The sequence below is a fragment of the Papilio machaon genome, chromosome 20 (assembly GCF_912999745.1).
Source record: "Papilio machaon chromosome 20, ilPapMach1.1, whole genome shotgun sequence".
Classification (NCBI taxonomy): Eukaryota; Metazoa; Arthropoda; class Insecta; order Lepidoptera; family Papilionidae; genus Papilio; species Papilio machaon.
This window is the reverse complement of record NC_060005.1, coordinates 923,129-995,217: the sequence shown is the minus strand read 5'-3', so window position 1 is coordinate 995,217 and position 72,089 is coordinate 923,129. Positions and strand designations below refer to the sequence as shown.

Here is a 72,089-nt window from a genome sequence, read left to right as displayed (position 1 = left end):
AGCTTTTGAGGAATGTATACTGTTTATTTTGTTTAGTATTCTATTATTTAATTAATGTGTGGAGTGAAAACTTTATAACTCTTTGTAACGAACAGATGAACATGAAAGACAGAAATAAATATAATCTGGGGAATGAGAACAAAGAGTTTTTTTTAATCCAAATTAATAATAAAAAACCCTTTGATTATGAATCACGGTCGAATTTCGTAAAATGGACGACTAGTATATCTGAATCTTTCAATAATCTAAACCTTAGAGGACAGGAGATTCCGCGCTTTGCTTGATAAGTGTGGTGCCGGAAGCCTAATTTTAATCCTCTTTCCCTTCCCATCTTTTGCTTTTAAGGAAAGGATGGGAAGGAGAAGTGGACTTGACGGAGGAGGGAAAATATTTTCCCTCTTTGTGTCCCCTCCGCTTTCGATTAGAGGTAACCAAACCTTCTGAAGTTACGGATGTCTATGGGCAGCGGTTGGTTCGCTATTTCGAATTCAGGTAACCGCTCGATCGTTTATCACCTTATGATATAAAAAAATCTCCATAACAGCTGAACGGATCTTGCTGAAATTTGGAATAGATGTAGAACATAGTCTGGAAGAACACGTAGGCTACTTATTAAGTTTTGTTTTTTAATTCCATGCGGACTGATTCGCGGGCGACAGTTAGGTATGAAATAAAAATTACTACAGTTAAAAAGCATCATGCTCATCTATAATTTCAATAATCTATATATATAAAAGAAAGTCGTGTTAGTTACACTATTTAAAACTCAAGAACGGCTGAATCGATTTGACTGAAAATTGGTGGGCAGGTAGGTAGCTTAGAACCAGGAAAAGGACATAGGATAATTTTTACCCCGTTTTCTATTTTTCATTCCGCGCGGACGGAGCCGCGGGTAAAAGCTAGTAGTGAATATATAAAAAAAATAACTTTCACAAACAGGAAAAAGTTGCCAGCAATATTATTAAACTTTATTATAAGATGCACAAAAGCGAGATACTAAAATTTATATTGGCGCGATGTTCTTGAAACTGTGAGCGTAGCATCTGTTCAGAACTTCAAGTTTAAAGTTAACTGTAAAGATAGATAGGAAATACTTTATAAAATACAGTACAGTTAGAATTTTAATCTGCACTTCTTGGCGTTGCAAAAAAAATGGCACATCTAAATAAGTTGTTATTATAGAACGGACATTCGGTACCAAGTCGTGACTATGGGTTGATCCGCGTTGACCCTCTATTAAAACTTCGTTGAATGTATTTTTTGCCCTCTAGTCGACGTAATCTTACTAATATTATAAATGCGAATGTTTGGATGGATGGGTGGATTTTTGTTTGAAGATATCTCCAGAACGGTTCACCGGATCTCGATGAAATGTGGCATATTTGTAGATCATAGTCTAGAAGAACACATAGGCTACTTATAATATTTTTTTTTAATTCCACGCGGACGTGTGCGATTGCTTTTTTTATCAATAAAGCAGAAACACGTTTGTTCATTGTGATATCTTAGCGCAGTGATTGGGCATAAAATGTTATATAGTCAGTCGGCCTTTTTTATTTTTTTTTAACTAACTTTTATAACTTCTTGTGCCAGAAATGTAAGTCGCGTACTACGAGTCAGATTTAAATAAATTTTAATAGTGAATATAAACGGTTAAGGTGGTTGTTTTCATTTTACATTTTAATTCAAGAAAGTTTCTTTGATAAGAATAACTTCAAAGCAGAAAAGTTCAAGAAGCTCACTATAGCATTAAGCGCAATGAGGGTGAGCATATGTTTGCTAGCAAAAGGAGAAATACGTTCCATCGGAGCAAAGGAAGGCTAACTAGAAGACGGTTGACAAAGCTGCTGCGCTTGTACTTCAGGTCCGCCTTTGATCAACGCTCCAGCAACCGCACAAGATATAGGCCAAAAAATATACTCAATTCGTCATCTATCCGGCACTACCCCACCACGCGGTGTTCACTCGCTGTCGTCTCGACGTTGTTGACTGAGTTTGAGAAGGACATAAAATCACGACACGTCATTGTCTTATAATACGGGTTGAAGGCGCGCGGTTAGCGAAGCGTCCACTCATCATCAACTGTTTGGATTAAATATATTACTTATATTTCAGAAAAATTATATGTTAAATTTCGAGTTCTTCTTTTAACAATCTTACGATTGTTAATTACAAAGCAATCGTTTGCTTTTGTAAGATTTGTATTAAATTAGCATCATCAAGGTAACATCACGACTCTTTGGTACTTAGAGAACGAACGAAAAGCCTAACTAACAATGAAAGTACTGCCCGAGGCAATTGTAAATCACTTTCAAAGCCAGTAATTTAATTATTTAAATTACGAAGTCTTTTGTAAAACATCTATTAATATATAATATATTTAGCAACCGGACATCTGTATTTGACAAAATAGAGAAGTGACCGCAATTCGATAACATCCGCGATTGCAGATGCGTGCCGGAGGAAGTTTCGCATAAAAAGAGAATATTTACCCTTCCCTCCCTTTCTTTGTAATAACCGGATGGGAAGGAAAAGAGTACCAATACTAGGCCTCCGACACGCACACTCATCAGACGGAACCATCGCATTTCACAAGCCTGCGCATAATAATGTTTCAATAACCGTGATTTGTCAAAAATCCTCGCCGCGCCGTGCGCAAGAGTCACTTTAGAAAAGGGCTCACGTATGTTTAAGCTAAGATGTATTTGTAGGTGTCTAAGTTTTTTTATGGTAGGGCCCATAGACATAAACATACTCGTTAATAATGTCCTTTAAACGGGAAAAAAGGCTTTGATACATTGATATAATCGGTCGTCCTTCAAACAATGACTAACAGAAACGAATTTATCGAATGCAATTAAAATAGTGGCCGACACATATTTTACTTTTAAATCTCATCAGTTTTCGCTTAAACGTCGCACTTCAAATGGACGTAAAATATTTTAACATTTATTTTGAATTGCATTTATATTGGAGTTTTATTTGTAATAAATTCGAATATGCGAAGTTAAACTTACATGAAATAAAATTAACAAATATGGGTTCAGTTCATTGTTTGATTTATTAAGGTTGGGTTTAACGCAAGTGAATTTTGGAGTCGGTTTCGGCCTAAGTAGGGAAACGTAACTAATTATGTCTAAGACATCTCACATATATAATGTCACTTATTTACTTCGCCCGATAACGACTGCGAAATAACAATAATTATACAATATAGACATGTTACAAGAAAGAAGAGAACTTTCTTACTTTAGAGGGTTTTCATGAAATTATTTTGTTACTTTTTAGTGCATTTTATATTATATATAGACAGACAATAAAAATGTTTACGCTTTGAATATATTGTCCGTATTTATTACACATGGAGCGATAAAGTGTATCCAATCAATGAAAAAAAATATTGAAAGAAACTATTAAAGAATGATAATATAATCATCTAATATCAGTTTTTAATAAATGAACTATTATTATTATTATTATATATCGGATATAATCAGATATGTTTAATTTATCGGGTTGCTTTATTCAAATAAACCAAGAATAAACCAATATTTTCTAGATCCAGAAAGTTCTGGTTTTAGTAATCTTGTACGTTTTGTTACTAGACATTTCTGAGAATTTCAGAGATTCTCAGGTCGCTTCATCCTTCTTATTAAAACATGCCAATATTATTAGAACCTAAGTCTATATAACGCAATCAAGAATTCGTACAAAGCTTCACTCATCAACGTAAACATAAGGACAAACAGAATGTGTTTGTGGATAAAGATTTGACAAACGCTCGAAGATCTCTTAAATCGCCCTCAAGAAATACAATGTAGTTTGACTGTCACCAGAAGATTGTATCTTTTTTTGCACCTGCATTATCTTTACCTTAAAAATATAATTTCTTTTATTTATTTTACCAAATAATCTGCATAATCGGTGAAATTCGAGTTAATAATGTTGATAAATATCGATATAAAATAGCTTTGTTATGCTTATTAGCAGATTTTAAATATTACACAATATTTAACAACACTAATTGTTGCGCCATAAATTCAATTTCAATCATGTCGTAATTTCTCTATACTTATCCTGCTCACATAGGGTCAGAGCACCAGTTTATCCTCAAGATCGTTCTATCATACGTCATGTCAGACATCACTACCTTTCTAATCGTGTCAACCTTTATACAATCCAGCTGTTTTTACCAATACCAGCCCTTAAAGGTGTACTCCTCCACATTCATACTTAAAATTCAAATTCAATATTGTCAAAATACGAGTAAAAAAAGCCAGAAGTTGCTTTGAAAAATTAAAATATACAGTACTACAAACTTGAGATACTAAAATATATTTTATTAGGAGGCCTAATTTTTTAAATTTCCTCTTTCTAAATTAATTTAAATTTTCTAAATTAAAGGCAACGCCTCTGCATTAGCGGATGTCTATGGGCGGCAGTCGCTATGACATATATGTATATACCAATTACCAACAACATCACTATGTATTATGTATTAACAGTATTTTCTTGGAGGGGATAATAAAAGGGAACTGAACGTGAGTTTTACGACATTCTTTTAACTTAATTATGAGACGGGTTAACGCTTGAAATTTCTCAACACAAACGGAGCAAGCTCCCAGCTATAACAATTTAAGACAAGTTGCACGTTTGACGCTTGTCTTTATGCCTCTATGATTAAAAACGGTAAATTAAATCTCTGGGAGCAAGCACGATACGCTACAATGTTATGACGTGTATCACAGAGTAGAAAAGTCAGATGTCTCAACGTGGGTTTCTAAGACCAAAATCCCCTTTCAAAAAATATTGTTATATCCGTTTTGTCAAACATTATAAGAGGGATAACGACTTGGTTTTTATAGAGCTACTAGCTGTCGCCCGCGACTCCGTCGCGCGCATTTAATAAGCTTATATGACACGTTCGTAGATTTACCATAGCAGCGCCATCTATTGATTACTTACTCAACCCAGTCGAAAGGTATCGACATCTGTTAGAATCATTTGGAGTTAACAGATAATTGTGACTGTCAAATAATAACAGACAAATAATTAGCAATAAATTAAAATTGCGACTATAATTTGAGATTTAAACTATCCTATCTCTCAAGTTGGATCGAACTGCACATGGTGTGCGAATTTTATTATAATCGGTTAAGTGGTTTAGGAGTCCATTGTGGACAAACATTGTGACACGAGATTTATATATATTAGGATTGGTCTCAGAAACCAACAGTCAATAAGGAAATCGACGTAATTTAAATTATCACAGAGTTTATAGCGATCTTCTCTCTATCTAAAATAATATTTTTGCATGAAAACTAACTAAACTAATTCAAATGACAAACAAGTTGGCACTTAACTTAAGTACAGCACGTAACTTTTAGGAGTTAACACTTCGTGGAAGGAAGTTCGTTCACTTTACAACTAAAACTTGTGTAACTAGCACGGCTTGTTTACTAATCAGGGAGCAAGCACATGCACATGCACTATACACGTCTGTCTTAACTTACAATTAGGTTCTTTACTTCTGGAAAACTTTGAGTAAAGTTATGAAAAACAAGTCGCTGAATCTTGAATATATAAAGTTATGATTATTTTAAGGAAAAATTTTTAACCAGTTTCATCAACTTGCCCCCCCTTTATTTGTGATTAAAAATTGAATTTTTGTAAAGTTTTCTATCTTTGCAATGAATTAATTGAGTAACACATCAAACAAAAACATAGTCGGGTAAAGTTTCTAGTGATATTCGTAGACGTATACGTAGAGTTCAAATACGTTCATACACACGTATGAACGTATTTGAACCTGCATTAGAAAAGATACTGTTGGCACGTATTTCCTTGTGAGTACCACTCAAAATAAAATTGCTGTAAATAATGTATCTAAGAGGCTGAACCTCGCTGTTGACGAGTTTGTAAAAACAATCTTGTAAGAAGAAGATCTGTAGTTACTTACTACGTGACAGACTTCATAATTTCTTTGTTATATTTCCAAAAATACGTATGTATATTTTTACATTCTAGATTTTACTTTAATAATAAAGTGATACGTCGTAATAATAATTAAGCCATATATTCCATCTATATAGATAAAAATTAATGTAATTTGTCCTTTAAGATATAATCAATCGGATTGTGTTAAAACTTTGGTAGGTTTTAAAGACGCCAGATGTATTATTATCTGTACTGAAAAAGTCTTTGAAATGTAAAATTTCAAAGACTTTTTCGCTTCGTTCTTTATCATAATTTAGACATTTCAGAAGCCTAATAAGTACCCTTTCCCATCTCTCTTTTTCTTATAAAAAAAAAGAATGGAAAGGGGAAGTGGATTTGACGGGGGAGGCATAGGATGAGGAAATGTCCTCTTTTTGTGCGTCCCATCCTCCGGTGATTAAAGGTAGGCAACGCATCTGCAATTGCAGATGTTTTTGTTTTTCGCTATTTCAGCGAATCCCAATCATTGCTTACACGTTTGCCATCTTATAGTATAATCTATATATATAAAAGAAAGTCGTGTTAGTTACACTATTTATAACTCAAGATCGGTCGAACTGATTTAGCTGAAAATTGATGGGGAGGTAGCTTAGAACCAGGAAACGGACATAGGATAATTTTTACCCCGTTTTGCTATTTTTTATTCCGCGCGGACTTAGATCGGGTAAAAGCTAGTCTTATATCTTATATATATATAAAAAAAAAATTATGTTAGTTACACTATTTATAACTCAAGAACGGCTGAATCGATTTGACTGAAAATTGGTGGGCTGAGCTTAGAACCAGGAAACGGACATAGGAACTTTTTTATCTTGTGTACATTTTTTTTATTCCGCGCGGACGGAGTCGCGGGTGATAGCTAAACCGCATTAAAAACTAACTTAGTTAACTGTATTTGTAGTAAGCGTATTATTCAATAATCGAATTATTGGTCACTTGCCAAAGATTTTTGTATCCTTGTGGGAGTTAATATAGTATCTTTTGGAACATCAAATATAATGTATACTATATTGTTGTATATTTTTGATAGTTCCGCAATGCGACAGACAAAAAATATTTATGTCACAAACTTAAGTCTGGAAATAAAACGACAAATTGTCACAGACATATGACGAAAGTTTGCCAAGAAAGATTTTTCTTCTGTCCGAATTAACGATATCTTTAGATTTAAAAAAAAAATTAAGATTAAAAAAAAATGAAATACAAAAACAATTATGAAATAAAATATAAAAGATATTAATACATAAAATACATTAGTAATACATTTTCTAATAAATATATCATCAGTGTTGTTTCACTTAATTTATATGTGACCTTGTTTAAGTTATAGGCTAACAGTGGCTGTGACTTAAGCAATAAGTTAGCAACAGGCCGATTCACTTCGGAGGCTAAAGTCCAATCAGGCTGCACTTCCCTAACTCGAATTAATTCCAAGCAACGTCTTTCAAAAGGAACTTCCTCAATAGAATACTTAGTTCGGAACTAAAATAATTGCGGTAAAAAGTTTATCACCGAATATGTTCTAAGATCTCTATAAACATCTATATATATAAAAGAAAGTCATGTTAGTTATGTACACTATTTATAACTCAAGATCGGTAGAACTGATTTAGTTGAAAATTGATGGGGAGGTAGCTTAGAACTAGGAGACGGACATAGGAACTTTTTTATCTTGTGTGCATTTTTTTATTCCACGCGGACGAAGTCGCGGGTAAAAGCTAGTATTCGATAATAGTTAGTGAATGACTGAGTGAATGTATCATAAAATTGATGAAATCCGATTTTAATGATGCTTGGTATGTTTGTAAGTTTATCCATAATTCCTTTATTGTTCAAAAATCTCAACTTGTTTTCATAAAATAAGAGGGAAAATGAGTAGTGAGAACACCAAGGTGATCATCGAAGTTCATAGACATCAGCAATACCAGAGGAAACAATACGATTTAATTGAATTAACAATATATATATATATATATATATATATATATATATATATATATATATATATATATATATATAGTTAGAAGTAGATTTTATAAGTCTCTACAAAAATATCTACAAAAATATGCTCATGACATGTCAGATTTTAATGAGAAACCATGCACAAAGCCAGCGAAACTTATTAAAGTCGAGATCTTTGAAAATTCTCACAAGAACAAATTAAAATCTTAAACAGGCGTTCTGTTATCGACAAGAATATTAATAAAGAGCTAACCCGACCTTATAATATTTAAAACTCTTTTAATATAACATTAAGATAACATTTTTTTAATATTTTAATACTATAATATGTGAATACTACAAAAGACACGCGCCTTTGTAGTTGTGAGAAAATAAAATTCTGAACTATAAATATAACTTCAAATACACATAATAGGTTTTCAAACGATTTATTAACATTGATTTTAATATCATTAAACAATACGTGAAACGAAAAATAGACAAAGTTACATTTAATGGCGAGAAAAATATACATTGATATATATATATAAAAGAAAGTCGTGTTAGTTACACTATTTATAACTCAAGATCGGCTGAATCGATTTGACTGAAAATTGGTGGGCAGGTAGCTTAGAACCAGGAAACGGATATAGGATATTTTTTTCCCCGTTTTCTATTTTTTATTCCGCGCGGACGGAGTCGCGGGTAAAAGCTAGTTTTTAATAATTTTTTTTTTGTGTGTCAATGTTCCACTAGTTTTGTTAGACAAGCATTAGTTTATTTGTTGTAAAAATAAATCAAAGGAGACCAAACTAGTATGTTTTTAACTTATTTAGTACGTCTTTTTCAAATAAATTGAATTACAGCACTAGGCTCTGTAAAGTAGGTAGAGAAAGTTCAATAGCAGATAGATTGGCAATAATTTGTCTATACACAAGTGAATACCCGACGCGTCTTGGAAATAAATTCGTTTATCGAGACTAGACACCCGATGTCTTCTTATACTTGGTCAATTTTGTTAGAAAACCATTGAATTTTAGATTTAAAAAACTCTTTAACTCTAGTCAGTCAATAATTCAATCAACAGATGGCGCTAAAAAAACAGACGCAATAGTTATAAAATATTTTATATTAATTAGTTTATTAATTTAAGAATAGAGTTCATTTAAAACAATATAATGTATGAAAAGATTAAATTATGTTAATATTTAATGTAATAACTGGCCACCGAGAACACCTTTACCTAATCAAGTAAAAAAGATAATTAAAAAAACAACGACAGATTTAGGCGCGAAGTTGAGTGCAAGATGTGATACGAAAGGAATAACAACGAAATTTATTGTGCTCATGAAATTTTTTTTACCAACGAAATAAAGAAGAATGCAAACTTGCAAACTTTGAATTTCAACTGTGACGTGACACCTGAATAACTATATTTACACATATTTTTGTCTCTGTTTCTAAAAAGAGAATATAAGGTATGGCATTTTGTGTCAGAACAAGTACAACTACAGTCAAAACTAGGGTTGCCATGTCGCCAAAGCCGGAGACAAGCCAGTTTGGCCGGACATTTGGGTAGAAAGGTCGGACACCCTATATTATTTAGAATTTTGTCTCAGTATTAATAGGTTTACTCTCGTTTTGGATATGTAAAAAGCCTAACAAAAGCCGGACAACTCGGACACCGTTTATTTTGGCCGGACACGCAATCAAAAAGCCTTCCTATGTCCGGCTTTATCCGGACGCCTGGCAACGCTAGTCGAAACGCACAATTAGAATGGTAATATTGTGATAAAAAATTTGAATACAGGCTGAAGTAAAAGCCATGAGTTGGTGCACACACAGTTGGTTTTCTTATTAAAAAAAAAATTACTCGAGTCTACGTTATCCGATCAATTCAAAGACTGCGGTTAGGACTATTTTTTCAATTTATTTACGATCATTTTTTAAAGTCGATCTTGTTTGTATTTAGGTAATCATAAGTTGATGTACAAATCTTTCGGCAATGTAAATTCACGGTTAGACAAAAATTATTTAGTAAAATATATAAAGGTACGTGTACATTAGAGTGATAAATTCACTGGGTCTTTTTGAAAGGCCTATGATGTGTGCGGTCTTTGAAATACGTGACATGAAAAATAGATCGATTTATATATTGAAAGGGATATATTGTACTGTTTGGATATCTTCGTGAAATACAGCTTAGAGGCTTTATGTAAAAGAGTGTTGATAAAACTTACTTACTTTTTAATACTAAAAAGAGATTTATGTTGATCTTACGTCTGGATCAAAAGAAATTGTTTACTTGGCATTAAATAAACACATAATACTTGAAGTTATGTTTAAAGACGACTCTCCAATATTCTCGTAAACACACGTTAATACACGTTTTAATAGTGGTAGACGCCAGCAAACAGTGGAAGACGCCAGCAACATCAACATCCGTTGCACGAATTGTCCGGCTCGCCCGGTGAAATACCACGACCACACAGAAGACAGGCGTGAAGTGGTAGTAATTCCGCGTTTCGTCTGATGAATGTGGGGCCGGAGGCCTAATTGTAGTCCTCTTTCCCTTCCCACCCTTTACTTATAAGGAAAGGACGGGAAGGGGAGGTGGACTTGATGGAGGAGGAGACGCATATGAAGGTTAAATATTCTCTTTTTGTGCGTCTCCTCCTTCGTCGATTGGGTAGGCAACGCATCTGCTATTGCGAATGTCTATGGGCAGCGGTCGCTTCCCCATTTCGGCAAATTCATGTGGCCGTTTGCTCGTTTGCCACCTTGTAATATAAAAAAATATATTTAGCAAATACTTCAGTTCCTAGTTGTATTATGAATTGGTTTGTAATTTTACCTTTTTTACAAATATAATGAGGAAATAAAGGTATATAGCGCTAGGTCTTTAGGCATGTGTCCAAGATTAAAAAGATGTGACGGCGGTCATTTGTCCACAGCGACAATTTCGGTGGAATATTTTCGCTACGTACGACGCAACGTACATTTACGATGTGACGTGTATTGTATTGCCGGCACATCGGGCCGTCATAATCTCGGCGACGTTGAACCGGTAGCACCGATCTAAACAAAAAATCGTCGGCCGGCATGACGGCGCTCGGAGACGGGTGTACGGTGATCAAGCCGCTGTAGTAAATGTATTGTCTCTAAATCGGCGCCGTCATCTCGTTCTCGTTGACATGACAGTGACGATGTTGGTGGACAAACGACTATAATCTGATTTTTTCAAATGTTTCAAACACGGCTTTCTTAAATGATATTTATCAAACAACTTTGGAACCGTAGCCACATGTACATTTATTTTTGTTAATATTAACGTTATATTTAATATTAAGTTTTATCTAAGTTATAAGCTTTATATAAAGTTATGAAGGAGCTCTATCGGCACTGTATACTTGTACGGCGGAAGAACGATGAAACCAATTAAAAGTTTGGCGTAGTTTTTCCTGTTATGAACTACAAGTTGCTAACAAAGTGAGGAAAGTACATTTCAAATATATAATTATATAATATATAATTCTTCTTACAATGGTATCCAAAAAGCGGTAAAAGAAAACGAGGAAGACAACTCATAAGATGGGAAGACGAGATAAGATCAGTGGCAGGACCGACCTGATCTAGGAAGGCGAAAGGAAGAGAAGAATTTGGAAAAGGCCTTTTTCCACATGGGATAAACAGATACAAACATAAATAATTTAAATTTTAAATTAACGTAATGTTATGTACTGTACAGTATCTGAATAAAGGCTTATTATTATAACTATTAATATTATTATATAATTCTTCTTACACTGTTGTGAAGCTCCACTATCCCCGGATGCTATAGGCTATATATTTTTTTAATTTCAATAAGTACTTTTTATAATTCCTCGCGGACGAAGTCGCGGGCAACTGCTCGCTATTAATAAATTCAAATTTACTTAAGTACAAAAAAAAATTAAATAAATCGAATGTACATGAAACGTAATGAATAAATCTAACTAGCTTTTACCCGCAACTCCGTCCGCGCGGAGTAAAAAATAGAAAACGGGGTAAAAATTATCCTATGTCCGTTTCCTGGTTCTAAGCTACCTGCCCACCAATTTTCAGTCAAATCGATTCAGCCGTTCTTGAGTAAATGCTAATGATAATAATGCGAATGCTGTAACTAACACGACTTTCTTTTATATATATAGATTACATTTTTAAAACTAAATAAATTAAGTTTTTAGGCAATGGATAAATTATTCACACAGACTTCATTTAAACGTAGCGTAAATAATTGTCAGCACTAAGGCCACAATTTGTCAATTTATTCGGATCGAGGCCCTCCGAACCCCTCAGGCCTCTGCCGAGCTCCGCAGGGCCCCGGGCGAACAGTGTTGTTCAAATTACAGTACAATCAACCCCACTCCACATCCACCCGAAGCTAAACTTTACACATTAATCTAAAACTTAATAGATTCAACACTAAATTGTACTGTATACTACTATATTATACACTTTTTATATAATACATTTATACTATGTCGCTCATTAGTCGTAGTTCAACCATAATTCATTATTTTTTTTATTCTTCAACATTAACTTTGACTGTGTTAAACTACCAAAATGAAGTTTATACAAACACAAAATTCCACAATTAAGTATGTATGAAACGGATACCTACTTGGAAAACATACTATAGAAAGCGAGCCTATATTTTTCTCAAAGGTCGGCAACCTCATGTTCCTCTGTGTTTCGACATGCATGGGATGTCCACGTACGTCGAGTTCTCCTAGGTGTTCCCGACGCTTGTTTGACCCCTACTCTTATAAACAAAAAAAAGGAAAGGCCTAGACAGCCGCAAAAAATTAAATAGAAAATATTACCTTACTAGCCGGTATTTTAAAAAAATAAACAAGATGAATAAGTGAATTATATAAGACTATATGCTTTTGAAACTATATTCTATACTAGCTTTTACCCGCGACTCCGTCCGCGCGGAATAAAATAAAAAAATAGAAAACGAGGTAAAAATTATCCTATGTCCGTTTCCTGGTTCTAAGCTACCTGCCCACCAATTTTCAGTCAAATCGATTCAGCCGTTCTTGAGTTATAAATGGTGTAACTAACACGACTTTCTTTTATATATATAGATAGATAGATCTATACCAAATTTCGAGAATTACGAAATCTTATTGAATAAATATGTAAATTAAAAACATCCCACGGGAACTGTTTACATTTCCGGGATCATAGAAAGCCTATTTTTTTCTTCCAGACTGTTCTACATATATACCAAAATACATCGACATCCGTTTCGCCGTTCTGGAGATACCTAGTGGCAAATATCATTTAAAATATAGAAACATTGTAGTCAATAACCGTTGGTTTCTGAGACCAAGATATCAATTTAATATGGTCCTCCATGTTATTATCAAAATTTTGAAATTTTGATAAACATGTTTTTATCGGGGATTATCGTCTCAGAAATCCACGATAAGTGATAAAAATTGAATCTCATTTCTAAGTAAGTATCTATAACGGTTTAATGGCCAAACGTCTTTGTTGAAAATGCTTGATATTATCGAGTTTAATGCTCAATGGTACACTTTACAAATTTGGCATAAAAAAACTTTTGTCATGTTGCCGTACTAATGGACTCCGGAAACATTATAATAGCCTTTTAAGTGCTTTTCTTATGAGTTTTTATGGGTTTAAGGTTATTAACTTACTAATATTATAAATGCGAATGTTTAGATGGATAGATGGATATTTGTTTGAAGGTATAATTAGGCTCAGATATAGAACATAGTCTGAAAGAACAATTTGGCTACTTATTACGTTTTTTTAATTCCGCGCAGACGAAGTTTCGGGCGACAGCTAGTTTTAAATAACTTTCTCATCATTGTGAATATTAAATGGATGGACATCTCTGGTACACACTGGCCAGAACTGGTATCTCCAAAACGGCTTAACGCATCTGAACGTTTGGCACAGAGGTAACTTTCTTTAATAGCGTATATGTATACTACGTTTTTTTTTTTAATTCCATGTGGTCAGTCGCTAAAATTCAAGGCTATATATAAATTTAATATGTGTAGATAGGTCTAGAGTGAAAGGACCTGTGTAATCAAATAAAAAGCTAAAAGTTTTTAAGACAAGATTGTGAGGAAGTTTAGAACTATTCGGTTAAAGTTATCGATAAGTTTAAGCACCCAATACTAACTTTATAAATTGATTCGAGATAAAACTTTGTCGAGTGATCAAACAAAAACGAAAATCAGCGTAATATTTCAACTTGTTACTTTCATCTTCGGATAGATGGCGTTGAACGTTCATTAAAAACATCGCACATTAACTTAGAATATTGTTCTTTCTATCCCTTGTGTACGTCTAGACAGTTCTGATAAAACGAAGTACATAACAGTTTCGATACTTTTATATCAAATCGACGTGTCGACATACAGAGATTAAAAATGTTATCATTTAATCAATTAATTAATCGTGGGTTTTCGAAACCAAAATATACGTATTAAACAACTCGTCATCTCTGTTTTTATCTTTGACAGAAGCAGAGAAAACTATATCTTTTAAACGGAGATTTTAATTTCAAAAACCCTCGATAGATGTCTAAAAAATATCAAATTAAAATTAACGATAAAAAATATATATACAAAAAAATCCTTAATTTAATTTTGTACGATCATAAACTATACAACATTCTGTCACAGACCTGAAAATTGAAGAAAAAAAAACTAATTTATAAAAAGACAGCCAGGGATATCCAATATATCACTAGCTACCTTGTTAGATTGAATTTCAAAGTGCGACCTGTGTGGGCAAGCTGTTACGCAGCCAATAAGTTCGGCCGCAAGATAAGTGTGACACTAAAAGTCAACAGACAGACTAAAAACTAAGCTTTGTTAGAATAAAGAAAATGTATTCTTCACTAGCTTTGGTCCGCGACTTCGTTCGCGCGGAATTAAAAAACAAACTTAATAAGTAGCCGCTCAGGCTATGTTTCCTATCTATGCCAAATTTACTCTAGTCTCAAATTTTCTGATTATCTATTTCGCAAGAACCTTCTCCTGACCTGTAAAAGAATTTGCGAAATCGGTCCAGCTGTTCACGCGTAACGCAGTGACCATGACAAATTAAGATTAATGTTGTATTATAACTAGCTGTCGCCCGCGACTCCGTCCGCGCGCAGTTAAATAAAACTAAATGGGGGGAGGGTATGAAAAATAGATGTTGGCCGATTCTCAGAGCTACTGAATATGCTCACAAAATTTCATGAGAATCGGTCAAGCCGTTTCGGAGGAGTTTAACCACAAACACCGCGACACAAGAATTTTAAATATTAATTAATAAAAAAACTAATAATATTTATTTCATTTAATATACAATGACTGAAAAGAAACATGATCTTTTCGCCGTGTACATCAAAATTGTTATGTTATTTGCACATATCTGAGAATATTTTATTAAAAAACATAATTTGCGAACACACAAAAGACAAATATAGAAAAAATATTGATTATTATCCGACTGAATAGAAAGGGTACTTTATTCCACGTATATAAGTAAAATATACATGAGTGTGTATGTATGAACTATGACCACCTGGACATTAAAAGACTGAATCAATTTTAAGAAGAGAATTATCCAATTCGTAATACCCAGGTTAACATTAGTTTCAAATAGACGCAATTTAGTAAAAAGGATAGATTATCTGAGATATATCTAGATCAATCCCACGAGAGCTGGACACGTCGATCTATCGAATGCATATTGATGACATTAACATATGAATGTATTTCTGTTTGAAATGACCATATCACAGCATGTGATTCCTCATCACGTTCTATCGTACTATATATAGTACACGCACGCACGGCAGCCCCTCGCCCTCCACCCCATCCTCTGCCCCTGTTTTAACGTCGTAATTATCTACTAGTGCTTCATTATACAATAGTAAATGCAATTCGAACAATGTATGTGCTAAAGTAAGCTAAATAAACAATTGATTTTAAAACTTTTAAAATATATTTCGTACAAACATGCTTTTGACACCAAAAAGTCAAATTTACACATATACTTTTTAATATTATAAGGTGGCAAACGAATAAGCGGTCACCTGAATTCGAAATTGCGTAGCGACCGCTACATAGAGATCCGCAATTGCAAAAGCATTGCCTACCTTTAATCGACGGTGGAGGATATGCACAGAAAGAGAATGTTTCCCCTTCCTATGTATCCCCTCCTCTATCTAATCCACTTCCTATACCCATCTTTTCTTTATAAGAAAAGAATAGGAAGGGAAAGAAGAATAAAATAGGCCTACACGCACACTCATTAATCAAAATGCGGAATTGCTTCCACTTCACGCCTGTCTTCTGTGTGGTCGTGGAATTGCACTGGACGAGCTGACACATTCGTACAACAGATGTTGTTGCTGGCGTCTATCACTGTTACATCAAAACACATCAAAAGTAATGCTACAACATATTAAAATAAGCAACAGTTAAGTTTAAGCACAGTTATGAAAATAAAACAATCATGATGCATACTTAATACTTCGGTTAACAACACAGCGAGAGACATTTTCCTCTTCAAGCGTTTCAAAAGTTTCTAAAAATAACCCTAACCTTAATGAATTGTTCTTAACCAACGTAATGATAATCTGTGCAATATCTTTTAAGTTTACTTTTATATTGACCGATATGGTAATGATCGTCTGAGATTAACCATGAGTAATTTTGATATATTATAATAGCTGTTGCCATCCATCTAAACTTTCGCATTTATAATATTAATAATAAAAATTGCTAAAACACAGACTTGGCTCACGAGATTATCGCCATGTGGCGTATGAAATCGACTACCATTATTCCGATAGTCGTATCGGTGAATGGACTGATAGCGAAGAGCTTCGACCAACATCTTAAGAAGCTCTCGCTAAACAGTTGGATTAAGGGCCTGATACAAAAGGCAGTTATTTTAGACACCGCACGCATAGTGAGGAGGTTCCTGTCTCTGTAGCCCTCACCACTGGTTGCTTGAGTCATGGGATTCCGCAGCCGGTGGTATAATATTTTTTGATATAATATGTTACGATCACACAAAGTCATCATGAAACCCCCACTCAACGCTAGATGGCGTTAGAGATACTATTGTGGAACTATATAGAAGTATCTCGAAAACCGGATATATGCGTCATATTTCCGGAATCGTCCAAACCGGTCGATCATATTCGCGCGAGTCGGGAACGTTCCAGAAAGGAACTTTCTGGAATGATCTGGGACTCGCCTCGGCCTATATAAATAGCCGCAGGGAGGCGAGCGAGTCAGTTCAATTTCAAAGTCAAGTCAAGAGTCAGCGATACAAGTGAAACCTACGACTTGGCTACGACCTAGGACATCGTTAGTGCTTAGTGTTTGGACCTAGTGCTAGTGAATAAAGTCTTCAAAAGAGTCAGCAGGTTTTTCTCTCCAAATCCTTCGAACCCTAACACGTAATAGATATATTTTGTACATTATACATATTATATAGATCATAAAGTAATAAATGAATATGAAATATTAATAACAAAATGATATGATGATAAGATAATTTGATAATAGAATTATAACATTAGTATAACTGATTATCATTTTATAATATTTACACCGTGTAAGATTATATCTTAAGCTTGATTAACATGTAACAAAAGTGACTTAGGTTCGTAAATAATTAGTAGAGACACGGGTGAGGCGTCCCCGGTAGAAAATAGGGTAGCGACGTTGATTGATGGCTCGCCGGGACGTCTTAACGAGGGCAAGCCTTGATTCTGTCTTACGGACCTTGATAATGTCAAGAAAAAATGGATAGTTTGAATTTGAATTTATACGTTCCAAATGGCAGGTAGGCGTATTGATGACTGGCTGAAAACTTTAGTAATTAACTTAATTTACAATATTTAGTGTAATTTCGGTTAAGGATCGTCGGTGGCTCAGGGGTTAAGCACTTGACTTGCAATCTGCAGGTCCTGGGTTCGAATCCCGCTATGTAGCAATGTGTTTTTCGATTTACATATGTACATTTATCCGACAGCTTACGGTGAAGGAAAACATCGTGATGCAACCTGCACGTATCTGAGAAGAAATTCAATGATATGTGTGAAGTCAAACAACCCGCACTTGGCCAGCGTAATTGACTATTTTTTTTTTTTTTTTTTTTTATTTTTTTTTTTTTAAAGTCAGGAAATGCGTTTACGCACGCCTACGCCGGGCTGTGCAATGGCGTAGGGAGTGTGGGACTCGCCGGTCACAGAAGGTGGCCGGAATACCCACTAAAACCTGACTGCCCTCTAACGCATTATGGCGGGCGCCACGGGAACGCTTTAGCTTTCTTCCGTGGCCCCGCAACGTAATTGACTATGGCCTAAACACCCCGAACCTAGGGGTAGGCTCCGAGCCCCTTGGTGGGGACGTATAGTGAGCTGACGATGATGAGTGTAATTTATTTAAGGGATATTGTGAAAAGTAATTGAAACAAAGTACAAATAGACAAAGGGAATAGAAAAAAAGTTTTCATATATTTCAAGTGGTCAATAACAAGTGCGTTTACCCTATAAATTGTTCATTATAGATAGATAACATTATAAGATACTAGCTGTCGCCCGCGACTCCGTCCGCGCGCATTTAAAAAAGTAATAATTGGGGGGGGGGGGGTTATGAAAAATAGATGTTGGCCGATTCTCAGACCTACTGAATATGCTCACAAAATTTCATCAAAATCGGTCAAGCCATTTCAGAGGAGTATGGCAACGAAAACTGTGACACGAGAATTTTATATATTAGATCTATTACTTTGTATTAACCCGCAAGTTTTTTATAATAACTGATTCCATATACAAATGATAAGAAAAAACTTCCAGCAGATTTTTCCGCCTGTCGTACAATGTTCGGGCTTATAAAGGGTAACATTAACATAATACGTCCCGCTTGTTAAAGACAAACCAAATCATGCCCCGCTTGACAACTCGGTCACGTACAAGGGAATTATGAAGGCGTCTATCCTATGCCTTGCCGTCACTGGGTTAAAAGATTGGGATAATTTACATATCATGTATGTATATGTCACAAGAGTTGATGAAATTTATAGCTGCCATTTATAAAATTGGACGTTTCCATGTTTTAATTATGTGTAATTATTGTTTTTTTCTTTTCTTAAATTAAAAAAAATTAGGAAGGATTCGTAAAAAGGTCTTATTATTTATATGGCTAGGCTCTATTGTAGATATTTTATTCAATTATTGGAACAGAACATTCCTTAACAAAGAATAAATCGTAAATGTGCCAGAAGCATGATATATCTTGAATTACGGAGAAGCATAAATTTTGTGTCACTGCAGCGTCCCAGTTTCTTTGCAATAAATCAGAGAGTACGAACTTGCATAAGATCTGATATCGGACCCGTCAGAGCCTTCCTTCCTCAGTGGACGAAGTGACGACGTCTTTTTGTAACTTGGATTTATTAACTTTCGTTCAGTTTAAGACATAATGATTTGAAATATTGTTAACTTATCAAGGACCAATGACTAACAAGAATTAGGAAATTCCAGATGTCTCGGAAGAGGTTTTGATTTTCAGTAAATAGACTTACTCCGAAAGGATAACATAGGCGTCTTTGGTACTCTCTAGTGTTAGAGGCCATTTACTTTAGATCACTGCGCCATCAGAGAAGTTTACACGCCAAATATTTGAGATTAACTCGTTATTATTGATTATTGACTCCTTTAACGTAGAATCTTGTGATGGACTTAAAAGTTACATCTATGATATGTCAAAACTAACACAAAAATTTAATATTACTTGAGTAGAAAATACTCGGGTAAGCATTCAAATATACTTCCTTTTTTAATAGCACATTTTGAAGATATCGGCTCGGAATATTCGCTGAAACTTTTAGGCCTCGGGCACGAAACAAGCGGCGAGCGGGGCGTCGCTATATGGTGCTATACTTTTGATTACATTGTCCCGCTCCGCCCGTTGCGCCACTCCGCTCATCGCAAATTTCATGCTCGCGACCTCAGGCACAATAAAGCGAATGCATTTGAATACGGCCCTGTTTTATGTTGTATCTTAAATATATTCTGCTCCACTCTGAGTAGTTACTAAACATGTCACAGTAAAAATAAAACTATTTATCTGTGAAAAGAATTCTTTTGTCTAAAAAATTCTTATTTCTTTCAATTTTCGTTTTTATTCCCTTGTCTTGCATTCGAACATGCCAATGGATCCTTCTGGCATAGTTTCGACTGTTGAGAAAGTGCATAAAAACATAGTTACATATCTTTCACCCTCTTTATAAAGAACAGTGGGCCTAGTACGAATATTGATAGTCATTTTCGTATCATCATCGACAAAAGTTGTATTAAAAATTGTCCCTATCGAACGTAACGTATAACACAAATCTCATACAACTTTGACATAATTGACGATGTAAATACGTAGGCGATTGTCACTAATATTAAGGTGAATTATTAGAAGTCCTAGATGAAATAAGACATCACAAAGCGATTTTACAATTTATTACAAAATCAATAATTCTACACAAAATCAAATTACAATCATAGTTATCAACGGCTAGAGTTTAAACTGATTTGTGATTCTAACACCAAGAATACAAAATGAGAAAAAGGTAGAAATGACTCAGTAATCAGTACTTATCTAACAAGCAGGCAACCGGCAGCGTGGTTGGTTCTGAGTTTATACTTTAAGTAGACCGAAGTTTAAGTTATGTTAACCTTCCGACGACAGAATGAAAACTGATCTTGCGGTGTCAGTGCAACGGCTTATATAGGGTAGATTCACGGGATGTGACGACATCGTTGGCGTTAAAGATTCATCAGCGACGACTTCCGTTTTGCTGGCGAGTAGGCGGATGTAGATGGCGTTGTAGCTCCGCTCTGCTACGTGTAGGCTCAGCAGGCGGATGTAGATGGCGTAACAGCTCGGCCATCCTGTAATTGAGTGACCACACGAAACATATTAGTACACAGTTAACTTTCTAGAAGATCTATAAGGTCTTCTGTATCAAGCACACTATCATTATCAGCCTCAGTATCTGACCCTATAGCACCAACATAAGGTCTCAGCGAGTCTACAGCAACTACGGTATTAAAGTGTTTATAACCTCTGAAACCTTTCACACTTTTTATCATATACCGATCATGTCCGAGAACCTTAAACACCTTATAGGGTCCAGCATAAGAAGGATCTAACTTTTTATTGATACCTGCTTGAGCACAACTCTTTGGATTCCTCCACAACACCAAATCCCCTTTTTTATACGAATGACTGCGTTTCCTCGATTTATCAAATCGTGATTTCATCTTATTTTGCTTATTTACAATATTTCTGGAAGCTGTTAGTCTGGACTCATCTAAATTTAAATTATTTTCACTAATTTCTAAATCTGACAACACCCTACTTTTATGTTTAAACATAAGATTAAAGGGGGCGTGGCGTGTGGTATCATGCAAAGAAATGTTAATACCAAAAACAACGTCTGGCAGCTTCAAGTCCCAAGTGTTCTCCTCACTCGCTACTTTCAATCCGTTCAAAATTGTGCGATTCAACCTCTCCACTTGTCCGTTTGCTCTAGGCGTTGCTACAGAGTTCAGTACCTGCTTAATTTGTCGTTCTACGAGAAAATCTTTAAAGTGTCTACTACAGAAAGCAAGACCTCTGTCAGATATTATGATGGAAGGGTAGCCAAATAAACTAAAAACTTCTCTTAGATTCAGAACAGTTTCAGCAGAACTTAAGGTTCGAACACAGCGAGCAATAACAAATTTAGTGAAAGCGTCAGTAATGACTAATATGTACTGGTTATTTTTGTTCGACTTAGAGAAAGGTCCCAAATGATCCATGTGGACCGTATGCATTGGGACGTCTGGCTTGGGAATAGGATGAAGTTCGCCCTCAAACTTACCATAGTGGCCTTTACGAAAGGCGCAGTCTAAACAAGCATTGACATACTTTTTAATAAACCTTGTCATTTTGGGAAACCAATATTTATCTTTAATGAGATTATCACACCGTTTTAGACCAATGTGGCCCATTCCATCATGATATTTTTGTAACAGATTCCACCGAGCGCTATCTGGCACTACCAGTCGGTCACCTTTTAACGTCATACGGTACAGTCTTTCGTTCATAATTTTATAATTATTAATTACAACGGGATTTGGGTCATTATTACGTAGCTGTGTAAAAATATTCTTTAATCGATCGTCTTGTAACTGTACAGTCAAAAACCAGTCATCAGTAGATAAGGTAAGAACGTCAGTCTCAACCGGGTTCCTACTTAAAGCGTCAACATGTCTCATTCGATCACCAGCCCTATATTCTATTTCCATATCAAACTCTTGCACCTGTAGCCACCATCTGGCCACCCGTGGGACTAAATCTTTCTTAACAAAAGTGTGGCGCAAAGCGGAACAGTCAGTAACGGCTTTTATTCTTAGTCCTAGTACATAAATTCTAAATCTTTTTAGAGATTCTACCAAAGCAAGTGTCTCTAACTCATAACTGTGATAATTTTGTTCTTCACGTGTGGTTACCCTGCTGAAATACATCACAGGTTTTAGACTTTGATCCTGTTGACGTTGAAGCAATATACCTGCAATTCCATAACGACTCGCATCTGTGTGTATTTCAGTGGGCAGCCCACGGTCATAGATTGCCAGAACTGGTTTAGAAATTAACTTAGATTTTAACATTTCAAAGGAGTTGCTTTGATCATCTAACCAAATAAAGGGGACATTCTTTTTGGTCAGTTCAGTCAAAGGCTTAGCAATAAGAGCAAAGTTATGTATAAATTTACGAAAGAACGAGCACAAGCCAATGAACTGTCGAACCTGATGGGCATTGCGGGGAACTGGAAAATCCCGAACTGCATTGATCTTTATCTCACCCGGCCTAATACCATCTTTAGACACATGATGACCAAGATAACTTAATTCTGTTTTCAAAAAGGAGCACTTACTCATATTCAATTTTAAGTTTGCCTCCCTTAATGTTTCAAGAAGTAGATCAAGACGTTGCAAGCCGGAAGTTATACTGTCCGTGGGCAGCAAAATATCATCCATGAATGCCAAAATATGATTTGGTTCATTTAAGCTATTAACTTTACTAAGAACTTTGTTGATGAGTCTTTGGAAGACTGCTGGTGAATTGGCCAGTCCAAAAGGGACACGTAAGTACTCATATTGTCCATCTGGAGTAATAAAGGCAGTCTTGGGAATTGACTGTTCAGACAAAGGTATTTGATGATATGATTGAGACAGATCTAGACTCGTGAAGAACGCTTTGCCAGCGAGTTTCGACAGCTCATCGTCAATAATAGGTAGAGGGTATCGATCTTTTACAGTTATGGCATTAAGAGCTCGGTAATCTACGCAAAGTCTAAGATCTCCTATCGGGGAAGCAAATTCTGAACAAGACTCGCGAATGATTCCGGCATCCAATAGCTCCTGAACCTTCGCACGTACGATATTAAGTTCCGGTAAAGACAGTCTGTATGGTCGATGGTAAACTGGTTTATCAGTTTTTAGTTTTATATCCATTTCTGCTAAATTGGTTAATCCTAATTCATTTGTATCGGATGCAAAAGATGAGCGATGTTTTATTAAAAGGTCATATAACTGAAGCAAATCGGAAATATTTAATTCGCCTACATCGATATCCTTCAATCTCATCCCTCCTACCACCTCATCCGAAAGTGAACTGTCTACATCTCTACTCAAATCTACAGCGTTAACATCGACAGAAGAACTACTTTCATATCTCGGTACGGAGCCAACACAAATATTCGAACAGCACGGTACGGAGCCAACACAAATATTCGAACAGCACGGTACGGAGCCAGCTACATCTTTACGTACATCAAAATTACACCAAAAACATAAAAGAATTTGACTTACAATTTCGTTTTCTTTTCTGCCCAATACCTCCACACAGCTCTGTCCGCGAACAAGCACCTGCCCTGCCTTGAATTCCACGTCCTTCACGCCCAAGTTGTAAACCTTTACCACGCCACCAGGCCCCTCCAGTATCGTGGCGGGTACGATGTATTCACAACCTGCAAGATTAAAATACCTTGGTCGAGTACTAATAGTTCCTCCAGACGAGCCTCTGTTTTCTACTGACACTAGGACCACCTGATTCGGTAATAGTTTTATATCATCTCTACAAACGATATTAATCCTGCAGTCATTGTCTTCTACATTAATCTCTCTGGATGTAGTTTGCACTTCTTGCCTTCGCTTCAGCTGTACGTCATCACCCTGAACTACTAATGTTACGTCCTCACTATTCACGACTGGCTGTCCAATGAGGAGATCCATTCGCCCGAAGTGTAAATGCGTAACGAGAGCATTTGTTTCAAACGAGATTCCATCCACTATTATCTGGATATGTACTTCACCTAATGCTGGAACTTGTGTCCCAGTAAAGCCCTTAAGCATTTTATTGGTTGGCTTTATCTCGCAGTGCAAGCTCTTAACAGCCGCTAGAGTAATTATGTTGCTTTGAGCGCCAGTATCAATGTAACCAATCAGATTAGTTTGACCAGATATTACATTTTTAAAATAAGAATCATTTAAATCTTGAATTATTTTTATGTCCTTAATTTTGTTAACTTCATCAAAGTTAGTTCTGCAAAACTTTGCAATATGCCCAGCTTTACCACATGTATTACAAATACGAGGATCAGGGGCAGTACAAGTCCTAACAGTATGTCCTACAGCACTGCAACGATAACACTTTACGGTGTGTTGAGGCGGGGTGGAAATGGGACGGTCACTGTGATAAGTTTTTGTCACATGGGAGTTGAGGGTAGGAGTAGAGGCCTTGATATTACGTAGATCCAAATCTCGGTCTCTAGCTCTAGAAGCGTGGTTAAACGTTTGATAATTTTCGAGCGAAACTAGAAACTCACAGTACAGATCTTCTGGCCGACTACTTTTCAAAGCTTTTGCACTGGCTTGTAATTCTGATGGTAGGCCATGAATAATGCATGAAACTGATGCTTCATCGTCAAGCTTACATCTGCGACACAAAGCCAACTTATCGTAAAAATATTTACTCATAGGCTCTTTGTTATCTTTTTTGCGTAAAATCAATTCTTCGAGCAGTTGGGCAAATTCGAACATTCTAGGAAAAGTTCTTTTAAGTAGTTCCTGCCATTCATTCCAAGTGTAATCGTAATTGTCCAAACGATTATACCATCTACGAGCGGACCCGTCTAACCGTGCTTGCATATAATAAGCACGTTTGGAATCATCCCAATTATAAATGTCACTTAACTGGTTGATTTTCTTCAGCCACATATACACATTATTCTCTCGATCATCCGGATCAAAAAGAGGAATTATTACATCGCCTTTCACACTGTCTGAACGACTGCACTCCTTTTTATCATGAAGGAAACGGTTCACCATACCCTCCAATTTCTGGTTTACCATACGCTCAAATGCGTCGGCTTCAGGATCACGTGGTGGCGTCGATGGGCTTGCATCGTGTCTATTTTGTGGCGACGAGCGTGTCTGATCACGTGACCGCTTGGTTGCTCTCCCCACAGCTTCATCATCACTGTCGCAGTTGTCGGCGCGGAACCTCTTCATCGTAATCCCAGTTCTGAAATTATTAAGGTGAATTATTAGAAGTCCTAGATGAAATAAGACATCACAAAGCGATTTTACAATTTATTACAAAATCAATAATTCTACACAAAATCAAATTACAATCATAGTTATCAACGGCTAGAGTTTAAACTGATTTGTGATTCTAACACCAAGAATACAAAATGAGAAAAAGGTAGAAATGACTCAGTAATCAGTACTTATCTAACAAGCAGGCAACCGGCAGCGTGGTTGGTTCTGAGTTTATACTTTAAGTAGACCGAAGTTTAAGTTATGTTAACCTTCCGACGACAGAATGAAAACTGATCTTGCGGTGTCAGTGCAACGGCTTATATAGGGTAGATTCACGGGATGTGACGACATCGTTGGCGTTAAAGATTCATCAGCGACGACTTCCGTTTTGCTGGCGAGTAGGCGGATGTAGATGGCGTTGTAGCTCCGCTCTGCTACGTGTAGGCTCAGCAGGCGGATGTAGATGGCGTAACACTAATATTCGTGCTAGGTCCACTGAAATAACAATAAGTTTTCCTAAGGACGTGTTTCTCGGTCGCATCGTTCGTCTGATGTCTTATGAATTGAGAATCAAATTATTTCTCAATTCTAGTTTAAATTGCCTCATACGAATTTCTGTCAGCAAATAAATTGGCAATTGTTTCTCTGTAGAGTTAACGTGTAGGGGAACATATCAATGAAGCTATAGACATTTCATTACCAGAAGATATATTTATTTTATTAGCTGTAATTATTTCAAAGTCTACAATTTTTTTATATCAAAAGGTGGCAAACGAGAAAACGGCCACCTAAATTCATCGAAATAGCGAGGCCACCGTTGCGCATAGACATCCGCAAATGCAGATGCATTGCCTTGCCTACCTTTAATTAAAGAAGAATTGGACGCACAGAAAGTGGATGTCCTTCCTATGCGTTCCCTCTTACGTTAAATCTACTTGCCCTTCCCATCCTTTCCTAAGGAGAAAAGGGTGGGAAAGGAAAGAGGACTAAAATTAGCCCTCGTAATTAAAATTAAAAATTACTAGCCTTCGAGTAATTTTAGTTTTAGCACTAACTTTCAATTAAAAAAAAATTAGTAAAATGGGAACACCAGAGTAACACACATTAAAATAATTACAGTTGATAACCTCCTTCGCTTTGAAGTTTGCTAAAAAAAGACTATCAACTCATGCTATGAACCCATACATATCGACATATTATTACGAACATTACTCTCCATTATTATTCAGTCTCATTTAGTACTTTAGACTACAGAACTTTACATTAAATCGGACATCCATACATACACTCTTGTACATACATCCAAACAAACGTATTCCTATCTCTGTTTCTAAAATCTTCAGTTACTGTAGCCTTATAATAGGTAGAAATTTGGAGGCTCATAACACCTTTAATATTATAAATTTTGACTTTCCACTTTTCCATTTACCTTTTCGTATTTTGTATATAATAAATTAAAAAAAACCATTACAATAAGGTAGTTTTTTCATTTTGTTAATTACTAACTGTCATGTCGCTAGGCGGATGAAGGGATTTTTTTTAATCAAAAATCTCTCTTTTGTGAAAATAATAAATTGCGCAAATGCGAGTGATGTTCCGAAGTTTTCTAATTTTTCAAATCCGTCGCTTTGTCATTTTTTTCTCCACCCTTGGCACAACGCGTCTGCCTAAATTTTCATTGCCTTGGAATAATTTATTATGTTATTTATATGTTTATTATCTTATTTACCTTGAACACTCTGTACATAAGAGTCTTTTATTGTTTTTTATATCATACTATGGGGGGGGGGGGGGGGCAATCCAACAGCAGCAACAGAGTGATCCACACTCATGGTTTTTTTTTGTATTTTTTAAAATTAAAACACTTTGTAATGTAATGAAAGAAAAGCTATTTCTAATCTTAGAGCCAAAACTACATAATGTTTCTATTTACATAGTATCTACTTTGGGTAAAGAGTGTAAATTATTTTGAAAATTCAACTCCTCGAAATATAGATCTATGACATTCTAAAGAGAAAGATTTGATAGTTGCATAGAGGAAAGATTTCTTTATTGTGATGTAAGTTCGCGTAGGTGAAGCTGTGGGCAACTGCTAACATGTAAAATTTTCATATATAAATATATACTGCATACACGATGTAAATAATGCTAAACTACAAATTGCTTTTAACTGTCTAGGTGACATTGAAACTTACTATCTTGATAATATTATAAATGCGAATTTTTAGATGGATGGATTTTTGTTAGAAGGTAACTCCGGAACGGCTCAACGAATCTTGATAAAATTTGGCGTAGATGTAATAAAGTATTTTTTTAATTCCGCGCAGACGGAGTCGCGGGCGACAGCTAGTAAGTAAATAAAATAAAATACATCATCAGCTCACTATACGTCCCCACCAAGGGGCTCGGAGCCTACCCCAATTTAGGGGTGACTAGGCAACTAGTCAACCACGCTGGCCAAGTGCGGGTTGGTTGACTTCACACATATCATTGAATTTCTTCTCAGATATGTGCAGGTTGCATCACGATGTTTTCCTTCACCGTAAGAACGTCGGATAAATGTACATATGTAAATCGAAAATCGAAAAACACATTGGTACATGGCGGGTTCGAACCCAGGACCTGCAGATTGCAAGTCAAGTGCTTAACCCCTGAGCCACCGACGCTCTTAAATCTATCTCTAAAATATATATTTTATTAATAAATAAATAAAAACCACATCCATTTAAACTTTATTCTTGCAACATTTTCTTTATCATGTAGCAATAGAAAAGTTACAGAACTCCACTTTTGTATTTCCGACTATAAAAATGTAAATGCAAAAGACTTGATATGTACTGGCTCATAAAATGTTAAAGGGAACTCATTAATATTTATTTTATCATGTCTTACTTTTTATGACATCATAAAACTTCCTATCAACTATTTGTCAGTCTGTGCATCTACTTTTATTCCATCATCAGATTTTACGTCCCCACTGACGGGCTAGGAGCCTACTCTAAGTTATGGATGACCAGGTCATAGTAAACCACGCTGGCCAAATGCTGGTTGACAGCACACATATCTTTTCGATTATGATCACCTTTTTTTTTTTTTTGAAATCACATCTACAGACGCTTGGTCCGTACTCTTTTCTGCACAGGTTTTAGTTATCTTTTTTTTATTTTTTATTTTTTGATACTTACTAACTAAATTGCTTATACTATAACTTGTTTTTTTTTATTTTGAATGGAAAATATTTTAATATGCAGCCATAACATGGCATTGAATGTTTCATTAACTAGTTATAAATTAATTATTCATAAAAGAAAAGCATTTAAAAATATTAACAATAAATAAACACTTATTGAAATATTTTATTTGTTATCAGAAAAAGATCTCAAAGGAAATAAACAGAAGAAAAAATATACCAGAAAAGTAGAGACTCACTACGATTTTATAAAAATATTGCTTTCAATGTTAAATGTTCAAATAAAAACTACACTGCAAGTCAAAGCATTTATTATTCATACAAAAAAGCAAAAAAAAAAAATACGAAACAAGAAATTAAGTACCTAAGCTTCTTAGAAATTAATAAACTGGAATTTAATTCAATTCCGTGTTTGGTCTAATTAGTGTAGTGCGAGACCTAGCTTTAGTCCTCTTTCCCTTTTCAATCTTTTCTTATAAGGAAAGTATGAAAAGAGAAAACGACTCTTACTCCTTTTTTAAGTATTTGTGTAATTATTATATCCGTATACATGTAACATAGATTGTTTCTTTATCTCTCTCTCTGATGAATTTTGTTCATACTATGCTTTCTCCATTGAAACATTCGCTTTTTCCGCTAATCTTCTTCTTTTATATTCTTCTAAAGTAATCTTTTTCATAGGGTTTTTATTTACTGTTATTATCTTATTCAATTTTTTATCAAAATCCTGTTCTATAACTTTTTTATTTATTAACTCATTGTCACTACGCATTTTTTCTACCGAAACGTGTCTATGTACTTCTTCATATATTTGTGCATTTGGATCTTCGCTTTGTTTTAAGTACATTTTATTTAAATCTGATGCAAACGTTTTCGATTCAATATCTTCAAGAGTGTAATAATTCTCATTAAATGTACAATTTTCAAGGTTTTTACCTATTTTACTTGACCTAATATTGCTACCAACTGATGTTTCACAGAATGGCATATTTATGAGATTTGTTTGGTAATTTTCTGGTGACAAAAAAGTTTCAGAATCATGGAAACCAAATATTTCGCTTTCACGATTTTTATCTAAGAATTGATTATTTATCATACACGTGTTATAAGATTTGTTATTATTTGGATCACCGCAAAGGTCTCTTCTCCATTTCAAATTGTTTTGATATGCAAAATGGTTAAAATTACAATTATTTTTTCTAGTACATATTCGTTTCTTGTTCTTAAGTTTGAAATTACTGACAGCAAACGGCTTTGTTTTGTTTTGAATTTTATTATCTCTCCATTTAGTTGAATCACCACCAAACATTTCACACGAACAGTTTTCGGTTATAAAGTTATTTTCATTTGTTATAAAAATTTCATTAGTAGTTTGAGTTGATGTTTCTCTTTTGGAAATTTGGCGCTGCATTTCAAATACATTTTCTGTATCTAGTAATACTTTCCATAATGTATATCTTTTACCAGCATTGTCCTGACTAACTGACAATAAAACGTAAGATCCATTAGAGGTTTGAGTTGATTTATCTGTTTTACTACTAATCGTATTTGTACATAATTGGTCTGTGCTACTCAAGGTTTTAATTATTAAATTTCTATTGCTCTCTTTTGCTATTATGTTTTCTACTAGCTGTTTTATTTCATCCATTTTTACTTTATACTTAAAGACTCATGTGTTTGCTCAAATCTTATACTTATAACTCGTTGTTTGTATATGATCTTAAAAAAGATTTCATAATCTGAAAATTAAAAATGAATTGTCATATTTAAAAACTAGCATGAAGTCGATATCGATCTTTTACACAAAAAATAAGAAATTAAATTATAAATGACTATATCAGAGAGCATATAAAGAAAAAATATAGAATAAATGTGCCAGTTAAAACAAAATTTAGGTATACTAAAACTGTGAAAATTAATTAGTATCAAGATTATTAAAAAATATTTCTTAAAATGTACCATTTAGTTTACGTTGTATGAAGTGATTTTCACTTTTGTTTTGTCAAAAATTTAAGTCTAAGCATCATAATATTCATTTGAAAGAAATACTACATTTAAAAAAAATATTTTGACAAGTTTACTTTTTTTTGTAGAAAAGCAAAAATACCAAAACAGGAATTGTCTTTTTAGTATTGATGTTTTTACTGTAAACATTGCGTTAATATTTCTAACCTTTTCTTTTTTCAAGAAATTTATATTCGAATATCAAAATAATTTAAACACATAATAATTGATACCCAATTAATAAAAAAATATGATTTGCACAACATTTACTACGAAAAACAAAGAGTTTACAACACACAAAGGCAGAAAGGAATCTAATATTTAAATATAAATTAAACATTATTAAATTACTACTTACCGAAGACACTTAGAAGCGACAACTTGTAATTGTAGTCCTCAAAAAATATAAATATAGTCCCAGCCAGCTGTTTATATATTCTTACAAAATACTGGGATAGTCAAACTTTTTTCACCCATATTTTTATTTTATTTTTCTATTAGCAATAATATCCAATCGTAATTTTTAAATGTATGTTTGGGTATTATTGCTAATCGATTATCGCAGGGAGTTACTATATTTATTTCAGTCGCTAAAATAAAAATAAAAACATTACGTACTTTACTTCTTTAAAATATAAAGACAAGAAATGTAAATGTCATGTTTACCAACTACCATGACGATATTAAAATAATTAAAAATGCTTCCACGATAAAATTGAAGACAGGCATGAAGTGGAAGCAATTCCGCGTCTGGTGGTCTAATTTTAGTCGTCTTCCCCTTCTCACTCTTTTCTTGTAAAGAAAGGATAGGACGAGGAAGTTAATTTGACGGAGAGACGCTTAAGAGGATATATCCTCTTTCAGTGCATCTCCTCCTCTGTCGATTAAAGGTAGGCAACGCATCTACAATTGGGAATGTCTATGAGGAGCGGTCGCTTCGCTATTTAGGATTCAGGTGTCCGCTTGCTCATTTGCCACTTTATGATATAAAAAAAGTATTTTTATTTAGCCTATATATTACAATGTACATTAACTTTGGGAAGCACTGACAAAGAAATCTGGGAATTGTCATATAATGTTATTAAAGGTGCACTTGCACTTTGTACTTACGGTATCGAGTTTCAATAAGACTTATCACCTTCTACTATGCAAAACAATTATTTATATATTTATACTAGCTGTCGACCGCGACTCCGTCCACGCGCAGTTTAAAAAAAAAAACAAAATGAATAATAGATGTTGGCCGATTCTCAGACCTACTGAATATGCTCACAAAATTTCATGAGAATCGGTCAAGCCGTTTCGGAGGAGTATGGCAACTAAAACTGTGACACGAGAATTTTATATATATTAGATTACATTTATATGACGTTGTTAATAAAAAATAATCTTTAACTATCGTTATAAAATAAAATATTAGATGAAAAACTGAATTTCAGTCGACTATATCTAAAAAAGATGAGGTACTGACGTGTTACTGAACAAAGAGCTTTTTTGGGAAAAATCTAGGCTTAAAAAGCCTTTGTGTTCACATTTGATGAATTTATGCTTTGGTTAGTCAAGGGAATACTCTTTCAATAGAAAGGTGTAATAAAGTAATAATGAAAACGCAATGTTATATTGGTTCCTGAGACAAAAATCTCTGTAAGAAAAATGATATTTTATATTTGGCAGAACAAAGATAACAATATATATTAAACGGGGTTTTCAGTTTAAAAAACCCACGGTGAATGCCTTTTTTATTGACACCCTAGACAGACTTAGAAGTAAATCGTCGGTAAAATATATATAAAGGCGATGATCAGGTGATCATCGTCACTATATAATCTCACTAAATTTTACTAATATTATAAATGCGAATGTTTAGATGGATGGATGGATGTTTGTTTGAAGATATCTCCGAAACGGCTCTACGAATCTAGATGAAATTTGGCATAGATGTAGAACATAGTCTGGAAGAACACATAGGTTACTTATTAAGTTTTTTTACAATTCCGCGCGGACGGAGTCGCGGGCGAAAGCACAAAATAATAGGTGAATGAAACAATCTCATTAAATCATATATTTATTTTTATGCACACGTTATTATCACAACTCTTCATCACTAACGCATAGTTTTTAAAACATGAACTTAAATTACCGAAAAGATAAAACAAATCATCAAAATTTCCAGCGTTTGTCAAATTATTTGATAGCTGTTAAACATTTTTTCTATATTTAAAATGCTTCACGATTTTATAAAACAAGTTTAATTTGAGCTTGCTAATCTATTGTCATAAAAGGGTAAGTTTCACTCTAGAGTCAAGGGGGTGTAGTGTGAGGGGAGAGCGGGGATCAGCCTCGAATGGTTCAATCCGTTCTTTGCCATTTCTTCCCTGAAGCAATGGGGTTATTCTAACGTGCTGTAGGACTTTCACAAGACAGCACTTCATTTGTATCATAGCGAAGCGTTTACCTGAAATCAAGATTAGAATCATTATTGCAATTAATTTGCTAAGACTACAATTTACCTAAAGAAATTACAAGCTGGCGACCAAATAACATCAGACTTAACACAGTGTTTTATTTAATTTATTTATAATTTGAATATATTTCTTAATTGTTAATTATTTTATAACTAGCGACCCGCCCCGGCTTCGCACGGGTGCAATGCAAAATATACCTACTACAGAATAAATGCACAATTTATTTAAGGTACTTAAATGGATAAGGATTAATGCTGTATTGTTTAAAATCACTTCGTAAAAGAATAAAAATGGTTATGCTGGGTTATCCCTAAGAGATAGACATATACCATCGCGGACTTTTTTGTTGAACTTTTTAAGGTGAACAATACTGTAGTACATTATTTTGGTCTATCTCGTAGGGTTCAGCCAGCGTTTGCAATATAAGCGCAAAAAAACGTGCTTATTTACGACATCACATTAGAAAACTTTAAATTTATCAGTGTTTCTCTACTATATTATGCATTTATTATACATACAAACCTTCCTTAAGAATCACTCTATCTATTAAAAAAAACCGCGTCAAAATCCGTTGCGTAGTTTTAAAGATCTAAGCATACATACGGACATACAGCGAAAGCGACTTTGTTTTATACTATGTATTGATATATTGGCTTATATATTAACTACGCAATGTACATATGTACATAGTTATGTTACATTGTCTGTATTAGGTACTTTGTATTGAAATGTTTTAAAACTCCGTTTAAACAACAATCGTTTCGCATTACTCTAACTAAGCTTTCTGCGACAAACCTTTTAAAGACAGATTGTCGGAAAAAGATTTATTCTTTACTGTACCTAAAGAAACAACATGTATTAATTCTTACTAATATTATAAAAGCGAAAGTAACTCTATTACGCTTTCACGCTAAAACTACTAAACCTATTTAAATGAAATTTGGTACACAGATAGTCTAGATCAGAGGTGTCAAACTCAATTTTGCAGTGGGCCGTATATTAAATTTTGAATTCGTAGGTGAGCCAGATTGAAAGTAAAAAAATGAACTGAATTATTATAACGTTTTATTTATTAAATAAGAATCGAATGAAGTCTAAAAAGCTCTAGAAACATGATTCTTCTTTCTGTGACACATTGCGATTGCAGGCCGTATCTTCAACATGACTGGTTTAGAACCTGAGTAAGAAATGGGACTTAGGCGGAAACAGGATTGTAAGGTGTTGAATGTGGGTATGGAAAGGTGTATGGATGTATCGTCATTTTCAAAGTTAGAAGCTTAAAATGTATTTTTTTAGACTGTTAATTTAATCCATATTTATTAAGGTCGTAAGTGGAACAAACCAATTCGTTATAAAGTTGCAACTGCTGACAAACGGAATGCAGTGAATATGAAAACATTGTGATATAATTTCATCGAACACATTAACGATGTGTTTCGTAAGCATATTGTGTCGTGCGAACACGATACCAACACCCTTCCCAGGTAGTACTGAATGAAAACACGTGATATGACGTCATTGCTTTAGTATTTTATTTGTTTAAATATAATTCATATAAATAAATGAATACTATAAAATATAATAGCGTCAATGACTCAAGAATTAAGCGATGAACTTGTAATCTACAGGTCTTTGTTCAATCCCCGACATATACAAACGTATTTTTTGAATTCCAGAACACTATAACTGGCTAGTGTTGACTAAGATCTAGTCACCCCTAAATTAAGGTAGGTTCCGAGTCCATTTATGAGCTGTCGACAATTGATATAAGATATAAACATACCAATGCAATAGCGTGGTCCGTCTCCAAAAGGCATGTAGACTCCAGGCGGTGGTGGAGGTCTATCGTCTGCCCAACGCTCCGGCACGAATCCTGACGCGTTCTCGAAGTACTGTACGGTATTATTAATGTAAAAAATTAAGAAATTAAAAACGAGATAATAGAATAATTAATTACGGAAGAAAACACTGATTAATACTTCAATTAAGGATCGATTATCGAATTCAGTGGGTATTTTTTTATATCCTAAGATGACAACAACTTTAATCGACTGAGAAGGGGCACATATAAATAGAATAATTCCCCTTATAATGCTTCATCCTCCGTCAAATCCACTTTCCCTTCCCATGATTTCCTAATAAGAAAGCTCACGTCCAACCCGAAAGGGAGAGTGGACTAAAATTAGACCTCCGGCAGAAACACTCGTAGAGGAAACATGGAATTGCTTCGAATTCACGCCTGTCATCTGTGTGGTCGTGGTATTGCACCGGTCCGACCAATATTGGTGAAGACGACTTCTGTTTTATCGACTATACTATAATATTTTATTTAATATAAAAATAGCGTATAAAATATAAATCATCAAAGGCATGCGTCACCAATTACGCGACAAAGATAAACAAACAAAAAGAACCTGTTCATCTCTTTGTATTCCAAGAGTGGGAAAGAGCACTATTGTGCCCTTTTCAACGATAATATCTGTCCCCGGTATTGTGTAGTCCTTTGTACACATCCGCTGAATGCTGGGGAAAGGCGGGTACAGTCGCAGCGTCTCTGGAACACAAATCATGTCACATGAACACTGAATGAACTACATTTCTCAATTAATTGAAATATACAGCTCACGGTTGCATACACTGAGCTTGGAGAATTCATTGCAAATACAGTCGCAAAGATAACTGATAATTTAATAATAAAAATGTACAGTCAAACAAAAAAGTTCATTTTCCATTTAGTATCGAATATTCTAGAGAAAATTGATAATATAATTATTTAACACGTATTTGAGTATACTATGGCAAGTTTTTGACTTAATTGAATTATGAGCGTCTAATAAATGAGTAGGGAATAAACGTCATCGACTGTACAATCAACAAGAAAATAGTAAAAAAAAACGGATAGAATTTTATAATTTATCTGATTACTAAAAATTACTTTTGAACTCACAGTACGGTCATACTTTAATGGTGGTAGAAAAATTGAGAAGAAAAAAGTTAGTGTGGTAAGGGAGGGTAGAAAGGCATGTGACAAGGAGAAGTTTAAGTATGAGTGTGGAGAGGTACACCGATAGAGGCAGACCTAGGAAGAGATGGATGGATTGCGTGAAAGGTGATTAAGAAGGGAATAACGCCTGAGATGATGGTAGATAGATTGATGTGGAGGACGAAAAACTGGTGCGACCCTACGTAAATGTGACAAGGATAGGGAGCTGATACCACTTTAAAATTACAATCCGAAATATCCACTAACCTTGAATAACCATTTCCATATAGGTCAGTTCTTGTAACACCTCGTACGCCATGTTGCCATCATGCCGCGCCATCACCTCTCTCACTTCTCTCCTCATCTTCTCCTGAACTCTCTGATCAGCTGCGAGCTCCAGAAAAAGAAAGGCCAACGTCGAAGATGTTGTCTCGAAGCCTCCAAGTAATATTATAAATGCATTTGCGGCGATAACCATGTCAGCTGGAATATTATAAATAATTAAAATGTCACCGTAATCTATGTGTATAGGCAGAGATTATTTTTATATGACGTAATCATAACAGAGATCTTCCTACATTCTTGTTAAGTCAGCTACATACCTTCAGTTTCAACTGCACAGTCTTAACTGAACAATTGGACTTTTCCTTTTGACAACAAAACTGTATTTATAGTTCAACAGACAGTTGCAGTTTTATCTAAACTCATACGATTTAACTGAACAGTTTGCATTCAATTAAAAATATACAGATAAAACTGAATGTCTGTTGTAGACTCTACTACTTTTTTTAAAGAGTTTTTTATTATGTTTTATGATTAACTACAGATTTTTGTAAATAAATATATATAGATTTTTACTCTAGTTATGAAAGTCTGTGTAGATTCTCTCACTCTCGCTATATCACTGTATACACATTCCGATCACTTAATTTACATCAATGATCAAATTTACCATAGTTATTTTAGCTGTCGCCCGCGACACCGTCCGCGCGGAGTTAATAAAAACATAATAAGTAGCTCCAAACTATGTTCTACATCTGTGACAAATTTCATCAAAATCCGTTGAGCAGTTCCGGCGATACCTTCAAACAAACTTCCATCCATCCATCTAAACATTCGCATTTATAATATTAGTAATATTAAGCGTAGAATATATCGTTTTGTGTTCGTATATGTAAAAAAAAATCGTATTTTGCTCGGAATATAAGCAATCTGAAAATAACATCAAGTTGTACATGAAACAATGGAAACAAATGAAAAATGTTGGTGAGGCCACTTTCAAAATAAAGGGCATATATTATATTTTAAATTTGTTTAACGAAAAAAGAACGTAAAAACTGTAGCTTAAATTTAACAAAGAGCAAAAATTCTAGCTCGAAACACCTTTTCAAACGCCTACCGTGAATATTAAACTTTGAACATCTGCCAATTTGAAATATATATTCCAAAAATGTTTATCATACAATATAGGAAGGTAAGCTTTGTGGAATAGTAATAAAAGCCTAATTCCGGTGGCAGGGAATTAGAGATACATTCAGACCGACCGCTTCATGAGATTACACCGGGATTACAGAGGACGCGAAAATTGCATTACTGCGTTGATAGTAGGGTTGACAGTATTAAAAATTAAAAATATACATTGCTATGCTATGGTAACATTTAAAAGTTTTATAACAAAGCACTTCGTAACTCTGGTTATTTTAAAGTTAAAAGTTACAAAACGCCGTGATTTATGATGTTCTAAAATGTTCATTACATTATTATCAATCTTACTAATATTATAAATGCGAAAGTTTAGATGGATGGATGTTTGTTTGAAGGTATTTCCGGAACGGCTCAACGGATCTTGATGAAATTGGGCACAGATGTAGAACAGTCTGGAAGAACATATAGGCTACTAATTAAGTTATTTTACTTAAATTAATTATTTAAATAAAAAAAAATATTTTTTAAATATTTCAAATTTTGAACAACCCTAACAAAATTTTACATAATATGAAACCATTTACACTATTATGGTTTTATTTAACAATAAATTATCATCTATGTACATATATCATAAATATTGTATTTAAAATGAATTTAAGAGTTACAAGGCAGATAAAAAGTTAAAGTATCTGACGTCCGTGATTCCGTGAAAAGAAATATTACGGATTTCCATTTCGCAAAAACCTCACTCTAGCTAAGTTCATATCCTATAAATCTACTAGATACATGTTTCTCGGTTTTTGGTACATTTAATGTCGTCTTCCTTTAGTATTATTCAAATGTCATTTGCTTTTGAAATTACAGAATAAATCTTCTAATTTTATGTTACATCTTAGAATCGTAACTAAAACATTTCCTTGTACTAAAGTCATGATTTTCGTTAATTTTGCACAGGAATAACCAACTTCTGTCTTAAAATACAGCATAGTTTTACACCCATAAAAGTACAAAGCGGATAATGGAAAATATTGACTTTAAAGTTTATTTTTTTATTTTGTAAGATCTAATCCATTAGATGGATGACAAAATTCAGATTCCATTTCAAGTGAACCTTAATTCGTCAGTCTCTGTCCAATAATTTTGTAAGATTAAAGATTTCGTTTAGCGATAAACCACCGTGTTGGTCGTAAGTTGGAGAGTTTAATTTTTGCTCTTATCTCAAGTCAATATTTTAACTGTAGGCTGGAGGGAAGGCGGAGTAAGAAAGCGGTCCAGTTCACTTGGGACCACTTTACAAAATTACCTCAATCACAATTCCGATTAGACGCGGGTAGAAGCGCCCTCTGCAGTTTTTTGGTGTGAGACTACAAGTACATCGTAAATTGATGGCCCGAACAGAACGCTCTTAGCGACGCAGACATTTTTATTATAAAAAATATAAAAATACGCTGTTACGCTTTGAGTGAAATTTGTGATTTCATTCCGTGAAAACGTGAAGCGTATAATGTCAGGAACATGAACATCAACCCGGCTGTAACTTGAGTAAATTTGCCAATTTCTCTACAGTGTGTTCTCTCTCTCAAACATTATTATTTCGGAAGTATTAGAAATAATGTGTTATTACAAATTGTACTTATCCTACTGTAGATAATTGTTTTTGTCACAATTTTTAAAACAAAAGAAGACGTATAAAAAGTATTTTATTACATACAGCACCTTTCAAATCAGATTTCTAATCTCATAGCATTATTTGGTATACATAAGCCTAAGTCTGTTTTAGACGTTACGAAATAAATACAATTTCTTCGTAGTTTCCTTTTTAAAGTTACTTACTTATTTCTATGTCGTTTTCGGGCTCTGATTTAAACGAGTTGTTATTTTTATCATCACTACGCAGCGTCATCATTATATCAATGAAGTCGCCACGTTTTTCCTGAACACCTGAAATCATTTATTTTTACAAGTTATTAAAAATGCCAAATAAAAATTAACAAAAGAATGATTTTACTGATAAGAGTAGATAATAAGACTACAAGGTGTAATCCTAACCGTAGAATTCCACTGCAGTAATGCTTGTATTAATACATACTCGTACTATCGTCTCCCTCATTTTAATTAACAAAATAGAAACAACAATATTTATAAAAACAAGAGTCACAACTGTGGTACACGTTAAGAATTGAAATGATGAGAAGTCGATTTGATGCACAAAAACCTTGTACCGACACAGATAAGGTAATCATTTGATTATGGACTCTATAATGAAATTAATACAAACCGCTTTCCCTTGCACGAAGAACGCTTGTGACGATGTTATAAAAGAAGTCATGTGTCTTCTTCGGGATGATCCTCATGCGGAAGAACAGGACAAAAGCTGGCCAGAACTGACGCATTGTTCTGAAAGTAACAAGTATTATTTTTAACTCTAATTTACTACTACTGTATACTCAAAAGCAAAAGTTAACTGCTTGAATTGGTTTGAAAGTTTTACATATTGTAAAGTGAACATATGTTATATCTGTAAAAAAACTTAATTAGTAGCATATGTGTTCTTCCAAACTGTGTTCTACGTCTATAGCAAATTTCATTGAGATCCATGCAGCTGTTTTGAAGATAGCATGTAACAAACATCCATCCATCCATCCATCTAAACATTCGCATTTATAATATTGGTAAGATTGAAAATAATTTCTAATGCCCTGAATATTACATTGATAAAACCATTTCATACATTAAAATTATATAAATACTATTTTTATTAACTTTAAGATATTACAGCTCTGTCGGGTCTATATGTGACTTAAAATAAAGTATTTTGCTTATATTAGATCAGTAAACGAATTTGAAATCTACTTACTTTTCAAATATATTAAACCAACTCATTTCGTAGAAAGCTTGCAAGGCAACAGCGAAAGGATCATTAGGGTTATCCATTACTGTACTCTTCAACCCAAAAGCACATGGTACTATTGCATCAGCTGTATATCCTCCGACCAGTTTCTCTGAATCCACCATTGCTCCATTATCTCTACCAAATTTTTTCATGTCTTCGTCATCTAGGTGTCTATCATTTTTGGTTCTGTTATTTGATATCAATTCTTTGATACGTATACTAAACTCTTTAGCTGTGTTCTCTATTAGAGGAAACATTCCTCTTAATTTATTAGGACTGAAATTAAAGAGAAAAAAAAAATTACTGGCTTATAATAAATGCAAGTCATGATTTATTGATCATACAAGAAAAGAATAAAAAGGTCAATTCAAGGTTAAGAAAAAAGGTCAATGTTTTTAAAAGGTTAAATTATTATAGTATCCTTAGAAAGAAGTTAAAACTACGAAGTTAAATGTTTTCGTGTTTACAATAACTTTATTCTCTTAGAGAGGAATAGCTTTGTATATTACAGATAGTATTTTAGTGAAGCGCCACAAATTCCTCGGAGTGCAATCAGTGAGTCCATTCTTACAATATCTATTGTCTGTGGATTCTAACTGAATTCAATTTAATCAAACCACCAAGTAATTGCATTGAGAATAATAAAATCGAGTATTTTTCAAACGATTTAAACTCTACATAGCTTGATTGTTTTTGTTTTTTTTTAATTAATAAGAACTAAGTTAATTTTAATTAGACGTAACTAATCTATTTATGTAAAAGAAAGTCGTGTTAGTCACACTATTTATAACTCAAGATCGGTTGAACTGATTTAGCTGAAAATTGATGGGGAGGGAGCTTAGAACTAAGAGACGGACATAGAAACTTTTTTATCTTGTGTGCATTTTTTTTTATTCCGCACGGACGGAGTCGCGGGTAAAAGCAAGTTAGCAATAATAAAGGCAATGTATGCTTATGTATTACTGATGAAACTTTAGATTCAACAGATGGCGTGATTCTGAATTTGAAATTTAAAATTAATATACGTTCTCATTAATTAAAAAAATTTAAAAATTCTATTCTCTTTATAAAATGAATGTTTAAAATACATGTAAAAATAACGGTTTGTCAAACAATTGGTTCTTCGAATTTCACTAATCCAATTTATATGAAATCCGATTACGAACTTTCATCGACTTGTCTGAATGCATTATTTAACTGATAGCTGTCAAAGTGAACAGAACGCTTTTAATGAATACTATTTACTTTGATTACTTGAATTTGATACTTGATGTGATAGTTATAAGATGAAATCAGTTATTATTACAGAAATGGACTTTATCTGTTTGTTTATGGTAACTTCCAAATATCCAGATTAAAGTGTTAGCACTTTAATCTGGATCTGGAGTAACGAAACCAACACAACTCATAAACATCCGCAATATTTAGATGGTAACAGAGACTTTTAAGAACAGAGACAAAATTTCCTCTTTCCATTCTTTCCTTTTGTGGACTACGAGAAAGCCTTTGATTCGGTCGAGACCTGGGCGGTACTGCAGTCTCTCCAGAGGTGCCGAATCGACTACCGGTACATCGAAGCGCTAAGGTGCTTGTACGAAAACGCCACGATGTCAGTCCGAGTACAGAGTCAGGATATGAAACCGATTCAACTGCAGCGCGGTGTAAGACAGGGTGATGTAATTTCTCCGAAACTCTTCACCGCCGCGTTAGAAGACGTTTTCAAAGTCCTCGATTGGAAAGGACTTGGCATCAACATTAACGGCGAGTTCATAACGCCAATAGTATAATATAGCCATAAGTAACCGACATTGCCCGAAGAATTGCAAACCTTAAGTGGCGATGGGCTGGCCACATTGCCCGCAGAACGGACGGCCGATGGGGCAGTAAAGTCTTAAAGTGGCGGCCACGGACAGGTCGACGCAGCGTGGGTAGGCCTCCTGCAAGATGGACCGATGACCTGGTCAAGGTTGCGGGAGTGCACTGGATGCGGGCGGCTCAGGACCGGTCATTGTGGCAATCGATGGGGGAGGCCTACGTCCAGCAGTGGACAATTTCAGGCTGACAATGATGATGATGATGATTCTTTCCTTTTAGAAAAGGATGGGAAGGTGAATAAGGTTAAAATTGGCTTTTTGACGCACTTGCTCGACTGTATCTATGTGAGTCAATAAACACCTCGATGCTCGTTTGTCTTCTTATTCTTTAAAAAAACACTTACGAAAATATTGGCGATATCTTCGCTCTTAATGTCTTCCACTCATTCCCTCTGAGGAAGAGAACGGAGCCGGCGAGCGGATCGACTTCCTCGTTGAAGAAGAAACCTCTGTCGGTGAAGTGATGGAAGTCATTTAAGCAGATCTTCTTTATCAGCTCCGGATCGTGCACTACCAGCGTGCGCTGGAAGAACTGATGACAACCTGGAAACACCAACCACTAAGGCTGAAATTTATAGTCGGTACTTGGACTTTGCTTAGACTTATCTTACGAGTTTGAAATTTAAACACATGTATAATGATATATTCTTATTGATTTAGTATGAAATAAGCAAGAAATTATTCCTAGGTACGCTGAGATAAAATATACTGAACCAAGTTAAATGACATCTGGTACATAGATAGTCGCAAAAAGGGTTGTAAAGTGGGGGAAAAAATGTATGGAAGTATCCTAATTTTTACAATTACGAGAAGCTTTCTTAAGACTGTTAATCTATCTATCTATATATAAAACAAAGTCGTGTTAGTTACACTATAACTCAAGATCGGTCGAACTGATTTAGCTGAAAATTGATGTAATGTTTATAATTTTAATTAAAATAATCAGCCAAAGTCAATAAAAAATGCTACCCGAATACAGTATTTCACGCGGACGAAGTCACAGCTAGAAGCTAGTTACTAATATTATGTAAATTTCATTACTAACAGTGTAAAGTTCAAATATCTCGGCTAAGTGACGTAAAATATTCCCCGTCACGAATTCATTATGCTAGAGACTCGACGAAAGAAATCACTCCTCAAAGAAATGTCGGATTATTCAAATGAAGTTAACGAGCGAAGAACAAACATTTACACCGCTAAGAGGTGACCGAATTTAAAAGTTGAAATAAAATATAATATAGTGGAAATCTTAGAGAAATTACTTCGTCAAAACTAGTGTACTATTGTATAATCTGTGGTCAAAATAAGTATAATATAGTGGAGACCTTAGAGAGATTGTAAGAGATGACAACATGCGTTTATACTAGTGTGGACAGTGGAGTTCTTGGGCAATTTACACTCAGGCAATTATTTATTTCTTGAAAACTAGTTAACGGAACATACATAATTGCGGCATGCCTAAAATATATAACCTAAGTCTACTGTCGATAACAGAGATTTTAAATAATGCAATACAATTGTTTCCAGAGCATTTGAGATTATCCCTAACAAACAAACAAAATCTGTTTTCTTACAATCTTACTTCTTACTATTATTATGAATGCGAATGTTTGGATGGATGGATGGATGTTTGAAGAAACAGATCTTGATGAAATTTATCGTTAGAACATAATCTAGAAGAACACATATTAAGTTTTTTTTTAATTCCGTGCTAACGGAGACGCGGGCAAAAGCTATTGTAAACATATTTTTATAATTTTATGTGATTTGTTAAGTGGAAATTAGCCAATAAACGTTGGTCAATAGAATAATTGTGCAAATCGTCCTCCTTTCGCTAACATTTTAAAATCTCACGAATTATTTTGAACGTTAATTCATTCAGTTGATTTCTCACTGGTAAACAAGTAACCAGTGGGTTACATAAATAACGTGTTTCTTGCTACACATGCTCCAAAAATATTGTTTCGTATTGTTCACTGTATTATACACGAATTAACTTGCTTTGGCATACTTTTAACTAACCAGAATAATACATTAAAATTTTCCATATTTTTTTTAACTTTGTTAATTAATAGATTAATTAATCATGTTTTAACTGAAAATATTTTTATATTTATTTATAATTGTTTTTAAAGAAATATTAAATACATTTATTTATTATTGTTTTTTTTTAATAATTTAACTAGTTTAAATAAGCCTCTGACAAGAATTGTCGTGAACCTGTTTGACAAGAATCCAAAAATTAATTAAATCCACTAACGTTGATTGCAAAGTTTTTTTATAAAACTCTTGGACTACTATGTACAGTAATAATAAATCATTTAATATGATTAAACATTACCGACAAAGAAATAACTTAATCTTACTATATATTATAAATACGAAAGTTTAAATGGATGTATGGATGTTTGTTAGAAGGTATCTCCAGAACGTCTCAACGGATCTTGATGAAATTTGGCACAGATGTAGAACATACTCTGAAAGAACACATAGGCTACTTATTAAGTTTTTTTTAATCCCGCGCGGACGGAGTCGCGAGCAACATTTAAATATAAATTGAAACATTTATAACCTAAAGAGAGTTTATCCATCGGCTGTTAACTTTCGAATGAACTCAAAGATAAACAAAACAACAACAACTTTAATAAACCAAGTTGTTTGAAACAAAGAAATTACATTTCTCTGTAACCGTGGGTTCTCATTGTAGAAACATTCTTACTTTTAAAACAAATTGTGTACTTGTTTTCAGTTTTGTGAGATGACACGAAACAACAACGTGTTTTTAGTAATGTTTCGGCGATGTAAACATGATAAACCTTTATGTTAGTGTGTGATAACACATAATCTGGAATAACATTTGATAATATTCCACATTATTTTTTAATCACATAAAGATCGTAAGATAATCCATCGTTATTTAATCAGCCTTATTGTCTTTTATTTAAAAACATTACAAAACACTAGGAGTCACACTTAGCGTCACTACACGGTTAAAGTGTTTTGACATTTTAGTAAAAATGTAATACAAATTATAAATAAAAAATACGTTTAACACTTTCACGCTCGAGGGAAATATTTTTCCCTTCTACAAAAATCATTATCAATAATTCAATTATTATTTAATCGATATTTTTTTACTGAATGTCAAAATAAAACCTATGTCCAAAGCAGCAAATGTGTTTCTGAACGAATTAAAAAAAAACTTTGCTAAGCTATTGTAGCTAAAATATAGTGTTGTATTGGCATATTTAGTCTTAAAAATCTTATGATCCTGTAAGGGTTAAAAATTAAACAGATTTACTAAACTTCGTTAAAATTATCTCTTTTATAATAACAAAATATTTGTAGTAACAATTTTAAGAAGCAGTCATTACGAAACAAGACCAGACTTTATTTATCTTAAGTATTACTTACCTATAAACTTTTTATCTTTATGCTTATCATAGATCCTCTTGAAACACATGCCACCCTGTTCCTTGAAGGCAACAACAGTCCTGATGTGTCCCACCAGAGGCCACGCAGGGGGTGAAAATATCCCTTTAAGCCTCCAATAATCATGATCGTATGTGAGTATACTTAGTACACACGACACATATAGAGAACAAGTAAAAATATACCATAAAACAACACTATCGAAGGTGCAAAATTGAATAGCGAATACCAAGAGTAAAATAATTTTCACGAAAGAACGTTTAAATCCAAACATCTTGATAACATTGTTCATTCACTGAAATCCATTGATTTTTCACTTTGATAAAGTATTTTTTTATTTATTAAATCATGATTAAATAATATTTAAGTTAGTATACGCTGTTTGAAATTTTGAAAAAAAAATATTGTGTTCACACAGGAGCGTACTCAGACATTTCATAAAATGTAATAAGCCAAGTTTGGCGGTGCGACGCGCCGTGCGCCCGCGCAAGCGCAAGCGATGCTGTAACAGAGAAAGTCACACCAGGCCCGCAATCGACACATTTTTATATCACTCGCATTTTACAGTAGAAGATATTCTTTAACGCAACCTTAACATAAACTGTATATATATTCACTATAACACGTCCTATATATACGTCCGACCTGTGGTACCATCTAATATATAAAATTCTCGTGTCACAGTTTTCGTTCCCGTACTCCTCCGAAACGGCTTGACCGATTCTCATGAAATTTTGTGAGCATATTCAGTAGGTCTGAGAATCAGCCACCATCTATTTTTCATAAACCCCCCCCCCCATTTTTTAACTGCGCGCGGACGGAGTAGCGGGCGACAACTAGTATACCTATAGTATTATGCTGTAAGATCCGATGGCATCCACTTGGCCTAAATCTAAGTTATCTTCATTTAAATACATAATTTTCTCGAATCATCTAGTTCATTCGCAATTCATTACACATTTGTAATTCCTCTATCTCGGCACATTCGCAATATTTGTGCTCTCCCCCCCCCCCTCCCCTCACCGCCTCTATCTCGTTAGATCGTTTATTTAAACATTCTCTAATGACTTTAAGCTCTTAAAACAAATATAGAAATCGTCTTGAAGTTCATTTGATCACATGAATTATTCAACACACGTTTATTGTCTCAGGACTCTTGATAACTTGTCTGGGCTTACATTTTCAGTAGTTAATTTTTAAAGATTGACTGTCTGAAGTAAAAAATAACGCCTAATAGGGACCAGCACGGAGATTCGTGACAACGTTTTCGTAATGTCATTAACAAATTTAGTATTATAATAGATTCCACCACACCCCTACCTGGGTGTAAAGTACAACGATAAATCTCATACAAATTTTCACATATTTTTGTTGTTGAGCTTACGTAAATGCCTATCACATATATTCGTGATAGACCCTTTGTTCTTTTAGAGTTTTAGAGCTACCAAATAAATAATGTACAGGCCTTCGTATAGTATTTGTGAACACTTTCCTTATCGCCATTTAGTTAAAAAAAGGCTTTCGAAAACAATATCTAATTCGGCCAATTACTTTTAGACTATGAAATAGTTGTATTTGTAACACATACACATATTATGTGAAACTAAACTTACTTTAAAGTAAACATGTACGCAACATGTCACCAGTCACCGTCTCAGGATTGCGCCGCCATCAAACTTTACTGACTGACGACATCGTCCAACACCATATTGCGAAAACATCGCGAAAAACAATACTTTCATCGAGATAACTTACAACCATGAATTTGCATAAATTAAAAATTACCGCTCATTTTTATTATGCTTGTTCACTTACCTATTAATAAATTAGGGTGCGGCTACATCCTCGCTGATGCTTAAGAAAGCCCATGCTTTCTCCCAGACTACATTATATTTCTGTGCCAAATTCCTTTTTGATCCATTAAGTGGTTCCCCTATTACAAGGAAACAAACATCCCTCAAAACTTTCGCATTTGTATTACACATTAGTAAGTTTTCGTTTCATTCATAGTTCACTATAGATTTGTCTATTGCGATATGTGACGCAATGGATTACTTAAGCCGTCATACGAGTCAACTTGTCGGAGAACCTGAAATCGTTGGCACAGTGACCGCGATTCTGCAGACAACCGGACCTACGGATATCTTAGTTATTGGCACTCACACTGACGATTATCAACTCTTTGAGTAGCTCTAATGTTTATAACATACCTCAAATTATTCGTAACACCCTGTTTTTACAACAACAAGATCACTCACGAGCCAATCCAAAAGGGTAGGCAGAGACTAAGGACCTTCCATTTGACGCGGTTATGACACACATCTCTCGCTTCTTCTACATTCATCTACATAGATGTCGGTTACTTAATCTGGACAGTATAAATCCATCTGGGACGTCCTCGACCGATCACTTTCGCGCCATAAATTTCAATAATCATCTTTTCAACATGTCCAAACCATCTATGGCATACTTTTGTCAACAACATTACATTCTTACCTTAAAGCACTATTTCTAATCCTATCACTCACAGTCACTCCTATCACATCACCTCAAAGATCACTCACTCACTCAAAGATCGCATCGCCTTGTTTTTAGTGAAAATAATTTTAGAATTTCATGTTGTTCACATTTAAAATAATTCGACATCAATATTTTAAAACCAGTCATTTCCTATAGAGATTATTAAAATTTTTCTAGAACATTTTTATGTAATCTTACAAGGACGAATCGTGTGTGGCCGAATTTGGTAAGAAGAGATCTAAATCTTTATAAATTTTAGCTTAATTAAATCACAAAATATATATAGAAAATGGCGACTGGCTTTCCTTTCCAATCAATTAAAATGTGAGAGCTTATTAATAATTTACAATTTCGTAACCTCGTATATGCGTTAAATATAATCTGTGGCGTTAAGTTTTATATCGAGTGGCTTCAATACGAGCCATCCATTAATTTAATGGCTCATTCAGATGACGCGGCTTGCGTAAATTTGCCGAGCTCTCCTCGAGTCGTGTGGACCGGCTTTTATGATGTTACATAAATTATACGATGTTATAACTTTCGTTGAAAGCGACGCTGACTTTTTGACGTCGTTAAATACAACTATAGTTGGACCAATTTGTGCCGGAGTGCTGAAGTTTCGAGTTATTTTTTCATTACCTAATGACTCAGTACTGTTTACTATAAGTACAACTATTGTTGAGTTTCTGTGTATGAAACGAATGATTCAATAATTTTGGAGCCAATTAGTAGTTCTCTTGCCGCCGATAGATGACTCTGTAATTAAAATGCTTCTGAAATTGATTTTATTCTTCTCATTTGTCGAAAAGTATAGAAATTAAAAGTATATTTAATTGATAAACGGTGCTAAAGTTGCGGTAAAATAAAAAGATAGTGTTTAATTATTTCATTTGTTAAATCGCTTACAATCGATTTCAAAGCAGTGGCTTTTAGGTTTAAATCGCTTTATTTGTGGCCTCATTTATCGACCACGTCACGAAGTAATCTTAACTTGTCAATTCTAGGCTCAAAAGTCAAACATGTCCGTCATCTTTATGGCTTGAACTTGAACTAAGTTTTAACGAAGTAAAACTCAAGTTACTTAGTTCGGAACCTCAATTGAGGCCATGAGAGTCATTGATGCCTGTCTTTTTTTAATACTGGTTTTAATTGATATACGGTAAAAGTCACAGCGCCATAGTAGCCTAAAATTTAGTTCAACATTTTTTTATAGACGGTACCATCTTAGCTTATCGGAAATTTTGTAGAGTGGCCTAATAACTTAGGCTCATGCTTTCATGGCATCACTGAAGAAGTTATTTACTCAAAAGCACAATCAAATTGTTAAATGGTGGAGAACAATTTTTTCATGGCAATTGAAAATTAAAGGTCGTAAATAAGATAACATTTAACAATTTCATATTATATTAGCATATAAAGTGAACATTTATTATCCTTGATGGCATTATGCAACAGGAATATTCAAGTTATCACTTCATCTAATTTAGAAGGGGGATTGAGTCTCGAAGTCGATCCAGACTTTGTACGAACCAACGCTCGCGAACACTGTGAAATAAAAAAGGTTTTTACTTTTCACTTCATCGTAGAACGGATGGCTTATACAATTTTTACAATATACTGGAATGGAGTGAAAAAAGACCTTTGTACTCTAGTCTTTTTATACTGCAAAAACCATGAAATGGTATGACTTCTTATGACATAAGCGTTCCGATCTCCAGAAAACATGCCATACTGCATCCTTGCCAAACCCAGGTCCTCCTAATGATGTAACATAGTTAGTTTTGTTTATACTTACAAGCAGCGGAACCGTTCTCAGCGGGACGGACGAGGACACCGATCTGCTTGCCGTTGCTCACCAGTGGAGCACCAATGTCGAACTGTTAAAAAAAACAGTATTATTGTCATAGCTCTGTTATATTTTTAAGGAAAAAGTAATAGCTGATGTAACCCACTTCCGAAGTCTCTCCTTCACTGGTGCCCTCGAATACGTCGTTCTCCTGACCGGATAGAGTAAACTCGATGCACCTCAATGTTTCACCGGGAGCTGCAATTAATAATGACAGAATTTACTATAAAGTATCTTAAACGTATGTTGTCCAAGAAACATTTCTAGAAATTACCGAGAAACTACTTTAACTTTACTTTACAAGTGTTTTAAATAGTTTTAGTGCATTTAATATTAAGAACACTCTAGAAAATTAAAAGGTGTGACTATTAGTCTAATTATTTGAACAAAGTCACCACTAGCTTGTTAGAAAGTACGATTCAACAAAATGATGAGTGGACTTACAGCCGTCTTCCTGCGCGCCGTATCCGCAGAGTGTGCCTGACTCCGGAAGCTCGTCACTGGCCGCCGCAAGCTCCACGGCGCTGATCGTTGCTGTAAATTATGCATTAACGTCAACAAACGTAGCTGATAATCCACATAATTTCATATATTCTAAATAGAAGAGTTTCCTCTACATTAAAGAAATCATCTTAATAATAAGTAATTTATAACAAATTACTTATTAACGAAGTAATTTGTAACGCACCGCCTGAAAAAGGCATAAATGTACAAAATGGATAATTTAGCAACTAATCTGGCTGTATCTAATGTCTATGGTGCCAGGTAAATAATTTAGTACATACCCGTTGGTCGTATCTTTTCACAAACAAGACAATTTATCATAGAACATGTTATTTCGCGGATTAAAGGTGTTTTATACGAGTTTGGTGACTATACTTACGGGTAAATTCGATGGCGCGGTTGATGGCGATCAGACCAACTCTGTTGTTGAACCGAGAAGAGGATGTTTCTGTCACCAGCTCAGGGTTGATCACGTTAACGGCGCCATAGCGAATCCAAGCAAAACGAAGGCTAAACCACAATATACATAATTAATCTTAACATTTAACTCAAAATTGGGAATTCAAAGACATACAAGTTTATCGGTAAATATCTTTTTGGTGTCACATTTGACTGAGGTAACAAAAACACACAAAAATGTAACATCAAAAATCAAAATGGGACTTAATACTATAAAAATTAATGGCTACTACCCTCCGCAATATAAACAAGTTGTGGCCATTCAGTAATTCCGCATCGCCAGTGATATATGCATTGATTTCAGTAAATGAAGACTTAGTGTTTTTCATTTTTCATGGCTCAGGCGTGCAGGCGCTGCAACGCCTATAAATCACACTTTGGCTGGTCTAAACTTACTTCTGTACGCAGCTGCCGGAAGTGAGCACCCAGCGGTCGTTGATGAGCGAGCCGACGCAACTGTCGAGCAGACCGGCGCCGAAGGTAGTGGCAATGCGGAGGTGCACCACCCATGGATTCTCCGCCGTCGACACAGCGGTGATGGGGGCTAATAGTTTTAAATGAGTATATTGTATGCCGTTCGGACTACTAATGTGTCGTTCGATATACCAAGCTGAACCAGAAATCCTTGATTTTAATTGGTATTATACAAAAAACAATATTGTTACTGTTGTTAATGTGGAAACTGATAGCGTCAATATTAATTTCAATTTAATAGCGAACAACTATTACTGTCATATTTAATGTTAAAAAGAAAACAAAACTCTAAAGTTACTTTAGTAATAAATAAAAAGGTAGGTTAAGTTAGAACGGACGAAACTAAGTAAATAAGTGGTAATTACACTCACCGTCCAAGGCGGTGCTGCGGCCCTGTAAAATTAAACATAAAACAATTTCATCAAACTTTGTACTTCATATTAAATATTCACTTCAAAGTTAGTTTGTGGTAAAAATGTCTATTACATCTAGTTATAATATTTAATCTGTAATCAATAATCTTTTATCATTTTAATGAATTAATTTTGATTAGATAACTTAGTGACGACAAACGTAAGACATATTTTTAATTTAGACGATTATCATCGCTTTGTTATTTTTGACATGATTCATTACTTAATTAATGATTAGAACTAATGTCCACATAAATTGATTATATAAGTATCATGATAAAACTTTACTAAATCGTATATCAGTTTCTTTAAATTCTTCGAAATATCTATCGCCCGCGAAACTACACACTTCTTTAGTATCTCTCTATCTTTTTGTATTAAACGTCTAAATGTGCAACTCTTACAAGTGGAACAGCTAATAAGACCTAAGTATTATCTGATATTGAATAGCCTAGCGATAGGTATCGATTGCAATGTTTAAATGAATCCGATTAACATAAATATTTCTTCGTCTTTCAATAAAATTAAGTACCATTTGCTACTTTAATTGACCATGACTTAAGTTAATTCTCAGAACTTAGCGCTGCTAATCTTTATATATTGCAATGAGTCTACAAGATTACATAACAAGATCCTAATTTAGGCAGCATTTAACTTACGCTACAGCGATGAATTTGGATTCATGTATTGGATTACTGAGATAAAACTATCATACTGTACTTATATTTATCGCATAATTTTTAATACTAAGAAAGTATTGATTTTATAAATCTCGTATGTGCAACTATCAATTACACCATAGAATTCCACTACCGTACATATTTTCTTTCGTATTGATTCATTGACTAAACCAGCCCTGGCGTCGCCAAGGTTGCAAAGTATACGTCTTAACTCTTTTCTGTCATATCAGTAGTACCCTACCGGTGACGTCCCGTCCCATAAAAACCGTGGTAAACGAAGGACGTGCCCGGCCGGAAAAAATAACATCGCAAATACTCGTAATAAACGATTTTAATTCCTTTTTCTAAAGCAATAACGTTGAATCGCCGACGTAAAACGTCTATTCGGTCAGAGTACTGAAATAGCGACTACAGTCATCAACTGATTTGCTCTGCCATCTTGAAAATTGCAGTGATTTTTTCACGACGATCTTAATAAACAGGTTGCGAGCGACTCTTTGGCGATGACAGATAGAAATATCGGTGACGCGCGACACTCTACGACATTGTATTGCGTAAGTCGACTAAAACCGCCCGTTTCCGAAGACTTATTTTGTCTTGTGAACAAAGTGTGTAAAAGATAACGATATGCCATCGCCAACTTTTTGAAGATCATTTTGAGGTTCTCATACGTCATTTTTATTTAGGTCTATTTTTTTAATATATTATAAGGTGGCAAATGACGGTGCGGCCATCCGAAATCCCCGAAATAGCCGACCGCTGCCCATAGTCCTCCACATCTGCAAATGTAGATGCATTGCCGACCTTTAATCGACAGAAGAGGAGACGCACAGAAATAGGATATTTCTCCTTATATAAGAATATATTATAAGAAAAGGTGGGGACTAAAATTAGGTCGCCGGCACGTAAATTAAAATATTATGTGGTCATACTTTTTCAGTCTTCTTCCTCCTTTGTATTTTCAACTATATTGGCGGCTCGAAGTCGTCTACCCACTACGCCCGTCCTCCGCATCCCCATACGCTTCTACACCTAACATTGTGTTCTGCGGAACGATTCGTACGATGTTCCGAACCTCCAAGATATTTTGAAACACATCTACGTTTAATCTTATGAAAGCCACTATGATATAAAATCAAATATATATATGATTGTATGAGTTTATGTGAAAATATATATGTATTTACCTGAACAGCGACAACGAGGGCGAGTAAAGCGAATGCAAACTTCATGTTGGAGCGACGTACGAGCCAGGAATAACGGAATACAAAGATTCATAGACTAATTACACATTTATCTATATAGTTATCTATATCTTTAGTTTATCAACGGACAGGAAACTAAAATGATAATTTACATTAATTTTTAATCCAAAGATAATATTGTAATTATACAGGGTGTCCCAGAACTCGACGTCAAGCTGAAATGTGGTGACAGTATTGATTGTAACCATCATGAGAAAATCAGAAAAAAAATCTATCCCATGCAGTTTGAAAATTATGAGTATTTAAGAAAAACCTATAAATTCGGTCAAACTGTAACCATTTTTCGGTTATTGTTGTTGTTTTTTTATTATTTTCGTTCATTTAAACTTTGGAACTGTAATCTGTGCCATTAAAAGTTCGCACATTTAATCAGGATTGTAAAATGGTACAATATTTATTACTTTCATACTAAAAAAAAAGAGTAAAAAAATAAAAACCTCAAGTAACACGATTTTTGCTAACCCGTTTTACTCAGTTCAAATGTTTTTTATTCCCACAACCTCCTGGTAAGTTCTTAATTTTACGGCAAAATGATGAAAGTGATGGAGAGATAGTGGACAGGTTTGTCATGAGTAAGCGAGACAGATAGTAACGCCACTTATACCAAAGTCAACAAAAGTAAGTAAAATTAATAAAATAATGAAAAATCTTGAACTAGTTTAGTTTAATAGGGAAATAACATTTTTTATTACAATAAATGTTCAAATTATTTATCATCAGCCTCAAAACACGCCCTACATCTTCTTAAAAAGATCTACTTATTAGTCGGGCATATCTTCGAGACTGGTATGTTCTCTAACAAAGTTGGTAAATTTTCATTATTTTATTGTTGCTACCATTGTTCTTAATCATTTAAAATGAGGATATCATTACGGGTAGATAGAAGAAACGTAGCGGGAAAGATGTACTTATATTCTATTAGCTGTCGCTCGCGACTACGTCCGCGCGCAGTTAAAAAAAAAATGATAAATAGATGTTGGCCGATTCTCAGACCTACTGAATATGCTCACAAAATTTCATGAGAATCGGTCAAGCCGTTTCGGAGGAGTACGGGAACGAAAACTGTGACACGAGAATTTTATATATTAGATACTAGCTGTGCCCGCGACTTCGTCCGCGTGAAATACTATTTTGGGTAGCATTTTTTTTTGAGCTAATTATTTTATTTAACCAACGTGCTATGCTTTGATGTATGTAGAAGAACATAGAAAGAGGTGTGCCCGGACCGCGCCAAATGTAGGTCCTGGGTCTCTGCCTACCCCTCTGGGTTACGGGTCGAGAATTATGTTGTTGTTGTTTTTTTTACTTAAACTTATAAAAAATGCCAAAAAATATTAAACTTACAAAATATTCACATAAACATCTTCCCATACAAACTTTCATCCCCTATTCCGTTTTGTTACATTGCAACCTTGAGGGTAAAACTTTTACAAATTTCAAATGTCATATTTATTTATATCAAATCAGCAGCCTAAAAAATAAGTTTAGAGCTTCTAACTGTAAAAATGACGATACTTCCATACAAATTTCCACCCTCACTTTCAGCCTCTTATAACCCTTTTTCGCGTTAAAAAGTAAGCTTTGTACTTCCTCAGGCTCTAGACTAAATATTGGTAAGGGTAACATCAAAACATATTAAACAAAACATTCACCAAAACCTTACATATTGCCTACCAAAATTTCATCCCCTATTGTTATTTAGCACCCTTGGGGGCAAAATTTTTACAAAAATTTAATTTCTTATTTATTTATATAGAATTAGCAACCACAAAAATAAGTTTCAAGCTTCTAACTGTATAAATGACGATACTTTCATACAAATTTCCACCCTAACTTTCAACCCCTTACAAACCTTTTTCGCGTTGTAAAGTAGTCTTTATCCTTTCTCGGGCTCTAAACTAAATATTTGTAACGATAACAGCAAAACATATTGAACAAAACATTCAACAAAATCTAAAATATTCCCAAACAAAATTTCATCCCTAATTGTTATTTAGCACCCTTAAGAGTAAACTTTTTTCAAATATTGAATATTAATTTCTTTATATCAAATTAGCAGCCTCAAAAATAAGTTTCAAGCTTCTAACTGTAAAAGAAGACGATACTTCCATACAATTTTCCATCCCCTCTTTCAACCCCTTACAACCCTCTTTTCGCGTTAAAATGTAGCCTACGTCTTTCCTCAGGCTCTAGACTAAATATTGGCAAGGATAACAGCAAAACATATTAAACAAAACATTCACCAAAACCGAGCATATTGCCAAAAAAAATTCATCCCCTATTGATATTTAGCACCCTTGGGAGTAAATTTTTTACAAAAATTTAATTTCATATTTTTTTACATAGAATTAGCAACCTCAAAAATAAGTTTCAAGCTTCCAACTGTAAAAATGACGATAATTCCATACAAACTTTCACCCCCACGTTCAACCCCTTACAAACCCTTGTTCGCGTTAAAATGTGCCCTATGTCCTTCCTCAGGCTCTAGACTAAATATTGGTAAGGGTAATAGCAAAACATATTAAAGAAAACATTCAACAAAACCTCACATATTGCCAAACAAAATTTCATCCCCTATTATTATTTAGCACCCTTGGGGGTAAAATTTTACAAAAATTTAATTTCACATTTATCTTTATCAAATTAGCAGCCTTGAAAATAAGTTTCCAGCTTCTACCTGTAAAAATGACGATAGTTCCATACAAACTTTCACCCCCACTTTCAACCCCTTACAACCCCTTTTTCGCGTTAAAATGTAGCCTACGTCTTTCTTCAGGCTCTAGACTAAATATTGGTAAGGGTTACAGCAAAGCATATTAAACAAAACATTCACCAAAACCAAATATATTGCCAAACAAAATTTCATCCCCTATTGTTATTTAGCACCCTTGGGGGTAAATTTTTTACAAAAATTTAATTTCATACTTATTTATATAGAATTAGCAACCTCAAAAATAAGTTTCAAGCTTCCAACTGTAATAATGACGATAATTCCATACAAACTTTCACCCCCACGTTCAACCCCTTGCAAACCCTTTTTCGCGTTAAAATGTGCCCTATATCCTTCCTCGGGCTCTAGACTAAATATTGGTAAGGGTAATAGCAAAACATATTAAAGAAAACATTCAACAAATCCGAATATATTGCCAAACAAAATTTCATCCCCTATTATTATTTAGCACCCTTGGGGGTAAAATTTTTCCAAAAATTTAATTTCATATTTATATTTATCAAATTAGCCTTGAAAATAAGTTTCAATCTTCTACCTGTAAAAATGACGATAATTCCATACAAACTTTCACCCCCACTTTCAACCCCTTACAACCCCTTTTTCGCGTTAAAATGTAGCCTATGTCCATCCTCAGGCTCTAGACTATCTGTGTACAAAATTTCATTTAAATCGGTTCAGTAGTTTTTGCGTGAAAGCGAGACAGACAGACAGACAGACAGAGTTACTTTCGCATTTATAATATTAGTAAGGATGACGGCAAATACCATATATTGGGTAAAAATTTACCGTCAAGAGGTGTTCATTTTTATGACTATCGTAAGTTAAATTACGACAAATTTGAAGTTTTAATTTGCTGCGGCAGCACTCGCGTTCACTCACGTAGAATGCATACTCGAACACGCAGTCGGCTTGCTCGAGCAAGATCTGTATTCAATTTTGCGATGTGTGTTAATAATCATAAGATATTTTTTCAATAATCTAAGAAAATGCTCTGCTCTGCTTTTGGTGTACACTGACCCTTAGGAGTGCAACAACAAAAATACAAGTAAGACTCAAGTCAAGTCTCAACTCAAGACATTCACAGACAGAACAATAACTTTTTCATAGTGTATCTTATAAGGGTCTGTACATACAGACCGAGGTAGAGAGCTGTAAAGATTTTTTGTCGCAAATAAAATTGAGCTTTATACGATTGAAATAAGGTTTAATTTAAAATTACCAACTATCAACGTATTCCAAAGTAGATGTAACGAAAACCATGCTTAAATGTATGTATTTGATTAAAAAGAGCCTTTTCTAATAAATGATTTAAAAATGAATAATACGGTAATGAGATAGTTGACGATATCTTTCATACAGAGATTTTAGGCTCGGAAACCAACGATTAGTTGGATTGTCTTGCTTTTTCTTTCGATTGATGGTGGATAACTTTTTTTCATGGCAATTGGAAATTAAAGAAAGAAAAAAAAAACAACATTTAACAATTTGATATTTTATTATAGTGAATATTTCAACGGGAACATATATTTAGGTTCTTTCATTTTAAAAGGGGAATCCAGTCTCGAAGTCAATCCAGACTTTGTATGCGCCAACGCTCGCGAACACTGAAATAAAAAAAACGTTTTACATTTTACTTTATTGTACACAGGATGAAGTATTTGAAAGGTTTTAGAATGGACACAATGTACTAATGAAGAACAGAAAAAAAATTAACAAAGAACATGAACTTCTCGTGACTCAATGTTCAGATTTCCAACGAGAGGAAGATCTACCAAGTAATGTACACATTATATAATGTATCGTAATTAGGTATAAAGTTATGTTTATACTCACAGGCAGGGGAACCACTCTGAGCGGGAGTTACGAGGATTCCTATTTGCTTGCCGTTGCTCACCAGAGGAGCGCCGATGTCGTGCTGTATTAGAAAAAAAATGAAGATCCAGTCTATTAAACCAGAGACAGCACATTTCTAGCACATATTTTGATTGATTTTCATTTGCTTAATTGTAACTACTAGAAGTACTGTATATTTTTAACAGAATACGGATACGTATTTAGCCCTCGTCAACAATTCAACAAGTTCAACAAATGCTGTCCCTCTATACCATATCCATGTCATTGTCTCGTTATAGTTTATGTTTTCAATTATAAGATAATTTAAAACTCACTACAGTGGTCTGTACGTCGCTGGTGCCTTCGAACACGTCGTGCCGACGCTCTGACAGTGTGAACTCGAAGCAGCTCAGAGTTTCGCCGGCGGCTGCAAGGAATAATCATAGAATTTATTGCAATAAATTCAATAACACTACAAATTTACATATGAAAATGAGCTAAGCTAATCGCTGGCAATGAACTTGATATTATAAGGGAAGATTATAAACATAAGGAAGAAAAAGGACGTAAACATATATTATATATAAATACGAATGCAAGCATGTGCAAAGTTTAAAAAGGGTGGAACAATTTAGTGTATGTTACATCAAAAAAGACGGTCAAAGAACGTTAAAAATATCTCATATCATAATTATTTGAATTGTTTTATTTATAATTAATTATCTATAATAATTATTAGAGCTAAATACGCTAAGTACGTAAACATGTTACAAGTATACTTACATCCGTCTTCCTGCGCACCGTAGCCGCAGAGCGTGCCGGTCTCAGGCAGCTCGTCTCTGGCTGTCGCCAGCTCCACGGGGCTGATAGTCGCTGTAAAATTGAACATCAACAAATGTTGCTGGTTAGTTCAGATCATTTTATTCATTATCGTATTCTAAATGACAAGAATTTCCTTATTAAGTGTCTTAAATGAAATTGGTCTCCAATTTTTCTTTTACCTCTAATTCAGCTACTAATCTGGTCATTAAACTAGCAGTTGCCCGTGAGTTTTCCTCGCGGAATTAAAAAAATTAGTAAAAAATATAGCATACGTCACCCGGGGATAGTGTAGCTTCCTAACAGTTAAAAGATAAACATGTTATCTCGTGTGCTACATGCATTCTACGTGCGTTTATAGAAAATACTCACGTGTGAACTCGATTTCGCTGTTGATGCGGATGAGACCGACCCTGTTGTTGAAACGCGAAGACGAAGTCTCAGTTACCAGCTCGGGGTTGTTCACGTTAGCGGCTCCATACCGAATCCAAGCGTAGCGAAGGCTAAACACAATACCGAATCATATATCAGACATTACGGTAATGCATCAGACTAAGTTAGCAATTGTCGGCCAAACTCGATAATTAGATAACCTCTTCGGAACATATCTAGTCAGTCAAAAAAAACATTATAAATAGTGTCTGCTAAAGTCCTGAATGGACATAAAAATAAAGAAACTTGGTAAGTGATAATCTATTGATGGAATAAAAATATATGACCGTGAAAATACCTTAAGCAATTCAAACATTTTGTGATATTCAAAGCAAAAAGTGTAACAGTGGTTGAGAGTCCGCAGCAATATTAACTGCTGCACGAATGACCCGCTTGACCAGTGCAAAACCATGACCACAAATTAGACAAGCATGAAGAGGAGGTAATCGCCGTAGGCCAACTTCTAGTCCTCTTTCCCTTCCTATAACGATAGGTAGGGAAATTTGATTCGACGGGATTGAGTTCGTCTCGTCCTCTTGTCGATGTAAGGTAAGCAATGCATCAACAACTTGTTGGAGACGTCTTTACCAAGATATAGCATCAGTTTAGAGAAATCAGATTGCCGCTTACTTATTCGCCAACATAAAAAAAATAAAGCAAGTCTTCAGATCGCAACTGAAATGTGTATTTTAATAGCATAGATGAAAACTGTGTTTGACTGTTCATGTGACCATGGACAATGTCGTTACTACATAACAAGTGTCATTTGTTAAGGTGTTAAGCTCACTTCATTACGCAGGCGGTGGATGTGAGCACCCAACGCTCATTAATGAGGGAGCCGACGCAGCTTTTGAGCTGACCATCGCCGAAGTTGTAGGCAATGCGGAGGTGCACCACCCATGGGTTCTCAGCCAACGACACAGCAGTGATGGGAGCTAAAAGTTTTCAAGAATAAAATGATATGCCATTCAGACTAGAAATATCTTGTTCGACATCCCAGGATCAATTAGAAAAAAATAATTTATTACAATTTTTATATTACTATTTATTTCAGATTGGATAAAATTTTAGTACAAAAAAGGTAAGGTGTAAGTAATAAAGTTAAAGTCATAAATTTAAGTTAGGTTAAGTTGCAGAGGATGAAGTTAAGTAAATATGTGGTAATTACACTCACCGTCCAAGCCTGTGCTGCGGCCCTGTAAAATAAAACATAAAACACTTTCATTAAACTTTTTACTTCAAATTATAAACTGTTTGGTATAAAATTCTAGGAAATGATGTTAACCTATTTCTTAAACCGTTGGTAATCCTTCCAACCGATTGTGGTGGTAAAGAAATAGCCTAGTCGTTTTTAAAGTGACAATATCTGAATTTGTTTAATGGTTTAAGTATGTTTTAAAAAACTTTATAAAACGCCATTATAATTTTATCCTTATTACATTTTTAATTACATTATTTAATAATATTTAAGGTTATAAATAATTAAATATGTGATTAGATAATTTTGTGATTTTTTATCACCTAAATTATGTTAAATTTAAAGATTATCATCGCCTTATTTGTGATACGATCAAGCAAAACGATTAGAAAACTGATTAAGTATTTAAGTTTTATTATAAAGGTGAAAGATTTATTAATATTATAAAAATAAAACTCTACAAAAGTTTTTAATTGACTTTCAATTCATGGAAATATCTTTTTGCTATTTTCTTTCTACTTAACTCCTAATAATATTTGCACCATTAGTAGCTAAGTGGAAGTTAGTAGTATTAGCTTAGTAGCACGGGAGCTCACGACCAAATCCATGTCGCTTCGTTTACTGCCAAAACTGTATAATACCATTAGAATAGATGAATCTGAACCCGGCTAAGTGGGCAGTACCGGCTAGAAACGTCGCAGTTTTATGGGGGGCATTTCTGCTACGTTAAAAAAATGGCAAACAGTTTTATCACAATATGTCTGATAATAAAAATGTAAATAGGTTTCCTCATTTTATTACGAAAAAATTGTTTTCAGACATTTTGCGCGTCACATGTGGCCTAAGCGCATTTTCAAAAATGTCAAAAAATTTACCCGACCTGTCTCATAGCAGCTTGGTACATTTTTTTAAATCTTTTGGATGGCTGCCAGACTTATAAAAAACCGTTTTCAGACATTTTAAATGTCACCTAAAACTCCAAAAACGAAGAGAACGTTTCGGAGTCGCCCGGTAACGTGCGGTGCTTGCTAACTACGTTCCTATCCCTGGCTAGCCTACAGCGCAAGCGTCCATCAGCTGTTCTGACTATAGCAACGGTTTCACGACGCTCTCTTTTCAATAAACAGTATTTTTCAAACGTTATCCAAATTTACTTTTGTCCAATTTATTAAAAATGTCCTTTAATTTTAGTTCGATGGTTTCGAGTGAGCTCTTTATCGATCATCATCTAAAAATTTGCGAGTTGCAGTTTATTCATTTGTTTTCAGATGTAAATACGCCACAATATGATTTTTTAATAATTTCTGACTCGAAAAGTTGTCTGATTAATGAAGTACAACACTAAATTTGTCTGATATAATTTTTTCTGCATCCAGACAACTATTTTCATGATGTAGAACAGTTTTCAGACAGAATGCTACGGAAAATAACGCTAAAATTTTTCAACACGTTCAAAATGGTTTCAACACATAAGATGCTCACACTTTCTTCTGAAAAATGATTAATTCGCATCAACTGACCAATGTTCACTTGAAAACAAGATTTCCAGACGGTTTGCTATAAGTTTTTTTTTAAATTTCTGAAATTAGTATTTTTGCAATAAGAATCACCAAATCTATCGATTTTATACAGTTTTCATCGTAAAAAGATGAGGCAAAAATTTTGGTCGTGGGCTCTCTAACTATAGTAATTAACTTCTAAGAGCTTAGTAATGCTCGATATTAAATAACCTAGCAACAAGTATATAATACAAAAAAAGAAATTGATATATACATATATATAAAAAAATGAAGTTTTAATATTCGGTAACCTGATCACGATTTAGGCAGCATTTAGCTTGATCTACAGCATACATTGCAGCAGCAGATATTTCGTTACTTAATATAAAAGCAGACATATACTGTCATTATTGCCGCATGAACGGTGATGCATTGAAATCCTTTAAAGTTATGGTTTAATGATTTCTGTTATCTTTTAAAATAATTAGGAATTACGTGTACACGTGCAGTGGAAACTTTATATAATTGTTTTTAAAGCTTTTTTTTCGATTTTTAGCATCATCTGCAAATCCCTACTGTCAGTCGAAAAAAAAGACGACAATAGTATTTTAATTCCTAACACTTTCAATGCCCTGCCAGTTCACGTTAACACGTGAAAATCTTAATAGCATCAAGCATGTTAACTTTTATATACTTAAGATATTTAAAATATAAAGGTATTATATAATGTTAACTTATGTTTCTTACCTGGACAGCGACAACGAGGGCCAGAAAAGCGAATGCAAACTTCATGTTGGAGCTAAGTTCGAGCCAGGAACGGATACTTATGGTAATAGACAACATTGGTCTATATATATTCAGTTTATCAATGCAAAGGAAATTAATATGATAATAAATTTAACAATTTCCTTTAATCTAATGATAAAATTGTAATTAAATCTATTTATCGCCACATAGTGTCTCTTATCTGATTTTTGAAAATATCCAGATATATAAAACTAGTTATACCCCATGGTTTTTCTCACTCCCACCTCAACTTATGTAATTTTCTTTCTCTATTGTACATTACACAAATAATCATCTTAATTAACAAAACCGTTAAATCCTTTTGTATATATCGACGCTGGAAAGCGTAATCGCTGTAACCCCGAAAGTATGAACTTTACAGGAGAGCAAAAAAATGATAACTCGTGAGCTGATACGCCTACAAGCATGCGGTATTTAGCAATGTTGTGTAGTTTGTGCTAACCTATAATAAAATCATTATCGTTTAATAATGGTTCAAATGATTAACGTGTGAAAAACATATTCGCGATTTCAAGGGTTACAGCGTTTATGCTTTCCAGCGTCGATATGTAAAATACTACTTGATTTTTTTTTATATTATAAGGTGGCAAACGAGCAAGCGGCCACATGAATTCGCCGAAATGGCGAAGCGACCGCTGCCCATAGACCTTCGCAATTACAGATGTGTTGCCTACCCTCAATCGACGAAGGAGGAGACGCACAAAAATAGAATATTTAACCTTCCTATGCATCTCCTTCTCCATCAAATTCACCTCCCCTTCCCATCCTTTTCTTATAAGAAAAGGGGAAGGGAAAGGGGACTAAAATGACGCCTCCGGCACCACACTTATTCTACCTTCATAAGACTACATTCACAGGCGCCGCGCCTGAACTTAGTGGTAAGGGTTTTCTAACTACCCACTTGTACGGGAGAATAAAAATGAACTAACTAGGTTATCTTTTTAGGCGCCAACACCAAAAGAATTACAAATAAATAGCATCTGTACCGAACAGACGAATACAATGGAAATGAGAAATTATAACAAAACTATCTTAACATTTTTACTTTTTAGTCGACTTCAAAAAGAAGGAGGTTATCAATTCGACTGTATTTTTTTTTATGTGTGTTACCGCGAATCTCCGCCCCTGGTAGTCCGATTTTGATAAAAATTATTTTAATCGAAAGGAAGTGCTTGCAGATAGGTCCCATTTTTTTGTTTTTTTTTTTTAAATAACTAGAAGACTAGTAGATTTTGTAAGACTGGAATCACAGACTTATTAAAAACAGACATGTCTAATCAATATAAACAGGAAAATTATTAAAAAAAAATCCACAGACAATAAATGACATTGTCGGCCAGTGACATGTGTAAATATAATTCCTCGCTTCCATTGAACTGGACTTGTTTTATGTTGTTCATATTAACCGTCGGATTCCACTAACGAAAGACTCATACCAAAATAAATGGCTATCCATCTCAAATACAACAGTGGAAAGCCACGGTCAAAATTCTATTGGTATATTAAAAGAAAGTCGTATTATAATAATATAAATGTATTTATTTTACTTTGTTAAACTTATTACATACGAATTGATATTCCGAAAATCCTAAGAATTGCATCACTTTGAAAGAGAACAAAGATTATTGCAGATGAGTTTTAAAACTTAAAAAAAAAATGTTCAAATTTCAAATCTTAAATATGTTAACTGTTACGTCCTTCTCCGTCTTTAGGACTTCTAGACCAGGACCTGTGAGTTCCCCCCTCTTTAGGCAAGGACCAACTTTTAGACCTTCGCTTCGGCGTGGTTAATTGCTTATCTTGTACATCTGACCGTTCGTCCAGCTTGGGCGTAGTCGTCAGTCTGGTCTTTGATTTTGTCCTAGACTTTGTCCTGGATCGTCGGCTGCGTGATCTAGACCGCTTACGAGATCTAGATCGGCTATGGCTAGACCTGTAATACATTTAATATTATAAACTAGTTAATCTTTTAATTTAACTATTATTATATTAACATTCAAGTCTCTTATCACATTTGGGATTTTAAAAAAAAACCAAGTTATCTTTGAAAATTCACTTTTTTTTTAAATTCCAAATATAACATCTATTTGCTGTGAAATAATTATCACAAAACAAATTTACAAACAAACAAACATCACTAGTATTTTTGTTAATGAATGTAATGCATTCATAAAGGTATCATCTTCAATTATCTTGATTAATCGAAGTATTTATTTATTATATAATTTGGGAAACTTGATTAAACGAAATCAGCAATCAATTGTTATCAAATGATTGAACGATCGGGTTTTTTTTCGCCGTAAATCGATTTTTTTTTTACCTCCCTGGTTTAAAAATGTTAATGCAATAAAAAATCCGCTTCCAAAACTCGGCAACGAAGAAACGATGGCTGACGTGTAATTTTACGAAGAAAAGAATCTAATATATAAAATTCTCGTGTCACAGTTTTCGTTGCCATACTCCTCCGAAATTTTTTGTGCTTATCTACCGGATCCATGAGAATCGGCCAACGTCTATTTTTCATAACCCCCCCCCCCATTCAGTTTTTTTTTATCTGCGCGCGGACGGAGTCGCGGGCGACAGCTAGTAACAAATATAATATATTTTAATTTATTTGTATTCATATAATAATAATTTCTCCAATTAATATTTTTTTTACGTACTGTTGGGAAATTGGGTGTGGAATTGCTGAATTACAGAATGGTAAGTTAAAATGTGTATATGACCAACATGCCACATAGCGACTAAATTGTCATTGTATTGCGTAAGTCGTCATGTAACAGAGGTTCATACACAGTCATACACAATCATACACAGTCATACACAGCGCGCGTCGCCGATATTTCTATGTCAACGTCAAAAACATTTGCTCGCGAAACTATTTGTCGAACCAATTGAAAAGAGATCGAGCCAGTTGAAAAGAGGTCGAACCAGTTGAAAAGAGATCGAGCCAGTTGAAAAGAAAGAAAGAAAGAAAGAAAGAAAGAAAGAAAGAAAGAAAGAAAGAAAGAAAGAAAGAAAGAAAGAAAGAAACTCGTTTATTACCACACAAGTACAAGAGAAAAAAAAAATTCACACCACATATTTATGAAAATAATTTAGTGAAATGTGGTAAAAGGGGCCAACACAGCGTACAGAGACGGCCTGAAGCAGTCCCTGCGCTGGTTTTCAGTTGGCTCTTTTACATCCACCTGAATAATTACATAACATGGAGGGATAACTCAGTCTATTACAGTCTACTATTATATAACATCCACTTCAATGACCATACAAAAGAACATGCAAATGACACGTAAAGAAAAACAAAAAAATAAAAAAATAATAATAATAATAAGGTAACCTAACATGAAAAATACACATTAAGAACTAGTAACATTTCATTTCATTTCATTTCAATGACAAGAACACACATTGAGAAAAAAAAAATCAACATTACATGATTGATTTGGTACTATTAAAACACCATATCTGAAGTATAAAACAAGTACTACTGTTAAATAATAATAAAAGGATATAATGAGGTTAAAAAAAAGAGGTCGAACCAGTTGAAAACAGATCGAGCCAGTTGAAAAGAGGTCGAACCAGTTGAAAAGAGGTCGAACCAGTTGAAAAAAGGTCAAACTTCAAATGTATACATTTGTTACGGGCCGTTTCAATATTCTCCGCGGCTCAAGGTCAGCTACAAAATGCCCTACCTAACATTGTAAAATGCCCTACTTAACCTAACATTATATTATACGCAACGATGCACGCGATATTCCGAACCTTCTATACTCACCTGGATCTCCTTCTGGTGTTCGAGCGTCTACTTCTACTTTTGGACCGTCTACTCCTTGATCTTCTACTTCTGGATCGTCTACTTCTAGAGCGAGAGCGGCTGTATGAGCGGTGCCGAGAGCGCGAGCGCGAGCGCGAACGCGAACGCGAACGCGAACGTGACCGCGAGCGGGTGTACGAGCGGTGCACGTGTGTACGGTCGCAGTGATTGTTGCGTCCCTCTTGTGCTGTTAACTTCTTGAAATATCTACGAATAGAAGAATTATGTAACACGAATATATTTGAACACATAAATATATATAAATTCAATGGAAAATGTCTATTTTTATGTTTATTTGTATATTATGTGATCTGTGGTGATCCATAACACACGGTATCTCTCTAGTATGAACACCAGTCCCCTGCCCATAGAGGAAAAACAATACAGTTATTTTTTCCATGTCACCGATTGACGATGTCATTTTTTATCTATGGATTTATTTTGAAAAGTTTCTTAAATATTTAATAAGTAAATCTTATTAATATTTATAAATGCGAATGTTTAGATGTATGTTTTTTAAAGGTATCTCCAGATCGGGTCAAAGGATCTTGATGAAATATAGAACATAGTTTGGAAGAACACAAAGGTTATTATTATTTTAATATTATACATTACATATTTCAATCCTAAGACTCCAAAAACAGATGTATACAAGGCAAAGGGATGCACTCACTGATAATACTGTTGACTGGCATCGGGACCATCAAAGTATGGCATACGAGGACGCTGCCCGCCCCGACCTCGCCCACGTCCCCTCCCCCGCGGCACGAACCCCCGGACAGGGTAATACATTGACGCTGCACATACACACATACAAATACATTGTGTATATACAATAGAGCGTCAGTTGCTCAGGGATTAAGTACTTGACTTGTAATCGAACTCGAGACCTGCATCTCGAGTTCGAATCCCGAATACCAATGTGTTTTTTTCGATTTACATATAGAGGGGTGAAAGGCTATTTGTTTTAAGCGACATTTTTTGCGACATTGACTTATATATATATTTAGAATCAGAAAAATTCCCTGATTCTGATTATATATATAAGTCAATATCGTAAAAAATGTCGCTTAAAACAAATAGCCTTTCACCCCTCTATATGTACATTTATCTGACGTTTTTACGATGAAGGAAAACATCTTGATGCACATATCTAAGAAGAAATTCAAAGATATATGTGAAGTCAACCCGCACTAAGTCAGCATTGACTATGTCCTAGTCACCTCTAACTTAGGGTAGACTCTGAGACCCTCAGTGGGGACGTATAGTGAGCTGATGATGATGATGATGATGAATATATATTAACGTAATTAACTATCAGTCTTACTAATATTATAAATGCGAATTTTTAGATGGATGGATGGATGGATGTTTGTTTGAAGTTATCTCCGGAACGGCTCAACGAATCTTGATGAAATTTAGCACAGATGTTGACAGTCTGGAAAAACAAATGGGCTACTTATTACGTTTTTTTTTTAGTTTCTTGCGGACGGAGTCGCGGGCTACCGCTAGTCTATTTATAAATCAGATGACATTGTACAATTGTTATAATAAAAAATAAATAATTTACGATACAATTACTTTGCGGGAAGGGGTAACCGGGCGGCGGTGCGCAGGCGTACGGATACGGAAATCCGTACGGATACATCCCAGCTACTGAAAACATATAAAAAAACTGTATTTTATATTTAAAAAAAAAACATATTTCTCATAGTTTTTTTCATATATCTTAACAAGTCACTCATAGGAGCACTGCACATTGCTCTTCTCCAGCATCCCGCTACACTCCAACACCTAATATTGTATTTAACAGCGATTAGCAAGAAGTTAACAGCCATGAAGACTACTGCACTCACGTAGCATAGTCAATTTAAAAAAAAAATTGTGTCTATATGTATGCCTGGAAAGCTATATTTATTCTGTGTAATCTCCGGAACAGCTAATTGACAGAGTAATAATGTTCTTTACATGTATGTGAGTTTGTATGTCCATTATTAGTTTTAGAGATTTACCTGGTGGTTTATATTCATACTCTCTCTCCGGTGTGGGTAGTTTCTCTTTCTTGATTCTCTTTGTTCTCTCATCTTCTGAGGATAGTGAGCTGATCGGGGAGACCTGTCTTGGCTTCTTCGTTTCTAATGCTGAACGTATCACTATACGCCCTGTAAAAAAATTTAACAACAGATCCGGCTTGAAGGACCATTATAGGTAACTATGGATAAGACGTTGAGTTAATATGAACTGAATAAAGCCCTAATTCGGCAAATTAGCTAGATCTTTTTATACTCAATTATCTGAGAATAAGTCAAAATTAGACAAATAACTAGAAGCCAAAATGCAAAGAAATTATCTTTGTACAGTTTCAAGATTATGCCTTTTAAAACAGGTAGAAGTATTTCTAGTAAAAACTTACCATCCATTGCTTGCTTCACCATTTCCCTCTGGTTATCCAGCTGCTGTTCCTGCATCCGCTTGAACCTATCCACAACACGGGACCGCTTAGCTCTCTCCTCACTACCATAGTATCTCTCGTGCATGCCACTGCGCTGCAGCTCTGGACGTAACTAGAAATAATAAATTGACACTACAACACAATCCACTTCCTAACCCAACGGGGTAAGCAGAGATTAAGAATCTCCATTTTGAGTGATCCTAGTACAAATATCTACTCTTATCCAGAGACATATATCATATTGGTTACCAATGCTCTTTACTCTACCCTTTCTTAGTCATTACAACTTGATATTATTAAAGTGTTCAGTGCGTCTGGCTGTATTACCTGGTGAGTTGACTTTCAGACAAAAAAATAGTAGGAACTTGAAACATGTGTAGTATAAAAAGTTAAAGCTCTAAAAAGGTCTTCAGATTATTTAAAACAATCTTTTTTTTTCTCTTTATGCAGTAATTCTATAATATGTAAATATGTCTGAAGCTATGGTTTTCAATTTTGTGAAATTAGATTGTCTCATAGTAAATATTGAGACCTTCATAATTTTATTATTCACTAGCTTTTTCCCGCGACTCCGTCCGCGCGGAATATAAAATAGAAAACGGGGTAAAAATTATCCTGTCCTTTTCCTGATTCTAAGCTACCTACCCACCAATTTTCAATCAAATCAGTTCGACCAATCTTAAGTTATAAATAGTGTAACTAACACGACTTTCTTATAGATAACAAAGTAAAATCACCTCAATTCTTTTAAACAATTCCTCAATAAGTCTTATCGCTTGTAACCTCTTCTGAGCATGCATCAGTTTCTTTTGCTCCTCAGCAACCTTCTTGTTAACATCTACCTTGTCCCTTTCTATCAGTTTAGCGAGTCTTTTCTTCTTTCTTCTCTCTTCTCTCTCACGCATCTTTGCCAATTTTTCTCTTTCACTCTTCTCAAGTTTTTGTCTGTACAGTTTAAATTATTTTATTGATAACATACAAAAATTCCAAACATTTAACCCTTTTTTTCAAGCATGTGCATGTATCATTAAATAAAGAGCAATACTGTATTAATATTAAGCCATTGTTATAAGAATTTCAGGCATTTATCTAAAACAATATAAGCTTTGTATTTCCGGGAATGTGACAAAAAAATTAATAAAAACAAAATGTAAGCCACAATTAAAATTATTACCTTTCTTTTGCTTCTCTTTTTGCAATCTTATCTTTCTCCATTCTCTCTTCCTCTTCCTTAGCTCTCTGACGAGCAATGAGTCTCTCTCGGACTATAGCTCTCCGTTTAACAGCCGCATCTGTCATGTGTTTAGTTCTATCAAAGTCCACACGTATGGTACACCATTCTGATATATCGTCCTTCTTTCGTAAAAGTTTCCGCCCTCGCAATGCATCCATACAACGCACAAAGCCCACATATTCACTAAACTGTAAGTAGCCTTCAAAGTACACTGATGATTCCATAGCAGGAATAGTTATACCCCTTATGGCTTCTTTCATCTGCATCCTAAATGGATCTGATGCCGGAACATCAACTTGTCTTAAGGAACCAAATTTTTCAAACACTTTTTTAAACAAACTCTCCGATGGAACTCCATCACTGTAACTGTCTTTCTCATGAATAAACCAACTGATTGGTATATTTGCAATGTGTACTGTATCAGGTCTCTCGCCTGGTTTCATCTCATCCATGTCAGTAGCGTCTCGGAAGAATGAATCCCAAGTATGTCGACTTGGAAAGTCAGACTTTGCTTCAGACACTTTTACTTTTAACTGTTCTGGGTAATCATTCAACTGGATGATGCGATTGTCCAAACGAGACAGCACCCTGCCAAGCTTCTCGGAGCTCTCCAACTCTGCGTCGAACCTTATCACTTCCGAACTATGCTTTATCACTTTCAACATGGAAAACGCGTCAGGTTGGATCATTTTGCGTATTTTCTCCATCAACTCCCAATTCGATATCGATTTTCCGTAAACCTTGTGTGAGGGAAGCTGAACAGAAATATTAAGCTTTGCGAAAGATTTAAGGTACAAACGCTGTGGTAGATACAGAACCACAGCGTCTGAGGCGTCCCTACATACTTGGATACTCATTATACAAAATTAAAAGTTAATTTAATCTACAAATAATCATTAAATCATAAAGTTATTACGCTTAAATACAAAATTAACAATAAAAATAACAAAATAGTTGTAAGTTATGACAAATACAAGACAAATATTCTACGATAACTTAAGAATTATGAATATATTTAAATGACCAATGCATATTGCACGAAGAGCGATCATATTAAATGTACGAGTATATTCAAAATCCAAATATTTATAGAGAATTTTCAAATATAGCATTCAAAAATCCTAAATTTTTGCTTTTTTGCAAAACAAGATGTCAGAACAGAAAACTAATGTCAATGGCATTTTGACAAGAATACTAGTATATTATACAGATAATG

General features: G+C 34.5%; 4 protein-coding genes across 4 annotated transcripts; all 4 read right to left on the bottom strand.

Annotated features, from left to right (window-relative positions):
• Positions 1-33,064: 33,064 nt before the first annotated feature.
• On the bottom strand, positions 33,065-46,195 carry LOC106714659 (cytochrome P450 6B1). Its single transcript, XM_014507759.2, has 9 exons — positions 45,873-46,195; positions 42,803-43,001; positions 40,549-40,860; positions 39,970-40,088; positions 39,525-39,632; positions 36,531-36,746; positions 35,695-35,834; positions 35,064-35,172; positions 33,065-33,270 (listed from the first exon to the last, which is right to left on the bottom strand). Exons 1-9 carry the CDS (start codon positions 46,180-46,182, stop codon positions 33,089-33,091), a joined length of 1,695 nt encoding a protein of 564 aa, XP_014363245.2. The 5' UTR covers positions 46,183-46,195; the 3' UTR covers positions 33,065-33,088.
• Positions 46,196-49,796: 3,601 nt separating this feature from the next.
• LOC106714658 (chymotrypsin BI) lies at positions 49,797-54,070 on the bottom strand. Its single transcript, XM_045682890.1, has 8 exons — positions 53,974-54,070; positions 52,065-52,086; positions 51,616-51,763; positions 51,140-51,270; positions 50,701-50,790; positions 50,363-50,454; positions 50,206-50,287; positions 49,797-49,955 (listed from the first exon to the last, which is right to left on the bottom strand). The coding sequence occupies exons 1-8, from the start codon at positions 54,016-54,018 to the stop codon at positions 49,894-49,896; spliced, it is 672 nt and encodes a 223-aa protein (XP_045538846.1). The 5' UTR covers positions 54,019-54,070; the 3' UTR covers positions 49,797-49,893.
• Positions 54,071-58,288: 4,218 nt separating this feature from the next.
• Positions 58,289-63,394, bottom strand: LOC106714657 (chymotrypsin-2-like). Its single transcript, XM_045682894.1, has 8 exons — positions 63,311-63,394; positions 61,041-61,062; positions 60,654-60,801; positions 59,807-59,937; positions 59,399-59,488; positions 58,951-59,042; positions 58,616-58,697; positions 58,289-58,386 (listed from the first exon to the last, which is right to left on the bottom strand). Exons 1-8 carry the CDS (start codon positions 63,353-63,355, stop codon positions 58,325-58,327), a joined length of 672 nt encoding a protein of 223 aa, XP_045538850.1. The 5' UTR covers positions 63,356-63,394; the 3' UTR covers positions 58,289-58,324.
• Positions 63,395-64,954: 1,560 nt separating this feature from the next.
• Positions 64,955-71,794, bottom strand: LOC106714692 (A-kinase anchor protein 17A). The gene is made up of 8 exons (XM_045682788.1): positions 70,814-71,794; positions 70,377-70,584; positions 69,601-69,751; positions 69,200-69,349; positions 68,769-68,840; positions 67,861-67,984; positions 67,149-67,394; positions 64,955-65,303 (listed from the first exon to the last, which is right to left on the bottom strand). Exons 1-8 carry the CDS (start codon positions 71,728-71,730, stop codon positions 65,054-65,056), a joined length of 2,118 nt encoding a protein of 705 aa, XP_045538744.1. The 5' UTR covers positions 71,731-71,794; the 3' UTR covers positions 64,955-65,053.
• Between the last annotated feature and the right edge of the window lie 295 nt (positions 71,795-72,089).

Coding starts and splice junctions, on each gene's coding strand:
- LOC106714692 (XM_045682788.1), bottom strand. CDS start 71,730: ATGAGTATCCAAGTATGTAGGGACGCCTCAGACGCTGTGGTTCTGTAT. Junction 67,985..68,768: donor CGGTTACCCCTTCCCGCAAA/GTAATTGTATCG, acceptor GTGTATGTGCAG/CGTCAATGTATTACCCTGTC. Junction 65,304..67,148: donor AACACCAGAAGGAGATCCAG/GTGAGTATAGAA, acceptor AATGTATTACAG/GTCTAGCCATAGCCGATCTA.
- LOC106714658 (XM_045682890.1), bottom strand. CDS start 54,018: ATGAAGTTTGCATTCGCTTTACTCGCCCTCGTTGTCGCTGTTCAG. Junction 50,455..50,700: donor CGGCGCGCAGGAAGACGGCT/GTAAGTCCACTC, acceptor TATTAATTGCAG/CTCCCGGTGAAACATTGAGG. Junction 49,956..50,205: donor TGAGAACGGTTCCGCTGCTT/GTAAGTATAAAC, acceptor TTTATTTCACAG/TGTTCGCGAGCGTTGGTTCG.
- LOC106714659 (XM_014507759.2), bottom strand. CDS start 46,182: ATGAACAATGTTATCAAGATGTTTGGATTTAAACGTTCTTTCGTGAAA. Junction 43,002..45,872: donor TAAAGATAAAAAGTTTATAG/GTAAGTAATACT, acceptor TGGTGTTTCCAG/GTTGTCATCAGTTCTTCCAG. Junction 40,861..42,802: donor AAGATATCGCCAATATTTTC/GTAAGTGTTTTT, acceptor CTTTAATTTCAG/TCCTAATAAATTAAGAGGAA.
- LOC106714657 (XM_045682894.1), bottom strand. CDS start 63,355: ATGAAGTTTGCATTCGCTTTTCTGGCCCTCGTTGTCGCTGTCCAG. Junction 60,802..61,040: donor CCGCAGCACAGGCTTGGACG/GTGAGTGTAATT, acceptor GAAAACTTTTAG/CTCCCATCACTGCTGTGTCG. Junction 59,043..59,398: donor CGGTGCGCAGGAAGACGGAT/GTAAGTATACTT, acceptor TATTCCTTGCAG/CCGCCGGCGAAACTCTGAGC.